The sequence below is a fragment of the Condylostylus longicornis genome, unplaced genomic scaffold, assembly GCF_029603195.1.
Source record: "Condylostylus longicornis isolate FDR11 unplaced genomic scaffold, ASM2960319v2 ptg000018l, whole genome shotgun sequence".
NCBI classification, from domain to species: domain Eukaryota; kingdom Metazoa; phylum Arthropoda; class Insecta; order Diptera; family Dolichopodidae; genus Condylostylus; species Condylostylus longicornis.
The window spans coordinates 8,653,344-8,725,432 of NW_026577987.1; the positions used below are offsets into that span (position 1 = coordinate 8,653,344).

Here is a 72,089-nt window from a genome sequence, read left to right on the forward strand (position 1 = left end):
CTCTTGGGTATTAGAATCTCTGAAAAAATTAAGAAAGTTTTACTGTCCATTGAGAGCTTGTGTTTTGAAAGTTATAATATCAAACAGCATTAGTTACTTCCAGTTTAATATAATTATTTTGTATACATTTAGGTATTAATGACAAAATCTATTTTACAAGAGAACATACTCATTTATTTATATATATACATATGTATGTGTATGTTGGTATGTATAATGGAAATTGTAAAAGCGAAAGAAAAGAAATTCTCTATGTTATGCTAATAAATTTAAATTTCCCTATCCCTTAATAAAAAGAATCAAACGGAAAAGAAAATTATTATTATATTTTATAATAATAGAATATTATAGCTACCAAGAGGAAATAGGAAGGTCTGAAATAAAATAATAATAAAATTAAAAAACAAAGAGGGAAAAAGGTTTTCTTATTTAACTTGCGGCAAAATAATTGAAAAAGTGAAGGAAACAACACACAAATGAACGCCAAGCAGACAAATGAAGTGTTAATATTTAAAATGGGCCCATTAAAATTTAAATCCAACAGGTCACTGGAAATTTTTACTATTTAAAATTTACTGTAAAATTTGAATATCCATACACACAAATATACATACATATATTTGAAATAATTTAAATATAAAATCATTAGCCAACAATAAGAACAATTTTCACTTGATTTTATTATGATTGTTTTGTTAAAGAGAAGAAAAGCTTTTTCGCCCTTCTTATATTTTCCCTGAAAAAAAAAACTTTTTTAAAGGTTTTAAAGATTAAAGGTTAAAGTGAAAGAGAGTCATTAAATCTTCATTTATTCTCTTCTTTTATAACTTGAACAGCAGAATTACTTTTTGAATTCTTTTTGAATAAAAATTTTAGCAATAATTTAAAAAAAAACATAATTTTTAAATAAATAGTAATGTCGTAAGAAATAACCATTAGAAGTAATAGGAATTTTGACACTCCATGTATTATTTATTATATCTACATACATACATTCTTTGGGGGTATTATAAAATCAAATTAAATTATTTTTCGTAAAATGTCGAAATAAATCATGTCACTGATAATTAAAAATTAAACAAAGCTTAAAAACAAAGAATGGGCACAAATTTCCGTAATTGCCAATAAAAAATTGGTCACAAAAATTCAAAAGCGGGTTATATACATATATAAATACATTCTGAAGATAAAATTTAAGTTAAATTTCTTCGGAATCATACTTAAAAGCTGCACGACGATTTCGGAATCGCTAAAAAAAATGTCAATTTAATTTTTTGGCAGATTGAACCTTATTATCATTGCGAAAATGGAGGCTACATGGTGGCTCCAAATTTCATACTTATGTCGATTTATGATAATGCACTTTTTTGTGCTAGAAATATCCGTAATTAAATTATTTTTGAAGAGATGTCACTTTGCCGACTTATGGTTCTGCGTTTCGTGAATAGTGTATATGTACATCCGCATGTATATCTCAATTACGTCTGAACCGATTTCACGTAAAATTAACAAACCAAATTTCGGCTTCTTAGTCGGAATTATTTTGGAATAAATATTTTCAAAAAAAAAAAAAATCGTTTACCGCTTATAAATGTTCTTACAGTATTTGGCCTGTTTGTCAAAATATCAGCTTGTATTGTAAAGATTAATAAAAAAATTTTGGAAATTCCCACCGAATTGTGCTATTTATGTGCATAGAAAGTCAAAATAAATTATTAAAATCAAATTGAAACTTATATCAAAGGTCAAATGTCTTTATATATTTATGTACATTTTTGATCTGGGGGAGCTTCTCATATATTTTAAATTTTAAAAAATTAAATTAACCCTATAGGCTACAATGTTCGATTAATATCATTGCGTATACCATAGGAGCGCATATTTTTGTTAAAATTGCATAGTAAATATTTAAAAAAAAAATCTAAAGTTTTTATCTTACAGACGGCAAACAAAAAAATTTGTTATGATTTTCGCAGTTTATAATATTTCTTATAAATTTCCAATTAAAGGATGGCTTTATATATAAAAACTTTTTAGTATACTTTATATTTGAATCCTTAATATCACAATAACCGCAAACAACTCTCTGGAGACATTTATAAACCAAAAAAACTTCATCAAGAGTATAAATAAAGCGGAGAAAGACTTACTTAATTATTTTCTTCAAATATAAAAAGAAACTTATTCATCTTGATAATAGACACCTACCCCCTATTTTTTTTTACTTTCATACCAAAACTATATATTTATGTGAATATATAGTTCCACAAATGTACAGGGTGTGTATTATTAAAAAATTTTATTATAGGTTAATATTGCCGGAAAATATGCACCTTTAAAATTTTTTTCCTTTTATTGCATGATTATTTACTCACTAATTTCATATCATCTCATTCCGTATGGAAATCATGTTATTCATCGACTATAGAACAAATCAACACTCGATTTAAAATTTATGTATATGTACATAATAATTAAAGTAAATGTAGACGTACGTTTTTATTATTTCCTATCTTATGAAATTTTGGATTATGAAATTTTCATTATAGGTTTATTTAATTTAAGACCAATTGGAATCGAGTACTCGTAGTAGAGTTCCCTAATAGTAATATTTTAACAATAATCCATATTAAATAATAGCTGTAAGACTCCACAATTCAATTTTCTATAATTGTTTACAAATCTTTAGACGGTACACTCATTCATTCATATTATTTACATTCTTAAATACATTTATGTACTTTACTTACTATACCTATAATAAGAGAGAAAAAAAAAACTAAAATCTCTCAAAATACCACACCACCTTACGAAATCTTCAACACGGAATATTATTTAATAGCAAAAAGGGAAAAATATTCTTTTTGAATAATTCTCTTTCAATTTAAAATTTATTTTTGAAATAATATTTTACAAACTGATAAACATAAAGAAGAAAATTTTTACTCTATCAAACCTATGCGGTTTGTAAAATAGAACATTTCTCTTTAAGAAATGAAATGTACAATTTGTATTAATTTAGCTTTAAGTCTCTGTACTGAAATTACTCTATTCTTACTTAATAACTTCGCAGAAATTTTTGAGCTTTTAATTTTCAGAAATTTCCTAAAAACTGAATTGGGTTTAATTACCAATTAGTTAGGAAACAACAAAAAAAGGACTATTTTTGTCATATTAATACTTTTAGCTAGGTATGATGGAACTCATATTGCCGAAAAAATAGGAATCGAAAATGAATATTTATACATGTCTTAACTGTTAAAATTTACAAGGAAATAGAAATACGCGAGGCAAAAATTGCTCTCTGAATCAAGGGGAAATATCGTATAAATTTAAGGTTTACCGTCTAAATAAAATTTCTTCTTTTTGGACTAAGAGAGTTTTAAACAGAAATTTATATTTCAACCATAAAGAGCTATAATTTAAGAGGTAGGCAAATAAAAGCAGGAAACTGGTTTAAGAGAATTAACGTTTCCATTAAGATCTATTTGTGTACAAAATTTAATGTTTCTATTATGAAAGTTTTATAAACAGAATGACTGACATGGTTTTACTAGTAAGCAAAAAAAATTTTTGAGAATATGCTAAAAACTTACTTGTATTAAAAAAAAGCTATATTTCATAAGTAACAGTTTGAGGAAGAAAAAAACAATACAGTATTTTTCCAAAATGAAGAAGGCATACTGTCTGGAAATTAATATTGTAGTCATAGTTTTTCAAGACAAAAATTTGTTATGAGAAAATATTAGCATAATATTATATCACTCTTGAATTTATTTCTATCAACATTCTTAATAATATTTTGTACGCTCATTCAAAGAAAAATTTCAACATAAAGTATAAAAAATAACCTTATTACACTTACATACATTCAAACATTCATTTTTTTTCCTCCCCGCCATTATTGAAACATATATGAATGTATGTACACAAAATAAGACATTTACTCTCATTTTCCAGACAGCTAAAATAAAAAATCAAAAAAAAAAGTTTTTCCACAAAACTTTTAAATTACATTTATAACAAGAGATTGAAAATTTCCTCTTCTCTTCCTCATTTTTCACTACTTTTACATATAGTTTCTGATTCAATCCAAAATTTTCTTATTTCAAAAATTTCCATTGAAAATTCATGTTTCATGCTAACCTTCTCAAGACTCAAATTGAAATGTTCATGATACAATACTTGACTACTAAGTGATGGATGTTTGTACATATATATATGTAAAGTAAAATTCTCTTTAAGCATTTTTGATCAATCAACTCTTATAATAAAACACAAAGTAAAAACATTGAATTAAAAGAATATTTTTCAAAAACAATTAAAGCATTGATTTGATTACCCTGAAATATTATGGTGATCTTATTTTGGGTGTGACGAAGAAACTGATGCGGTTTATTTAAAGATATATAGGCTTGTGATAGCAATAACTGTCTGAGTGGGCTTAGTGTAAAATCGAGACTGTATTAAAATTTCTCAGTAATATTATTCAATTTTAATTCAATTCTGATAGTTGTAATGTCCTCCTTATGTGTTAGGAACCATTAAACCATATTTGAATTTGCGTGTCAGTTTTGAGGACCTTTCCGTGCTGTAAATACCTCTATATATAATCATTTAGAAGAGAATTCTCCGTTACATAAATTATTAATATGGTTTAAGTCGGTTTTGAACTGTTATATGGTTTTTGGTTATCATTTTATTCAACAAATATTGTATAGTCGTTCCCTTTTACAGAAAATTGCAATAATCATAAAAAGAATTATTTTAGAAATTAACCAATGACTATACGATATTTTGTGCTAATTTCAGTTCTGGTTGGAATTTGAGACATTCTTGCGGCTTATTCCTGCGTACAGATAGATTAATAATATCTTTTGAGTAAATTTTTTACTACAATAGGAGTCAGCTAGAGTTTTTACTATAGGAGTCAGCTAAATTCGTTTAAGAGGAACTATAATAAATGAACCTTAGTACAAATCTTAAACAACTTATGCAATTTTTCAACGACTTTTCTATTAAAGCAATCTGTGGTAAAAAAAAAAATAATGTATTTAAAGCATTTTCCCAGTACTGATTTGTTTAACTCACTTTTTTCGGAGAAAAGGTTTTAGTGAAGAAGAAAATTTTACTGTATTTTAATTTAACAATTCTTAATTTCCCACAAAAAAAAATAAAATAAGCTAACTGAATTAACTGTCGCGTCGTAAATTTAAAATTAATTGCTTGCTGCGACTAAATGTCATTTCTTTTTATCGATTTTTATAAAAGATTTCTCCCCAACTGCGAAATTTTCATTTTTATTAGCTTAAGGACATTACCTTTTATACATAAATTTACTTTAACACTTTTAATAGCTATTTTTGCTTCTCCAAAAAAAAAAAAAATCCTTTTCTTTTAAATTTAACTATTTTTTATCACGTAAAAAGTAGATACAAAATTAACTATGTTTCACCTGTAAATAAAAGCAATTGACACGATGTAATTAATGTATGACTTGAACTCCTTAAAAGAATTCCTACAGATGGTGCTTAAGTCTTTTGAAAAGTAATTACATGACGTATACCATGAAATTTATATGAAAAGAGCATTTAAAATAATTTTTTGTTATACTCGTAATACACTCAGAATATTTCATAGTGATTTTGTGCTATTAAAGAACTAATTTATAATTTACAAAAATAAATTTATTGATTTTTATTATTTTTATGGATTTCTCCTAATCCTAATTATGTATCTCTGAAAAATAATCGAGTTTGAAAGCATTTTGGTAAGACACTAACTGTTACAGTTACAGTGCTTTTTAGGAAAAACTTCAAGTTGCTAAATAACAGATTTTTGGCATTTAATATAATAAATCATTTGTGAAAATTTGGTTAACTTGAGTCAATTAGTTTTTGAGTTATCGTTGGGATGGACGGACGAATGGATGAACAGACTAAGCTACACCGTCGCAGAATTCGACATTGATCAAAAACATACACTTGAGTCTATATCTCAGGCCATTATTTCTTAGCGTTACAAACGGCAAATTTAGTATACCCTTCGAACATACCTTCGTACGGGTATAATGATAGCTCTATTGTCCCTAGTATTACTTGGTTTAAATTACAAAATTTTCTTTTGTTTGAACATTACTACTGGGTATGAATATATGAATACCACATAGCACTACATACTTAAATGTTATTTATTTTGAATATTGTTATAATTTTTTTATAGCGGATGGAGTGTGAAAAATGTAAGCAATTAAATCTATGGCTTTGACAACAGCACATATTACCAAAGAAATAGGTAATTCGATTACCAAAGAAATAGGTAATCGAAATATGAACATTTTGTGGGACAATAACTCAAAGAGGACGGGGGATATTTTAGGAACTTTAGGAGAGGACCACGGTATTTCGTTTTAGTAAAATATAACTCATTCGAGTTGCCGTATAGTTGAAAATTGGGGAATAATTTCAATGCAACTAAAAGTGTTTATAGTTTTGTATGATTTAGAAGGAATTAATCTTACTATTTCTGATTTTGCAGAATTGAGAAATAAATAGAATTTGTTTTATAAATACAGAACTGAAAAATGGCAAAACTTACCTTTTTTTTGAAATAGACGCGGGCAAAAAGGCGGACAGACAGAACGAAACAAAAAGTCATATTTTTTTCCAAAACTTTTTTAAAGAGATTTCATAGAGGAGAATTTTTACAAAAATAATAGTAAAGATGAGTTAGAAAAGCAGTTTTTGTTTTACTTTTTTGTATGAGGCGAATGTACTTACATACACAACATAATATTTATATTTACATTTATTTATGCATTATTTTTCCACTTATAAAGGTGTAAACATTTTTAAAGGGAAAGTTGTTGCAAAAAATTTTTTTACATTTTCCTCTTAAATATTTAGGAAACTAAAAGGGTCACTAACACTGATAACAAGAATTCCATGGGTCTTAAAATAAGTTCAGCATTTCTATGATTTTACACGTACCCTTATATGTATATGTATGTATGTATTCATTTAATCACTAATGCATATTAAACATTAAAAAACTACAATTTTCCAGATTTCATTACAAAAAGTTCGTTCCATATATTCCATGATGCTCCATACATCGTTCCATGTTGCATTTCACTGCAGTCCATTGTATTATTAAAAAAAAAAAAAGGCAGTAGGAAGGAGGCCACGAATCCATCTTATATCTTCCACTTCCCCTCAAATAATTTCAAACAGTATAAATGCATTAGTTGAGAAAATTAAGGGTAATAAGTTATAATTAAGTAACATAATACAATTAAGTTGAGTTGATTAAGGGAGATAATTTAAGCCTTAGCTTATCACAAAAATATAATCTTATAAAATATATAAATTCAATATGGAACATTTGAAGATTAATGTATCTGTTGCTATAAAGCCTTCAAATACTCTAAATACTGCAAATTAATTCGAATACACTTTTTCAAAAAAAATGTTTTTGAATTATTCAATATTTCAGTTCAGCTTTTCATTTAAATTAGAGTGAAAAATTATGATGAAATAATTTAATTATTTTTTTTAAATTAAATGTTATCAGTCTATATTAAATTTTATATAGAATATAAAAATTTTAAAGTATAATATTCAAATCTTCATCAAAACATTTAATAAAGTCCTTATAGAAAATCTTTTAAAAATTTTGCCTGAAAACTTGTTCCAAAGCATATTATTACTTCTATGTATATGTATATAGGAGTTTATATTGTAATTCGAATAAATTATCTTAAAATTTTCATCTTTATGAACTCAACTCATCTTCACTTAGTTTTAAATTTATTAAAAAAAAAAAACATATCTGATGCTTGCTCATAAAATACAACATAAAAAGGAATATGGTAGTCATAATCAGAACCAATTATTGCACAGATTTAAGAAATAAAATTTATGCATAAACTACCTACACATTATTTTATCATATCTATATATATATATAGATATGTATGCTAAATATATTTTACCTATGCACACAAGTATACTCAATATTATAGATACATGTATATTAAAGGGCACAGTTTGCCCAAAATGCATTAAATCTTAAAAAATTTCTTATATTTTTGTGGCATGCTAGTAATATCTAATAATAAATAATAAAAATATAGCATCATGTACACATGTATGTATATTTTGATAAACAATGACTTATCTTCATCCAGTTATTTCAAAATTAAAATAATTCAAATTTGGATATGTACTCGTAAAAAAGTTCATTTGGTACTTTTTCTACCAAAATTTTCTTTATACTCGTAACATCAACTACTGTAGTACATACATACATTCATTTTATATGCTATTATTATTCTAAAAACATTGAATCTGGATTACTTGTAGTTGTTTTACTTTATAACCCTTATTTCTGTTTTTTTTTTTTTTTGTAAATATAGTCATATTTCATATCCAACCTACATACTCTTGTTCCTGTAGTGCTATATAAATTTACATTGTTTATTATACCGAATCAGATATGAACTGTGCCTGTACTGATTTTTCAAATTGCAGGGTTTTTAAAATGTCAAATAATTTTTATATGCGCTACAGTTTCGATGGCAAAGTTTGATGTTGTGGTAACAATTTGAAAACATTTAAAACAAGCTTTAGTATAAATGTTATAATTAAAAATATTATTAGCCTGGCTTAAGAACCATAATCAATTCAAAATTATACCGTTAACAAAAAAAAAAGAATATTCGAAATTGAATTTTTGTAATAACTTTCTTCAAGTTAACTAGATACTAGGACTACTGCTAATAAAACTATCTTTTTTGAGCAGCGCTATTTTAAATTAAAAAACTTAATGCTCACTAGTGCCCCTCCAAAAAGTAGCTTATTCTTAATTCAATTAAGAAAATTGTATTCTGTGTAGCACTACAAAATAGACAATATAAACAATGCTATAGAATCAAATTTTTTTTTTATATCTTACTTTATCCTCCCTAGTTATCACCCTCCAAATTTTGTAATTTTCGATTATTATTTTCTCGACATTATACAAGCTTTATTGATTAATATTTTTTTTTGTAAAATTGCAAATATTGCAAGGTAATGATTCTTATTTACAAGCAATAAGGTTGATTGACTTCCTAAGGTTGATTGAGGATAGTTGAGAAATAAAATTTTACAATGTTCTATGTCGTATATGTGATAAAAATTTGAAAAGTGAACCAGTAAGAGTATATAGAGACATGTATGTAAATACCTGCTTTTATATTATTATAATAAAGAAAGGTTGTTGATGCAATAAAGTATAGAGAAAGGATATTATTATAATAAAAATTTTACAACAATTCGTAATAGCATTGATTGAAAGCAGTAGGAGTTCGTATTATTTCTTTTATATTTTATGCATATATTATGTTGTATTATTGTATATACATATACAGGGTGATTCTGATAGGTATACAACAACATATTCTTGGTTAGAGGATCGAAAATGGGTAAAACATTTATTCCGGACTGGGTGCCAAATCTCAAGAGTTCCCGAGTTCCAGGGATTTTAACGAATTTTCACGAAGTTTTTACTTATCCAAGTTTTTTTGATTATAACTTCGATGCTGAAAAAGTTAGGAATTTCAAACAAACAGTTTCTGAAAGGCCTAGTAAAGGTCTTAAAATAGATATGCTGCTTGATTCTGTATTTTATGTACCTTCGGAATACCAAGAATTCGAGCTTTAGGGAAAATCAAATTTTTCTTTGTTTTATTTTTTAAGAAATTTTTTTTATAGAATTTTGCCCAGCCGCTTAAGCTCTAATTTAAGTCGGCAAGCATTAAAAAAATTTTTATGGTACAGCAGATATAGCAAAAACCAGATGTTGATAAAACTAAATTCAATTTAATATTCCTTTATCCAAAAATTTTACAAATTTCTCAAAACAAACACCAGATTTTCCTATGAAATTCACCTAATTCGGCAAACATTTATGTTTTTCTTCTATCAAATCCATTTCTATTGGCATATTTGAAATTATTTGCCTACATGGAACAACTCTTTAGTTGCGTTTTGGTGAAAATTAATTACATGGAACACCTCTTTAATTTCGTGAAAATTCGTTAAAATCCCTGGAAATCTTGAATCCCTTGAGGTTTGGCACCCAGTCCAGAACAAGTGTTTTACCGATTTTCGATTCTCAAACCAATGGTATGCGTTGTTGTATAGCTTTCTGAATCACCCTTATAATATAAATTTATAAATATGTATTTCAAAAGTATTAAATGAACTTCCCTTTAAGTAGAAAAAATACTCTCGTACTCGTAGTTTTGTACTCGCATATATTTGCCTTATATTCTTGAGTAAAATGATTGTGATATTATCCATAATAAATTGTAAAATTATCAGTAGATTCTTTTATATACACGTATCTGTATACTATTTTAAAATAACATAATATGTGTGTACGCAGATTTATGCATTATTCAAAGAGTTTTAGTTTGTACAATATGCACTTATGTATACATCTTTCTTTAATCTTCTGCTATCTTAGAACAGTTGTAATCCTTTCTCTTTATGGTTTTCTCAACTTTTTTATGAAAACATTTTCATATTTTAAAACAATTTATATAATTATAACAAATACTCTCTATCTACTTAACAAATAAATGAATATTCAACATAAATTTTGCAGCGTCAATATTATATATTACTACAGGACATATACATACATATAAATAAATTATTTAATATATAATTGTATTTAATAAAGTACTGCTTTTAAAAAAAATTTATGTAACATAAACAATAAACATAATTAAAATAAAATAACTTTCATTCATATACGAATCTATTTTAAAAATTGCATACATTTTGGAAGAGCCATTAATGTAATGCTCGAATTTAATGGTTAATTGCGAAAGTTTAGAAAAAAAAAATATATTTTTTAGGGACATAACATTTACTATTAGCTTTCTGCGTTTATAGAAATTGGGAAAAGCCTACAGTTTCGGAAATATAAGGCGCTAAAAATTCGTATTTTACTAATTTTAAGAGGTGATAATTTGAGAGGAGGTAGCGGTGGAGTAAAAATTTTTTATAACGAAATTAACTTTTTATTAGTGTCTAAAAGCTGTAAAAATTGCAAGAAAAACGACATCCAAAATTTGAAAAAAAACGGACTTTAGATAACGGTCAATTTTGACGGCCATTTTGTTTTTTCAAAGTTCAAATATGGTATGCCGCAGTAGAAAAAGTTCGCCACTACTCTTCTGCATTTGCGAAAATTTATACAATTTTAATTCTTTGAAAAATGGGTTTCAGAGAGAAAAATTTATGTTTACTAATATGATGGGATTCTATCAGACTGTCAACACCATACACCGGTGTGCTGAAAAAAATATTAAATTATATTAGTAAGGCTTTAGTCACTATTCCCCAAAAGATGATTTGGCCCAAATTTCATTAGGATTCGAATTTGCTTTTCTCGGTATGCTTTATTTTTGTGTTTGGCTTTACTATCTTTCCGTTCATCGGTACCAAAATTTTTTACTTTTAATTTAATGAAGCGCAATTTTACATTCTTATATGATACACTGAAAGTGATGGAATTTTTGCAACAAAAAAAAATAAATAACCGAAATACCAAATAAATACCCACATTTGGTAAATCTTGTCGGAATTTGATTTCTTACTTTGAAAAAAATTTATTTAATGTACAAATATATCTATCTATTTATATTCAAAACGCAAGTAAATAGATTCTCGTTTGTATATACATAAATTTTAAAAAAGTAACAAGTGATGAGGTGAGGCCTTGCAATCTTTTTTATCTTTTTCAATTGATTTTAATACTTAATTCAATTTTTTGTATAAAATTAAAAAGATTTTAACTAAATTATCATAAATATGTAAGTGTGTACATAAATGTTAATAAATATATATACATATTATACTGTAATTATTAACTGAATGCATTATAAAATTGAATGTAGAAAAAAATGTATGTATTTTCTCTTTACTAATGATGGTAATCAATTAGGATTTGTTTTTGTAACTACAAAATAGGCAATATCCATTTACATGAAGATAAGTGATTGCTTTGCTATGCGCACATAATATTTATTTGGTCTTAAACCAGTATGTACGGTAGAAAATAAATGTTACATAATTTGAAATTGCTATATTGTACAATGGTTTTTATAATATTGAGTATTACATAATTATTAAATAAAATATAAAATTACACTATAAAAATGGCGCAATAAAATAATAACGTTAGTAATGTATTAAAAATATACCTATAAATTATAAAATGGTAACTTGATCCGAGTTAAGAAAAATACTTCAGACGAAAATTTTAGGAATACTTTGAAAATATTACGGGGAATCCGGCAAGACTCTCGGCTTGGATAACTTTTGTAAATAGATGTAATATTGAAAAACAAACAAAATTTTAAGGATGTTAATTCACAAAAATATTTTAACAATATTCTCAAAGGTTATTGTACAACGCAGTTCCATTTTGTTTTTTGAAAGCCTCTGTTAACTACACCCAAGACTTAAATTGCAAACCAAGTGGATTGCTAATTTCTTATTCGAAAAATTCAGGAAATTTCATAAATCAATTATGTCTTTTTCAAGTCTTTACTTTGATATTTTGTTAATTATCAGTTAAATTTATATTAGTTATTACCGACCGCATTACATGCAGTAAGGAAAGTTATTTGATAGTACGACATTTCAAATATCGAATCTCCGTGATATAAAAACGTAAACAAGACGATTATTTGTCTGTTTGTCTCTGCATTCGTTTACTTTGTCCATTTGGCCATATAATGAAATAATAAACAGATTTCCTTCAAATTTAATATCTCACTTTTGGTTTTTAAATAAAATGAGCCACGGAAATTTTACAGGAATATCAGTGGGCGGAAATTAAAATTTCACCGATTTTTGACTATGTCTATAAAGACATAACTAACAGAATTTGTCATTGAAACTAACTAAAAATTTTTCATAGAAAATGGAATACAGGAAGCAAAGTTCTGACAAAGGAAAGGAAGGAAGTTCTGACATATTAATAGAAACACATTTGAAATGATTGTTTAAAAGATATTTTTATAACCTTGAACAGCACCTTAAGACCTTAGGAAAACTAATAAAAATAGTTTTATTGAAATTTGTACTTATTATATTGAATAAATACCCAATATTATAGACACATCGCGTGCTCGAAGCTATTTTGTGCTTCTAATATAAAATTTTTTTTTTCCTGCTTACTCATTATAACAAATTCATATACTAATGATCTATTTTATTTCATACTTATTTCACAGGTTGATGGTTCACCATGTGTTTTAGAAATTTTAGACACAGCTGGTACAGAACAGTTTGCCTCAATGAGAGATTTGTATATAAAAAATGGTCATGGCTTTATAGTTATGTATTCTTTAACGAATCACCAAACATTTCAGGTAATTTTCTTTCTTTTTCTCTCTTTAAACTAGATTTATTTAAACGAATATCCAAATAACCGCAATATATTCATTAACATTATATATATATGTACAAATTCTATTAATTTTGCAGGATATATCAAATATGAAAAATGTGATTAGCCGTGTTAAAGGTAGTCAACCAGCTCCAATTTTACTAGTCGCCAATAAACTCGATTTAGAATGCCAAAGAGAAGTTTCAAAAATGGAAGGTAATTTCGCACTTTTATTAATGATTTTTTTTTTATTGTTTATCACTGAAATATTTGGTTAGAGAAAATTAATAATGAAATTTTTCCATATCAAATGTTTAATAAGATTTTTCTTTGTACTGTGAACGATATACATTTATTATATACGGATAATACATGTATAGGGCTTTTCTCAAACGTAATACATCGCAGTATAAAATGTAAAAAGTGCGCCATGCTCACATATAATAATGTTGCAAATCAAGTTTGTTCATAGACAACTACTAAATTATCAACAAATTAATGAAATTTCAATTAGTGCAGCGCACTTAAGTCATATGACCAATTTTACTATTTTTAAAAGTGTCAAAAATATATTGCATATCTACCGCAAGTCATATTTTTGCAGTAATGCTTTTATGAATTTAGAATATTAATAACTACAATTACTGTAGTGTCCTTTCTCTCTCAAATGACAATATAAAAATAAAATAAAATTATATTTAATCATGAAAATTGAAATTTATTTTAAAAATTACTTTGACTCTTTTTTTTTTTTAAGGAAACGCCCTAGCACAACTTTGGGAATGCCCATTCATAGAAGCATCCGCCAAAGATCGTATTAATGTTAATGAAGTTTTCGCAACAATCGTCCGTGAAATGAATATGTCATCAGAGAGACGACAGAAAAAAAGTTACTGCAATTGCTGTACACTGTTATAGAAAAAAATTAAAAAAAATTTAAAATTAAAAATAAAAATTGAACACAAAAAAAAAATTAAATTTATAATTTTTTTCTTATTTTTTTTTTTTTATTTTTTATTTTATAATTTTTATATTTTATATAAAATAATTATATGTAAAGAAAAAACAAAAAAAAATTAAAAATAAAGATTTAAAAATGAAACAAATTTTACTATTAATTAATAAAAATAATTAATAAATAAATACAATTGAAAATAATATATGTATATATATATAGAACATAAAAATAATTTAAAGAAATTAAAAAAAAAAAAAACAAAAATTTGATAAAGAAAAATAATAATAAAAATAAAAAAAAAAATTTATAAAAATTTAATGAAAATAAAATATTAATGTAGAAATAGAAATGTAAATTTAATATTTTATATTTAATATATAAATATTATAAAATATTATGGTGAAAGTAAAAATTGTAATACGTATAACAAATATTTAATAAAATCGCAAGTATGTATATATTGAACAATAAATAAATAATAATAGTAATTATTATAAATTTGGAAATAATTGATAATGAGCTCGAAAATTTTTACAATATTTAATTAATTAATTTTAATATATTTTCACAAAAAAAACAAACAAAACTGATTACCTAGTTCATAATACCATAGAGTAAATTTTTATAAAGAGAGCAATATTTTATTTTATATATATAAGAGCATGGTACTCGTATAATTTTTCACTCATTAAAATTGATTTTTTTTTGTAATACTTGCATTTGTTACTTAATTATTGTGTAAAAAAATGTTTTTTTTTTGTAAGAAAAATAAGAATTTGATTCACTTTTTAAATAAGAGTAATTCTCTTATAATGTCAATAATTGTTCTCTTAAAATGTTTTAAAAAAAAACCTGTTTCTCTTATTATGTCAATCACTGTTTATCTATATGATAATCCACATGTTTCTTGTTAATTACATTAAAATATCAGAAATGGCATTTTCATATAAATTTTTTGTATTAATGAAAGACCGTAAAAATTTTATAATGCATTTTAAATTGAGCGTATATAACACATAATTTTAAACAAAGAAAAATTCTTGTATGTATGTGTACATAAGGCAACTAAATTGAATTACAAGATGTGTTTTTTTTTGTAGCTTTTTGTGTATAATTTAAATTCGAAATCTATATATGTATCTGTAGCTCTACTATATAACATACATACGTATACATATCTTTTAGAATAAGATGAAAAAAATAAAAAAAAAATTTAAAGCAAATTCAATTAAACTTACCAAATATGAAATATCAAAATTATTATAAAAGTATATGATTAATATTTATAATAGAAAAAATATTTTATTTTACTTATATTAGAAAAATTTTAACATCGAATTTTTTCGAAAATTTTAACTTAAATTTGCTTGATAATTTTGTGAGTTCTTATTATTAATTAAATTTGAAAATAATATTATTTTAAATCAATTTTAACATTATAATTGTTGCATATTAACTACTAAATTATTTTAATTTTTTTTAATAATTTTTAACAATAACTCTTTAAAGTTATTCAATTTCTTGTCACATATTTATGAGCTTTCTTCAAATAAAACTTTTCAATTGCAAAAAATCTATGTTCACTCTCTTAAACACATCAGTTGTAATTTTAAAATCGATTTATTCAAAAATTTTAAAATCGATTTTATTACTACCCTCAGGACAAAATTTTGTTTAATAATACCCTCATTACACGAGTCTTTGAAGAGAACAATATATGGGTGAATGTTAATTTGCCGGTGCACATGCATACATATTAAATGACAGCAAATGTATTTCACAAATTCAAAAAAAAAAATTTCCATATAGATAATTTACATAATAATCTAATAAATATTTTGTAATATTTTTATATTGAATGAAAATAATTAAATTATATAAATTAAAATAAAAACCAAAAAAAAAAGTAAAAAAAACCGATTATAAGTGGAAAAAGCGTAAACTGAATAACAAAATCAATAATGAAAGTATGAGAATCGCCAAAATATAATTAATTAATTTAAATTTATAATTGTGTAGTATAAATAATTCAGAAAAAAATAAATAAATAAATAAATTAAAAGTATAAAAATAATGAGAAAAAAAGAACACCTTATACAAGAAAACAATATTGGAAAAAAAAAAAAAAATTAATTAATAAAATAAAAAAAAACATATATACATGCATACATATAATAATCATATATTTTGTAAAGAAATATACTAAATTAAATATTTTTTACCAAAAAGTATAAAATAAAAAAAAAATATTAACGAATTAAGTACATATGTGTATATATATGTAAACAATATAGATTTGAAAATAATTAGATTATAAAATTTAAATAAAACTTTACACAATTTAAATTAAAAAAAAAATTAATAAATAAATATTCAATTTGGATTTATAAAAAAAAAAAAACAAAATCAGCGAAAGTGCAGGAAAAAAAAATCTAGAATGTTAGGATTAAACGCCTAAAAATTAAATGAACATATTTTTCATTTTATTTTGTGTAATTAAATATACATAGAAGAAAAAAAATTAATAAAAGCAAAAATTTGAAAAAAAAACCAAAATTATCTGACGTCTATCAAAAAAACCAAAAACAAATTAAAATCTTTAATTAAAAAATTGATCCTGTTTACAAACGAATGAACTAAGCGAATTTACAGTTTTTGCTTCATGCTTATGACACCGGCTCTCCCGCAAAAATAAAATTTAATTACAGGAGACGGGGTGTCAGAAGCACGAAATAAGTACTGTACACCCACTCAACATATCGGCCTATTTACACGTGTAAATAGGCCGATTGTCATCAGTCAAATTGACATTTAAATGAAATTTATTTTTTTTATTCCACTTTCCTTTCTGTTTCGTTTTTCTTTCTGTTTTATTAATTCTTTTATAACATGTAATTATAAAAATATACAATTAAATAAATAAAACATAATAATTAAATATACAAATTCAATTTTAAATTAAATTTATAATATAAAAATATGCCTATATACATTATTGAATAAATTACAGAGAATATGTAAAATTCATAAATGTTTAAGAAAATCTAGAAAAAAAATTATTAACTTTTGGAATACAAGAACATTAAAAAAAAATAATTTAAATAAAATTGACTGAAATCTTAAAGAGAATAAAAAATAAAAAATAATATTTTGTATTTTCGCTATAATATATTTATACAAAAATTGAGTAGATAAAATATACTTCGGTTTTATCAAGATCAAAATAAAAATATTTTGAATTTTAATAAACTGGACATTCATTAAAAATTACATTCATATTAATAATTTAGCTAAAATTCATTCTGGTTTTTTTTTTTGTTAAATATTAAGATACAAAAAAGTTGGGTTCGTACTCATCTTCCAAAAAATTATCCAAGAATATTGAAAATTATTTATATTCAAGATTTATATGATTTAAATTTAAAATAAAAAATTTTTAATTCAAATCATATTAAGATTTCTGAAAATCTACTACAAAATATTATTAATTCCATAATTGGCTTAATTAATCTAGGGTTATAAGTTTGTAAAATTGCTCTATGCAACAAAATAATTAATTTTTTTTTTTAAATGCAATGACTGAATTTGTAATTAAAATAAAAAAATTATAATAAATATTTAATAATATTGAAAAAAAAAAGAAAAATAATTGGATTTTAGCTAAACAATTAATTAAAATATTTTGAAAATTATTAAAAAATAAATACGAAAATTATACAGTAAAATTTATAAAATAAAAATTTTGCCCAATTTAATGTTAAGATTCGGTGATCGTATCAGCAATTTTAATTGAAGCAAAAAAGAAAAAAACTAAGTACATATTTAATTAAATGGCTGAAAACGTAAAATTAATTTTATGTGTGAACACAATCCAAATGAAATAAAATTAAATTTTTTGCAGTTTACAATTTTGTCATTATTCCTAATTCAAATATATCATGACGTATAAGTGTCATAGCTCTCAAAATATGTTATCAACACAATTGATGGTAATTTTAAGTTCTTGCTCTTAATTTTTTTTTTAAAGTTAATAATTTCAAACAATCTAATGAATAATTGGTAAACAGTAAGATTTAAACAATCTAATGAATAAATTACTTGCACATACTCAACAAATCTCGAGAAATATCCTTGATTTTATTTCATTTAAATTATGTAATAAACCCACAAAAAAAACAAGTATTTGAATATTTCAGTCATTTAATTGAATATCTTTGTAATTTCCATTTTCCCTCAAATTAATTTTAATAATTTGCAATTTAGAAAAAAATTTTTTATGTGTTTATTTAAAAATTTTATAATTTTTTTGAATATAAAATAGTCAATTAATAAATTTAATTTTAATTTTATTATTTTTCGATTTCCATTGCGATTTTCAAGAAATTCAAATTAAATTTTAATATTTTTGCTTTTGCTAAGAGCATTTATTTTAAATAGAACAGATATTAAAAATAGAACAGAAAACTTAAAATGAAACTTAAATTAATAAGCCTGGTATATACACAAAATGCATTATTTAGAAAAAATGATATATAAGATCTGATTAAGACTGAATTTTTAGCTAAAAATTACGTGTTAATTGTAAAACATAAAAATTTAAATTTAATTTTTTTTTGATTTTTATTTTATACGATAACACAGGAATATTTTTAGCTAAACAAAAAACATAATTTAATTGAAAAAAAATAAAATTCTTTGAAAAATTATAAATGAAAATCCTCCTAATCTGATCTTTGTAAAACTTTTAATATCATTAAAAATAAAATTGTTTTCTTTTGTTCTAATATACAGGAATTGTAAATTATATATAAAGATTACATAAAAAAATAAACAAAAATTACGTGCTTAAGTATTTGTAATCTTCTAGTTTCAAAATATATAAATGTATCAAGTGTTTTACTATAGACTTTTCATAAAATTACATAATTGAATTATGGATAAAATTTATAATTGTGTATTTTTTTATACAGCATTTTTTTGGCATATTTTATAAATTTTTTTTTATATAAACACCCATATTGTGTTGTTAGTCGTATCACTTGATGTTTCCAGTATGATTATTGAGAAGTATTTTGGTTTCCAGTATAGAATTTCAAATTTTGAAATTATATACATAATTTTATCTAGATAATAATATTATACAAGATAATAATTACAAGATTTTTGAATGACAGCCTATTACGTCAAGTGGAACGACCAACTGAATAGAACAGAATAGAATGGGCTGACCATTAGTAAAAATTTAAACAAAAATTTTTTTTTTTTCATTAAATATTTACTACTTATTTATTTTTATTGTTATTTTTCTTTAACATATAATATTATTATTATATTATAAATGTATAGAAAAAAAAATTGGTAAAAAAAAATATTATATACTAAACTAAATTTTCGAAATCTTTATTTGTTAAAACCACACACACACACACATGTGATCAAAGGGAAAAATGACTGCACAATAATTTTTAAAGGCCTTTTTTTCCCAAAATGATCAATTAAAAACTTTATGTGTTTAAAATAATTTTACTTAATTAAAATTCAAAAAAAAAAAAATTTATATAAATAAATTATTATTGTTATTTTATTTGTAAAGATTTCGACCTTAATTTTTTTTTTTTCTAATTAAATTTCTGTAAAATATTCATGCATTTTCAAAAAACAAACACAAAATTTTTAAAATCAAAGAAATTAGGCAAAAGACCATATTTATATTAAAATTTTATATTTTAATTATAAATAATAAAGTGTTAGAAAACATAATAAATTTTTTGAAAAATTTTTTGAAATCAAACAAGAAACAATTAATTTATTTTTGTTATAGAGGTCGATTTTCATTTTCATTTAATTTTAATACGAATAAAATAATTTTTAGGGCTAATATTAATATTATAATATTAAATTAATTTTTATATTAATAAAATATTAATTATCAACATATTCTCCCTCTAAATACATATATTACTTACAATTTATGCTTGTCCTCGGTGAAAATTTTAATAATTTTAAAATTTTCATGTTTTTTTAACCAATATTTTATCATTTATTTCTATATTTATTTATAAATATAAAATATGAAATATAAAATAAAATTCTTTTACAGAATATTTTTTTCTAGTATACCATAAAATACTTTTACTTTTACCGAACACAAATACAATATTTTCCATAACTATGAAATTAGACCTTTTCATAAATGCAGTATATCGCAAAATATAGCGAGAACTGCGCTACACGTATATTTTATCTTCATAAACAAATGTTGCAAATCTAGTTTGTTCAACAAATATTTCTAAATTTACGTAATAATCATCAAATCACGTATTTTACGTAATTTACGTGATTTGATAGAATAGTTGTACAATATATGTTATACACGTTCTATTTTTACACTATTGTGTTTTGCAGTTATTACTCTACTACTGCGCTTTTATAAAAATCTCTAATATTAATTATTGTCAAAATATTGTTTTGACATATTCTTTTACTTATGTTTTCTGCAAAGAAGAGAAGTAAAAAATTAAAAACTATGTTTGTAATGGCTCTAAAATATTTTGTTCTAAGAAATGAATTTATTTTATAAATGAAAATCTGCCTTAACAAAAAAACAACAACTCTATAATGTGCAAGTATAAAAAAATAAATTTTAGTCAATTTTAATAAAAAATTTATCAAATAAAATTTTATATGTATTTTTAATACTTATTTAAAATATAAAATAATTTTTTTTTTAAATTAATTTCATTATTCCTTTTTGGTTGATTAATTTTTTTGGTGATTTTTTTGGTTTTTTAAATTTTAAAAATTAGCAAATTTCTTTGATTGCATTTATGAAAACAAGAAAAAAAAATTTATTAAACAAAATAAAAATTATAAAAAAATAATTTTTGAATTAATTATGATTAAATTAAATTTTAAAATAATTCAAAAAAAAAAACTTCACTTAAAATATCATTATAAATAAAAATTTTTATGTGTTATTAAATTAATTAAAAAGAAAACATTTATAATACCTAAATTAATTGTTTTAAATTGTATGTACGTTCTAAAAAAAAAAATTTAAAAATTTTTTTTTAAATGTTTTTTGTTCTTTTTTTTTTGTTTTATTAAATCTTACTTATATGAAACGACTTATTGACTAAATATTTCAATGTTTAACAAACAATTTTCTTTAATAGAGAAAATATTATTAAATAAATTAATCATTCGTGATCTTAATATAAATAAACTCGTCGTCACCATATTAGTTCGGGGAATCAAATTAATTGAGGTATCGAAAACAAAAAAAAAAATTTAATAAAGCGAAAGGTTATGTAAAAAATTGTTTTTTTTTATACAATTTTTGTATGTAGCGGACCAAAATTAACAAAAAAAAAAAACAATATATATGTTAAATATTACGAGATTAACGAGTTACTTACAAAAATAATTTATTATTTTTATAATATAAAATTAGAAAATATTATTAAAGGCTTCTGATCTGTATGATATTTCAAAATATGTAATAAAAATCATTATAAAATTGCTTTTTAGTTAATGAATTTGTCTCATATAATTAAGATTACACACAAATAAAATAAAAAAAAAACAAAATAAATAAATTTAGTGTAAAAAGTTTATTAATATTAAAATATATTATTAATTATTATAAATTGATTAAATGAATTTATTTTATAAAAATCATTTTATTAATGAAAAAAAGGCAAAAATTAAAAAAAAAAATAAAAAACAAATTAAAAACAGTCAAAATAAATAAACAAAAAAAAAAAATAATTATGAAGGGACAAATAAAAAAAAAAATAAAGTTTAAAAAAAAAAAACAAAATCAATTTCTAGTAGTTAAAAATAAATAAATAAATAAATAAAAACAAAAATAATAAATATGAATTAATTAATTAAATAAAATTTATAATTACAACAAAAGTTTAATTATTACAACTATATTATATATTTTTTTTTCTTTTTCTCTCTCTCTTTCACTCTTTCAATTTTTTAGCTACCATTTAAAAATATTATGTTTTAATTTAAAAGAAAAAAAAAATAAATAAAATAATTTTTTTTTTTTTTCATCTTTGTATATAAATATATATTTACTGAGAAATGAATGTAATACAATATTTTAGAATAAAAAACAAAAATTAAAAAAAAAAAAATAAAAAAAGTAAAATTACATAGATAAAAAAAAATATTTTGTGTTCTATTTTTTTTAATTCGAAAAATTTAAGTATTTTATAATTGCTTCATTGTTATTTTGGTGCAGACAATATTTTCTTATGACTTGGACTATATAGTTATGACTAGTACTTTTCATTGTGAAGCCCATCATTCTGGAAATAGTAAATAAAATCTGAATTACTTTACAATCTTTAATAAGTATATAATTCTTAATTGACACCCTTATTGTAAATCTCACTCGTAGTACTAAAATTTCGAGAAATTAAGAATTTCATATTTTGAAGTAATAAAAAATTGCATATTACGAAATTCGTAATAGAGTAATAATTATGAATCACATTCGTAATGAAAATAAACGTCAAAATTCTACTAATGAAAATTTTCAAATGCAGAAAGCCAGTATTCAAGAGTGATCGGTTGATTTTGGGAGTTTTAGTTTATGCAAGCTGCTCTGAAAATTCTACTTTAGAACTAAAATTTCTAAGTCGCAGCGTTAAACAGTATGCAAAAACTAACAGCTAAGTTGTTGTTGTTTACGCAATCTATAAATTCTGAAACTTCTAAATAATCAGTTGTTCGAAAATAACAGAAATGACATTGTTTATGAAATTGTATCACAATACTTTTCGCGCCATCCAATTCACTGCAAAATAAGGAAATTTCAACAAGATTTGAAAACGTAAAGAAAACTTACTTTAATAACCATGCAATATCTGAATTTGCCATTTTGAAATTTAAAAAAAAAAAAATTCATGAGGCAACAACAAAATTTATACTAGGGGTCAGCGCTACATTTCTAAAATTTCTTGTAGATTGAATTTACAAAAGTACTTTATTGCAGCGTGAACTTTCGAACGTACTACAAGCTAGAACAATTCTTGAACTGTATAAACGAAAGCCGCCTTTTTTGGGTTTCTTATTTATTTGTTGGGTTCTTATTTATAGAGGAAATTATTTTATTTATATTAAATTAAAATTTTCGTGAAGGAAAACGAATTCATTTTAATTCACCTCTTTTTTTTGATTGTCTATTGTTTTTTGAAATGTGAATTATTTTTTTATTTAAATGTTGTAATAAAATATCAATTTTGAAACTTCGAAAAATAATGTTGCCATTGCAGATTCATAATCTCTGCGAGTGGGATTTATAATTACTCAAAACTCAGTGTGCATAACTTTATATGAAATTTGTAGAATTCTACAAGTGAGATTAACAATAAGGGTGTAAATATCAATTTCAAAATTACCTTGTAAAAGAGCTTGTAAGAGATAAAATGTTATTAGAAAGACAAAAATTATAATAAATTTATGAAAAAAGGTTCTTAGTCTATGGAAATTTTGGCTACATGAAGTTTAGCACCAAGAATAAATACAAAGAACCTACTCGAACTTAAATAAACTCATAAGAATATTCCAAAAATTGTACGGAATAATAATAATAATAGTATTTTGCGTTAGAGAATGAGCAATTAAAATAAAACTAATGGTGATTTTTAAACTAATACTTTTAAATAAGCTTTTATTTTTTTCTGATTATTAAAAAGTGGTAAGTAAAGAAGGGGAAAAAATCTTTTCTATAGTGTTCCTTTATATCTTTTCTATAGTTTTTTTTATAATCTAATTTTAACTTAGTACTAAATGTATAGTATGTTTAGCAACAAAGTACTTGACCAGTTTTGATTTTACTGCTGCGGAAACTTTTCTGTACTTAAAAAAAAGTTTTATCGGATTTAGAGGATTTGTTATAGTAAGTTCTTTAAAAACTAATTCTGTTAAATTTTATTTATATTTTTTATAAATTTCCAAGTGAATTTATTTGATAAAAATTAATTATTTTTTAAACAAATAATAATGAAACAAAGATGACAATATTAGAACAAATAAAAAAAAGTTTTTTTTTTGCTAATGTCAAATTTGTAGTTTTTGCATGCCGCGTCTTTCTGTTGTCTAAGTTATTTAAGTTTAAAATTAGAAATGCGAACATATATATCGTATTATGAAAAACATCCTTCTTTTTGTAAATGTTCTTACAGCACAAATCAGAGCTAATTCTTACTATCAAATTCATAAAAATATTTTGGTTTCTTCGGCTTTTTTTCATTATTTTAAAGATTCTGATCACATGTTTATATCACATCACATTCTGTTGTTTGTACACAATTTTTGTTTTTCAAATAAAATAAATATTAAAAATACACTCAAAAACTCCTTTAAGAGTTTTATTCAAAATTTGATAAGTTTAAAAAGGCAGCAGCCATAATCCGAGAAATATCTATTTCTGCAACATGTTTAGAAAGTAAATAACTATTATATATTTGTATAATGTAATTTTCGAGTAAAAAGAATTATTTGGTATTGCGTATCTCATATTTTTTTAAAGTATATACAAAATTTATTCACTTTGTTTTTGAAAGTGTCGTTTTTGACGTTCAGTCAATAATTTGAGAAAAAAATATAAAAATCTAATTGAAAAATGAGTAATTTTATTGGAAAAATGAAATATCTGGAGCAAATTTTAAAAGTGAATAAAAAGTAAGCGAGATACACGATTAGGCTGTTAACGTTTTTCCATCTTCATCTCACTTTTTATTGACTTTCAAATCAGAATTCTCCTTCTTTCTAATGTATATTTGATTTTTCCAATTTCACATTTTATCAACTGGATTTTTAAATTTTTTCTCAAATTATCGACAGAACCTTCTACGTTAAAGTGAATAAATAATGATTAAATTTTGTATACGTTTTAGAAAAAACGAAATAAGCGATACGCAAAAATTCTTCTCACCCGAAAGACATGTATGATTCATCTTCTTCTAACTTGGTGAGTAAAATATACGGTCACATCCTTTGTGTCTTATTGACTTTCATTAGATTGAATTATGCAATAGAAAAGAAGTTTTTTGTTGTAATTTTTCAAAGATAATTTATTTATAAAATTTTTAATTGTTTTTTTTTTTATTTTGATTTAATTTCTCTACAAATGTTTGTATATATTTTCACTTCATTTTTTTTCCTCAGTATGTTTCTATATATCCTTAAATCCTCTTACAGTCATTCTTAGTTTAACATTTTTAAATATTTTATATATTCATTTCAATAATATTTTATATAAATATTTAATATAATATTTTATATAAATAATCATAAGCATTTTGGTAATTTTATTTTATTTTTCTTATTATTGTTGAAAAAAAAAATAGTTTTCTTTTTTCCATTTTACTTTTCGTATAGTTATTTTACATTAAATTTTATTTGCTTTTCAATTCTAAATTCTTAATTTCTAATATTTATAATAAATTTTTCTTTTTATTTGAAGCATTGTTTGTTTTTTTTTCTTTTTGATATTTTGTAAATATTTACATAATTATTATTATTTTTTTTCAAATTTTCCTATTTATTAACAAATTACTTTTTCTAATCGATTTTTAATTTTTCATGTTATTTTAAAAGAAATTTACACTTTTAGATTTTAAAAGAAATTAACCAAGGGGTTATTTAAGTTTTACTGTCATCATCGTTTTATTTATTTACGAAATATGCGTTTATATTTAATTAAAATAATTAAATGGTAACGTATGTTGATCTACTTCCAACAAATTTAATCTATTTTTTAAAGAACGTTTAAAAGCTGTTGTAGCAGACGTTAAAAGGCTAGTATAGGAGCACCAAAAATTGTCATTATGTTTAACTTTCTGATTTTAACCACACCGATCGGGTCAAAAGAAGCAAACGCAAGATAAGAAGACCAAATTTGATGTGATAAAATTGCAAATAATTAAATATTGATTTTTTTTTATTTTATATTAAATTTTGATAAAAAATTAATTGCAATAGTAAATAAGAACTTTTGGGCCATTAACTAAAACTTAATATGTACGAGTATACCATTTTCTAAACAATATTAATAAAAAAAAAATAATCTCAATATTAAATAAAAGCTTTTGGTGCATTAATATCGCGCTTATATTTCAAAATATAATTCCAATCTATTTTCAAATTTATGTAAAAAATAATTATTCCAGATCATATTTGTAGAGGCTTCCCTCTTTCGAAGGGAAAAATTTTTTTCAAAGTGTTTAGTGTTTTTAGCTAAACAATTTGTTTGTTGGTTTTATTCTCGTCACAAGATGAAAGATTAAAAACTAATATTTGTATTGAAATAATTTAAAATAGTTGCGAAATAATCATTGTTGAATAATAATTAAATGGATTTAAAAAAAAACAAATCACGTTAAAAAGAAAAATCAAACGACATCATAATTTTCTTATGTTACGAAAAATTATTATTTATTTTGAGAAACGAAAAACAAATTTTCTTTCATGGAATCGTTTACAAACCACTGATCATTCTAAATTTTTTTATGAATTTCCTTTTACATGTGGATCACTAAAAAATTTATTGTTTTATTAGAGTATTAGAGATGTAGACACTAAGTGTTCTTTTTTGTTTTGACGCATAGTCATTATATCGCCCTTAATTAATATGAATATAAAAATTTGGTGGAAAACATAGTTAACTGCTAATTTATTGTTAAACAAAAAATAATAAGACCTTCATAAATATATTATAATAAACACTGTTAACCTCATTATAAATTTAGCCCTATTTTTCATATAGTACCAGTAAACTCTAGTTGAATCAATGTACTTACTGAGAAATTGATTTCTAAAAAAGTTATTTGCAAAATATGATGAAAAGATACATATATATTTTTTTAAATCTAATTATTATATATGTACATAAATAAACCGAAATCGGTAAAGCAGGAAAATTCAAAGGTTTTATTATTAAAAATATATTTTTGTAGAAGAAGCATTCATGAATTGTAAAGGGATAATTTGATTTAAGTATGTTTAAGGCGAAACTTCGAATATAAAACAGAAAGCGAAATTTCTCTTTCAAATTATTGAAAAATTTTTATTTCCAAACGTTTCAAAAAAAAATTTTAATTTCATTCACCATTTTTTTTTTTGTCTTGTTCATTCATAATATAAATTTGGTTTTTGATATGTAATTTTGAAATATATTTCTAATATGCTTAATTTTCATTCTATAACACTGGAAATATATTGCACACTGAAAAATATTACATTACCGAATCTTTATCAGGTTTCATTGAATCTTTTTTTTTATATACCTATGCACACATATCGTCGGTTAAAAAGCAGAAAGCATTAAGTCAGGAAACTTAGTTTTGAGTAAAATTTGAAAAAATCGTAAAATTGTAAAACTAATCAATTAGTGCAATTCGATTGGTCTCTTTGATTTCTGGATTTATAAACTATATTCTGGATTTGCATGATTTTATTATTCTGATTTAATTCATCTATGAAATCCGAATTCTCAAAAAATGCACTTAGTGCTTTCTGCTTTTTAACCGACGATGTTATGTATACCCAAAAACTTTGCTTTGCATCCTTTCAAATTGCGTCTTTTTCGAGAAGTTGAAAAATTTATTTGCAAAATGCCTTAGGCAATTCAGTAAACTTTACACAATATTTTAATTAGTTTATTTTTAAATGAAATTCTTGTTAAAACACATTGTTTTATCCATTTTTTATTAAAAAAATTTTGATTTCTTCATGAAATATTTCTCATTCTAAAACCAATTAATAAAGGACTAGTACAGTTACCAACGAAAATCGAGGTTTTGGTTATTATATACGTGATAAATTCAGAGTAAATGTGTATGCTTAAAATGGAATGTTTTCAAAATTATTTGCGTGGTTTTCACAATTTTTCATTAAACTTTTTATGAAATTTTAAGACCTTTCAAAATATTTAATAATTTAATATTTAATTAAATAATAAATATTATTATTTAATAATAAATATTTAAATAATAAGTAATATTCAAACCGAAATATAAAATAATCTATCAAATTGTGCATATAAAGAATTTCATTAAAATTTAATAAATTTTAACAAAAATTAATAGAAAGAATTTTTTAAAATCATCGGAAAATCTGTTCGTAATGCGACTTCTGTTATAATATGTTATATAAAATTGCTATACAAATATTAACGCATCTTAGTTTTTAAACAAAAAAAGGTAATCTAAAATAAAATTGCGTACTTATTGATTGTATTTTGCGCAGTAAGTCTTAAAAAAAATTAATAAATGATTAATTTTATTTAAAAAAGAATAAGAAAGAATAACTAGCAAAATAAAAGAGTTGAGTATGCATATTTTTTTTATAACATTACCTTATACTTAGTGATTACAAATCATAATAACGTGTATTAAAATATACACAGAATAAATATTAGCTAACCATTAGCTTTAAGTTTAATACGCACGCAATAACTTTCCACATTTCAAATTGTAGAACAGAGATATTCATTTAATTCGACGATTTTAGTTTAGTTGTAATACATTGTTTTTTTTTTATTTTTTAATACAACAAAACTTGTGCGACATAATTAGTGATTTTTTTATTTATAACGAAAATTTGAAGCATTTTGGTTAAATATTTCATCATAATTTATAATAACGAGTTAAATCTTTTCAATGGTGCATTTATTTTAAAAAATATTTAATTAGTTTTTATTCTCTAATTATTTGCAGATTGAATATATCAAAATTTAAATATCATTTCTTATTAATCTAATACTAAAACTAAAACTAAAAAAGATATTTTAAAAGAAAGTTAACCGTTTTCAATAATATTATTTTAACGCTTAAAAATTATGTTAAAAATGTGGTTACTTCTATTTTTAACCTTTTTCATTATTTTTTTTTTCTTTTTGTTGTTGCTAGATTTAAAATTGCTTGTATTCCCTTACTGATAATTTACAATTATTAATTGATTATCCAATTGAAAAAATTGTTTTTTCTTTTTATTCAAATTATAAAAATGATTGTATTTAAGAGTATATTTGATTATTTCAAAATAACGAAAAATATAAATTCAATTTTTTTAAATCTCTGGGATAAATAGTATGACAATATATAAAAAAATATTATAATACAATTATTTTAATAGATGAAATTGATTTATACATTTAAAGAAACAAAAAGATTTATACATAGCAATATAGGGCGTAACCGACAATGTAAAATGCGCGTTCAATTCTTTTGCATCTTAATCGATTTTGCAGTTAAGCAGAAAGCATTGTAACTTGTAATGTTGTCAACAGGTTTGTGCATTTGTTGTGTAACCGACAAAGCAAAAAACAATTGTCAATGAAATTAATAATTTCGATTATCAGCCAGATTGTTTAAATGGTATTTGTGTAATATAAGAATTTCAACTGCTGACTTAATTGAAAATTTTGAAAAAGATAAGTTTTTTTTTTTAATTTTTGAAATATTCAATTCAAAAATAATTTGTTGCCAAAGCAGTTGTCTAACGATTGCATGCAAAAATTGCATCCGAGCATTGATATGTAAGTTACGAGCATTGAAATATAAATTGTTAATTGCCAAATGGTGACCGCCAGATGCGATTTTTGTCGACCAACATTTGACATTATCGTTTACACCTATATTTAAATATACTATTATCAATGAAAACAATGAAAAATATTCAAGACGAATCTTTAGTTTCAAAATAAATTAGGTTAGAGTTAATAGAATATTAATATTTCTGTAATTTACTTTTAATAACGCAAAAATTTAAACATGTTTGTATTACAAATGACACGATTTATTTCTTTCTTAAATAATTTAATCTTATTTTTTTTTAAAGTATTTTTTAAAAGTTATATGCTATTCTCTAATTTGAGCTACTAATTATTTACCTGAGTAAAAATAAGCTAGATTTTGCATTTGTACAAAACAAAAATGTATTAAATAAAAAAGGAAAAAATATATAAACTTCAAAACAAGAAATTATTATAAGTGTGGGCAAAAGGAATTAACACTATTGTTTGTATAAAAGTTATCGTGCGTTTTGTCCTTTAATATTTTATAATACAAAGTCTTTAAATTTTAATAATAATCAGCAATAATTTTAATTTTTTCTTAAATAATTTAAATATACATATGTATGTATTTGCACATATTACCAATGAATGAAAAAAGTATTTTTTGAAAAGTAAGTCATTTGATAAATTTTCAGGAATTTAAAACTTTAGTGTAATAATCTAATTAGATTATTAAATGAAAATGTTAAATTCTATCAGAAATTGGAAATTTTCTATTCAATTTTGTAATAGTTTTTTAAAATCATATTCTCAATTGAAATTTTGATAATTTATTAAAAATTTAATCCTGACACAAAAAAGTAAATATATGTATAAAAAGATATTTTTAAGACGTACTAAATAGTTTACCAAACTGATTAGAATAGCATGAATTTTTTAAGGAATGTCTTCTTTCATTCAAAAAATTATCATATAATATAAAAGTTAAATTTTACAATTTTTGTTTTAACAAGGCCCTTTAAACAAATTTTTTTCTATTTAGTAATAATTTAATTAACATATTTTCGTAATTACCCTCGTTTTTGTTTTTCAACTTATCTTTTTTAATTCTTTTGTAACTCCAAACAAAATTTAAAATATGTTTATATTTTTCTCTGTTTTAATTACATTTTATTTATATATATATGTACATAATAATCCTAACCCTGTGTTATTTGATTTTCAACCTTACGAATTTGTTCCTGTAAATCTTTACTATACTTCTCCATCTGTTTAATATCATACGTTATTTTTTCTAAATTGTTTGATACATTACGTGATTTCTCATTTTCAATTTGGTCTTCTAAATCACGTACTTCGCGCATTACAGAACCAGTTTCCTGTACTAAGCGAACTAATTCACTACAATCCGAATGTAATGTTGCTAATAGTTTATACGCTTTTTTTGAATATTCATCACGTTTGGCAGTCTAAAACATAACAATTTTTCTTTAACTTCACGTTCTTTAACTTCAGTATATAAAAATCTTAAAATAATACTTACTTTAAAAAGTAAATCATCAGTAACAGTAAATTGACGATCCAATTGACCACTTATATTATTTATTTGTTTTTGTAATTCTCTTGTATCACGAAGAACTTTATCAATGTCATTTTTTTGCTTCCTAATATTACCAACAATTTCTAATATTCGAGTTGTATAAGCGTTTCTTAAATTTATAGTTAACTAAATTAAGCACAAAATGTAAAATTAAAAAAATAAACTTACCGACTAACAGTTTTATCTATATTTGCTAATTGGACAACTAATTGCGAATGAAGTGTTGATTTCAGTTTCAAGTCTTCAGCTAATTCTGATTGTTTATCTCTAATATTTCTAATTTGGTCCATTACTTGCGACTAAAAAAAATATGAAAAATTTTAAATATAGAAAAATTTTTTTATTGTCTCTGTATTCAAAATAAAAAAAATAAAATTACATTCACGTTTGCATTTTTTGCTCTAGATTTTTCCAATGCAGCTACTAACGGTTTACGATGTTCTTCCCATTGCAATTGTAATTTTTTCAATCTTTCGTTTGTTGCAGCAATAATACTTTCCATTTTGGCAATATTAACATCGGGATTTTCCAATAATATGTTGGAGCGTTCTTTTATCTTCCTTTCGCTTTGAATTTCAGATAATTGTGCCTCATGTTCAACACGAACTTGTTTCATTTGTGTTAATTCTTGTTGAATTTCCTTCCGTTTCGCTAACAAATCGTCAATTGATTTTTTTAATTTTTCTACATCTAAATTTAAACTTTCTAATGGACTATATGGCTTAATTAAATTGACATTTTCTTTTTGATTGTTGTTTAATACTTTATGGGTCGATGATGGTGATGATGATGATGATTGCACCATTTTAGATGTTGATGCTTGTTGTTTTAGTAATTTACTATCACTTTGAGTTTTATGTATTGTTAACTTATTATCAATCAAATTCTCGGATGTGGTATTAATCTTTTGTGGTATAACGTAATTTTTACGTTTCGAAATAATTTTTTGCAACAATTCCTCAGTACGATCATAAACATTAACACTATTTTCATTTTTATCATAATAACAATCGAGATCATTTTTGTGTATGACTGTTGGACATATATTTAAAATATTTGTTTGTTGAAATATATTAGGCGAACGTTTCAACCAATAATTACTTAGTTCGGGTGGAATAACTTCTTTAGTTTTATCTAATTGATTCGGAATATTTATATTTAATTGAGGCTTAAATTTTGCTCCACTTGAGTTGAGAGAATAAATTTTTGTATTAAAATGTCGAATACCATATTTATTGCAATAAGAAGGTACCCATGGACTGTTCAGTTGAATACGCATATTATAATAAATTTCGTGCTCTATTTGGGTTAGCTTATCTAAAAATTTGAAATAAAAATTTAAACATAATTTTGCTGTATTCTGGAATGCCGTTATATTTGATAGAGCTTACCAAGTGGTTGTGTACTTATAGGCATTTTTTCCGTTTCTTTTGGCAAACGTTCAATAAGGAACATAAAAACTCGCCTAACCTCTGTAACATTTGAGTAAAGAAATGTTTGGTAGCCTATATCACCACGAAAACCAACACTCTAAAATAAAATAGTAAAATTTTGCTATAATTAAACATTAAATTTCTCCCAAAATATTATAAAATATAAAAATAAAATATCAAAATAAAAAGAAATACATTCTGAATTATTGAAAAATTAAGAATATATACATGTATTGTTTTTAAACAGTGTTAAGAAAAAAATCAATACATAAAGTGTCTTTAGCTATTTCTTTTATGTAGGTAGGTACTATAATCATGGATAGACATACCTGAACTGCTTCTGCAAGTGTTGATGACACACTATAATATAAAACCAAAATTAAATTATTTCAAAAATGATGTTACAAAAAAACTTTTAATTGGGTAAATAATTTTAAAATTTCTCACCTAAATCTCTGTGCCATATTTGATGGTAAATTTTTTGGCAAATTGGAACTAGGCTTTATCAATTGTAAGCATTTTGATACGGTCTCTACAAGAAGTTCGGGCGAAAAACTTGATAAACTTATCACATCATCATCTATATTACTATAATAAAAAATTATTTTTTTTTGGTATTGAAAGGGGTGTCAACTTGATTATTATCAACTAAATTTAAAGTACTTTACGAAAATCTTACCATCCTATTTGTTTTAGGGAATGAATTATTATGTTATCTACTTCATCCATTGTTTAATAAATAAAAATCTAAAAATATTACTCTAATTTAAATAATAATAAAAAAAAATATTTTAAAATTGAACATTTATTTGCACAAAATTATAATACACTTTTTTTATTTATTTTTCTTAGGTCGATTTAAATGTCAAATTGACATTTTATTGATGATTAGAACCTTATTGCCAAAAATTTTGACATGAGTCAACCGCATCAAACAAAATTAGCGTTCATTAGCGACATCTTGTACATTTTTTTTTAAGTTGCAATACAATATTCTTTTTGCCATTAGCCCTTATTATGAAAAAAATACATTGTACAATATACGATAATTCTAATAGCAACTCTGTCAGAAATATCGTGTATCGTATGATATATTATGTTTTTCATAATAAGGGCCATTATTTTTTATAATTTTATTTACTAAATATCGAATAAATCATGTACTTTTAGTAAAGCATAATATTCGTGAAATATATTTTTTACTGAGAATAGGCATCAGAATAGGCATTACTAAGAATAAGCATAGAGAATATAGGCATTGTAATTTCAAATGAAAAGAAACGGTACGGTGTCGCCATTGAAAATAAAAAATTAATGATACAAATTTTTATCATTCACTTATTTTTTCTTTGGCGAAAAGTAGTTTTTGGCTTCCCCTCATTTTTTCTCATATTAATTTTTTTGTGACAAAGAACCTATTATGTAAAAATATTTCCCCGTTTTTTAAATTTGTAGGTTCTATGTTAAAATTAAACTTTAAATAAACGAAAAATAGGAAATTCCCAGAGTATACAAGATATTTATTTATGTTTAAATTGCCAATAAGATTTAATTGACAAAATACTTTTTTTATAATTTTAAGACACTAAAAAATATTTCGGAGTAGAATTTTGGTAAATCGAAATTTCAGGGCTACGAACGGAATTCATGAGGGTTGTCTTGCTTAACTTGTAACTGGAATGATGTCGTTTCATTCACTGGTTGATTCAAAAATTTCATTAACTTATTTAAAAATTTTTTAAGAATTTGTATTCTTGCTTAAGCGTAAGCATCCTTAATTTTGATGAAAAAAAAAATTTTACACTGCCTGCACTCTAACAACTGAAAATTCAGTTCTTAGACTTACAACCTTGAAGCTTTAAAACTCCAATGTACATTTTAAATTATCAGTTGTAATTTTAACAACTTAATGTTCATAAATACAGATTTCCCCCTTCTTTGAAATATACATACCATATATTTCCTAGTCCCCTGGTACCTATTAAATTATTGAGTTTTAAACTTTATTGAAAAGATGTGAAAACAAATTTTAATTAATCTTTTATAATCCGTCACCAAAGCACCGTTTTTTTTTTATTTTTATGTTAAACAAAAATTTAATTTTTTTTTACATATTTGCTAAGCATCGATAACTATTTTATATTACATTTTAAACATACATACATATATACACAAATGTAACGTTTCCAAAATGAAAGAATCGAAAATTTTCACGTTCATTTATTAATTATATATCATAAAACTGAAATTAATTAATCTGTTTTGAAAAGTGACTAAATGACAATATAACTACAAAAACTCGTTAATAAAAAAATACGAAAAAACATACATAAGTTACTAAATTTAACAGATAATATATTTTAATAAGCGTGATAACTGAATTTTAAATTATAATTGGTAAATTTTTTGTTGTCAACTTTTTGCTACTGCTTGTACTGACTGGCGATAAAGCTCGATTTCTCCGTATTTCCTTTTTGTTAATAAGAGAAATTTGCCCAGTAACATTTGATTTTGATGGTGTTGCTACTAATTTTAAAATTGCGGATGCATTCTTTCGATTTATAGTTGTGTTCTCAATATTTCCTCTTTTCCGACGCATCGATATTGTACTCTCGTTGCTGTGCATTATCGATGATCTACTTGTTGGTAAAATATATTCCTAAGTAATTTCAAATAATTTATATTTAATAAAAATAGTCTTGAATAGGTCTATAATCTTTATAAGAACTAAATTTTCAGCTGTTGGTATAAAAAAACTATGCATTACTAAACTTTGTTTGAAAAATAAATTCAAAATATTGAAATGAAAGAAAAAAAATATTCTTAGAGATAATAGTTTACAGAAGGAAAGTCAAAATCTGATCAAAAAAATTAATTGATCAAATCAGTTGAGTATTTAATACCTCAAAACAATCATAACTTGTAGCTTCGGATGAAGAGTAGGTAGTTACATCATTTACTTTTATTTTAGGCGGCAAATCCTCCTTCATTAATTTATTCTTGGAACGACGCTTTTTATTATTACTTAAACGAGCCGACTAGTTGTTGCAAAAGGTAAAAATTAAGTAAATTTTAATCGTTATGTAAAAAATGAAATATTCCATATACACATTAATTTGATATATACCTTTCTTCTAATAGTTGTTCCAATTACAGGCTTTAATCTTTTTAAGGGGGCTTTAAATGGAGTTTTCGAAGCCTCCAGTTCTGAAACCAAATTGCGCTTAGATGAAGGTAACAACTTTTCGTTAAACGGTAATTTTCTTTTGCTAGAACTTAAAATATAAAAAGCAATGGATCAATAATTTATATCAGCTTTCGAAAACACAAGTAGTATCTAAACATTTTCCAAAAGATACCTGTTAAAAGTGCCTACTGCCAATTTTGCTGCAGATAATGTTCTAGTCATTCCACTCGGAACAGATAAAGCAGTACGAACAGACATATTTCTGCTTTGTGTTGGCGTGGCTGCATTTTTACGAGCGCTCATTTGTTTTTCCTTTTTTGTTTTTTTCTCCTCCCATTTCAACCTGATTATTTCTAAAATATCATCCCCAAAAACTGTAAATTTGCGACCATTTTTCATCTCATACTGCACTACTAGTTCTTTTAATTGTTCTTCAATTTTCGGAAGTTTGTTTGATATGGTTTTCCGTTCTTTTTCTTCTTTTAGGAGCTGACCACCACGATTATTATAACGACCTGGCTCAAGAGCTTTATCCTCTAAAGCTTCCATGCGATTCCACAATATACTTCTCTCTCTAATTAAGTTAAATATTTGCCTATCAAAAAAAAAGAAAAACATTCAAGCTTTGCTTCAAAAATATTATTTTTACGTACTCATTATCTTCATAAAATCGTTTTAATTCTTCTAGTTCAATTTCGTGCAGAGCCAATAAATCTTCGGTATACCAATCGTTTGTAAAATGTGTAAATCTAGAGCGTTCTGCATCTGATTTCATAGTTTTTTCCCACCACTCAACTATTTCTTGGCGACATTTATCAACAAAAAATTTAATGTTTTGCCTTTTAATAGCCTCGCAGCGATTTAATTCTTTGTATAGAAAGTCATAAGTGGTTTGTGAATAACCAGTATATTTAGAAAATTTGGCCCGTCTTTTAGGGCTTGCATTAATGCAATCCCAAATTTTTTCCAGCTTTTTTTTAATACTATCAATCGACTCTCGTGTTTCCTCCATTTGATTTATATATTGTTCACGTAAGTCCTTTAAACGGTTTATATTATACTGTGACAGTGCAAGTGATCTGTCATTTATCAAGCTACATTTATGATTTATATAAAATAGAATTATAGTTAGAACAATTACTAAATAAAAAAGTAAATCATATAGCTAAAAAAAAACTCACTATTCTTCTTCATCTGTTCTAATTGGCATTTCAAGTTCCTCCATAAATGATTTAATATCCTTACGATAACTTGCCATTAGGTATATTCGATTATTTTTTTCTCCTTTTAATGTATCAAGATGCAATCGGAAATCAGCCAGTTCATCTTCTGTTGGTAGAGGATCATCAAGTAATGGCCGAGGATTTTCACATAATTCTTCACACAGAATTTCTTGTTCAAGAAGAAGCTCGACAATTTGATCTTTACGTTTTTTCAATTGATTTCGAAGCTCTTGTAATCTCTCATCTAAACGTATTTGCACGATATAAAGCGGAACATTTTTTTGAGGACTTAACGTCACATCAACCTTTAGCAATCTCCGAAGATTTGAAGCTTCATCATGTAAATCTACAACACAATAAAACAGTACTTTTTCATTGTTTTTTCAAAACCCAGTTCAGTACACATTGTAGCCGCTACATATTATACCAACCTTGATATTTATTTTAATTACAGTTAAACGCTTACCTTTTATAGAATTACGAATAATTTCTTGTCTATCTTTTGTTTCTTGAATTATTTCATCATAAAATAGTTTAACATGCTCAGGTAGTTTTTTTATATTCATCTCACATGTAGTCAAATCAAAAGTCTCCATCCATAGCCGTCTCAGAGTCGCAGTAGTATCTAGAGATAATTGTTGTACTTCTTCAATTACGCGGGCCCTACAAAAAAGAAAAGTAATTCTTTATACTTTTCTTATTTTGAGTAAAACTTTTATTTTTTTTTCTTACTCAGCTTCATTGAAAGATTCCATTTCAATTTAATATATATATATTATTATAGAATTTAACAGTATGTAAATTAAAAATTAAATTATGTTCTAATATTTTGATTTTTTTTTTGTTTTAAGATTCAAGATCACATTCCCACAACCCAACTACTTAAACCAAGTAAATGACGTGAATGTCCGTTGATCTATATTTTGAAAATTGAAATACAAACTAAAAATTATTGTATATGGTTACTGGGCAACATTTTATTTGTTTGTAATATTTATTGGGCTTTTTTACTTATTACTTGCAGGCTCCACTAGTCACGAACTATGACACGTCAAAATTTCAACTTAGGAAAATCAGAAGCAATTTAAAATAAATAATGTCATAATAGAAATCAATAAAAATAATATAAATTATTATAATTTTATTACGTTTTTAGCTAAATGATATAAAATTTAATAGAATTCAGAAATGTAAATATACATTCAGTGCAAACTAATTTTTCCGAAATGGATTCTTTGTTGCCGAGGTTAGAGTTTTTATAAGCAGAATTTTGGAAAATTTGATATTTTTAAGCCTTAAAAAATTTAATGTATTTTATGTATATAAATGTACTGTCGCGTTAAAAGAATGATCTTCCAGGGGTACCAAATGCTTTTGCAAATTATGATAAGAACAAAAATTTTTTTATCCGTTAGAGAAATTTCAACTTTAAATTTCAAAAGCAAATTAACTTAAAAGAACAATTATTTTCTTCAATATCATATTTATTGAGAAATTTCATACAAAAAAAATTACAACAAAGCGCTCTGATAAATTGGTTCGCTCATTTGACAATCACGGCGGAGCCAAAGATGTCAATCTTTTGTGTAAAAATTTATTTCAATGTAGAATCATTTTGAATGTAGCTTACAAAAAATAGTTAATTTGTAAAGTACTACTTACTTTTTATATAAATTATAATTAAAGTGTAAAACTGTACCTATTTTAATTTGCAAAATATTATAGAAACTCGCACATAATTGATCAAGGACTCGAAATTTTGTTTTTGATCATTTAAGGGCAAATTTTAAATAAATTGAAAACATATAAAATTTACCAAAAACATAAGTAAAATACTGAACAGCTAATTTTGCCGTTACGCTGATGTTTGGTTTTAATAGCGCAATTGTTCTGTTTTTAAACTTATGCAGCGCATTCTTTTTGCTTCGAAATTTTAACATCAAAATAAGCGCCCAGCAGAAAGTTACTTGAACATATAAATTTTTGTAACAATCAGGGCTTGGAAACCGAACTAAGGGCCGAATTTACATTTTTTATCTTATCTATGGAATTAATTGAAGGAATTTCTTGAAATTTGAGTTCTGATTTTTACCAAAATTAACTCGAGAATTACCAAATTTACAATTTCCTAGGTATGTTAATCAAAAGCTTACTAACGCCCTAAAAATTGGAAAGAAGTATTTAAAAGGCATTTTTTTAATAATCTGTAACACTTTCACTTAATTAGACAATATATGTATGTACATTGCGTTCGGTTATGTGCTGATCACAATAGATTTTTTTAATTAAAACAAGCATTTTTGCAAATCAATATTTCCAATTTATTAATTTCTTTCATATTCAATATTTTATTGTTTATCTAAATTAAAATTATAAGATAGTAATTCTAACACTATATAAAATAAAATAATTAAAAAATTAATATTTAACAAATTCTATTTTAGGTAGGTAGTAATTCAAGAAACATAAAAAAATAACAAGTATTTAATTATTTTATAAATAAATAAAAGTGTAGAACACAAGATTATATATGGAATTTTTGAAAAATATATAACAAATCATTTAAAATATGTATAAATTTGATTAAAACAAATTATATTATTTTAGGGATTCGCTATCTATATATCGGTTTTTAAAATTTAAATACATATATATGTATATATCTATGTATGGATATGTTACGAATTTTCGTAATGTTAATTACATACTTCAACATGCTACAGGCTTATTAAATTTCTTGAAAAAAACTTTTGCCAGAAAGGTTAAATTTTTGTAAAATCATGCAGTATTGTGATTAATTACCACTTTCGAAGACCTCTAATGCTTTAGTATGTATTATTTAAAATTTCAAAGAATTAACAAAATTTATCCACAAATATAATAATAATATGTATATGTAAAAAAATAACTATGTATAGAAACATAATGTAAATACATACATTTGTATAATATGCAGATTGAAAAAAAAAACTAAAAACAAATTTGAATAAAATAGCATACACAAAATTAATCCAAAAAAAATCAAATTGTAAAATGTTGTGCAGTTAAAAATAAATTGTTTACAAATCGTATTTTAATTTGAAAAATTCTATTTTTATAAAACTAAAACTTAAGCTCATAATTTTAATTTACAAAGAATTTATCCATTAAATCGGTAATATTTTCGGTTACAAACAAATTTTTTAAGATATTAATTTTTCTTAATATGTTGATATATACAATTTTCATTTATATATATATATACATATATATAATTCATTACATAATATATTGTCACTAATTTTTTTTTTAATAAAAAAAATTTATCTTATAAAATAAAAAGGTTAACTGATTAATTTTTAATGCCTAATTATTATAATAAATTAATTTTTTAAAAGTTTTCTTTTGTTTTAAAATATCTCAACTAAGTATTTAAAAATTTTAAAAATTACACACAATTTGATAAAAAAATTGTAATATTAATAATAGTAAAATAAAAAATTTCTAAATTAAATTCCTCGCCGGACTAAATAATTTTGTTAAACCAGCATCTTCTGCAGCTGATGCAGCTAAAATATCACGATTTTGATCTAATGTTCTGTTTCTACCAGACAAATTCATTGGTGGCAAATTGGCAATTTGAATTTCATGACGGAATAATTGATTTATACTTCGATTAATAAGCTTGAAATGGAAATAACGTTATCAAATGTGTGTAAAAATTGAACAAAAAGAAATTACCTGCGATGTAATTTTTTTGAAAAGATCTTTCTTCGATTTATCAATTTTGTTTCCCTTTGTTTGGCTTGTCGCAATTTTTTCATCTAATTTTTGTAGATCAGCTGAATTTATATTTGGGATACGTTGCATTATTTCAAAAACATTTGGAAATTTTGGTCTTAATATTTCATAGACTTGGACACCTAATGTAATAAGAGGAGACTAAACAAAAAAGCATTAACCTTGTTATTAAAAATTAATATATTTGAAAATTTGTTTTTATTTACTTGGATCGTTTCATGTTGTCCATGAACCTGTAATCCTCTAAGAACCGCTATTAGAGCATTAGTAGCAATTGATGGAGTTAATAATTGCTCTGCAGCTAAATAACGCATTACAGGTGCAGTTAGTTGAACACTTTTAACGCTACAATTACTATCGTTCCAGGAAATAGCACTGAAATTTTAGTATATTTTTATACGGCTATACACGTAAAGTAAAATAATCTCTTTTTGAAAAGAATTGGTATTACCTTAAAATAGTCATAACTAATGAATTACAAATTAGTGGATTTTTTAACAATTTTCCACCTAAATCACTTATAACTTCAGAAGTTAAAGCCGACTGGGTTGCTCTTGTTGTGTTATGCGTAGCGCCATCCATCGACAATTCATCTTGATCCATTGTAACATCGTTTATAATATTAACTTGATCATTTCGATCGATTGATGGGTTAATTGTACCACCAACTAAGGCCACTCTCAATACATCCAAATATTCCCTAGTTAAACTACGATTAAGCATATCTTCAAAAACTTCCTGAGTATCACTAATTTCTTCTGACAGCTCCCCAGATTCATATAGAGCCGTAATATATTGCCATCGATGAGTCAAACGATTTAGCACTGAAATAATTAAATTTTTCTACTTAAGATTCTTAAAATATTTTAAATTACAAATTTACTGAATGGTGACAGATGCGTAAAAATTGGTATTAGAACTGGTTCATGAAATGCTACGGCACAAGAATACACGAATGGTTTAAAAAACACTCTAATAATAGGTCTTAAACGATAGTCAGGTATCAATTCCATACTTGTGAATACACTATTAATCAAAGCATCAGCAATCCCAGGTAATTGATATAAATCGCGTCCTAATGAAGGTCCGGATTGGCCCATTAAATGGTAGCAATTATCAAATAGTTGTGCCATAAAATTTTGCATTTTTTCAAGCATTGTCGGTGGTTTCCTCAAAACTGGATCCATTGGGTCAGACATTATTGGAGGAATCCCCATTAATGACCGTTTTTCATGCTCTAATAAAGAGTGAACATTTTTGTATCCTTCTGACAAACTATTCAGTGCTTCTGGTTTAAAAAGCTCATTTAAAACTCTTAATAAAGATAAAATATTCGGTAGTAACGGTATAATATGCGATGCAGCAGGATTTCGACAAATTGGGTTTCCAGACTCTGTTAAGCCGACAACAAAACCACCACGTGATGCTCTATCTGGATCATCAGGCCAAGTACATCTTTTAAGAACACCAACAACAATGTTGAGGGCATCTAAAATTTTCCCACGATTTTGTGCTGTTGGATCGGTATCCATATCTTTTGCAGGTGGCTTATTTAAACCAACAAAGCTCATAAAATCTAAGGGGGATTTGAAAAATGTTGTTAGTTGAACCCACTGCAGTTGGGCTTCCGCTAAAACTTCTGCGACAAAAGCTGTTTGCCTTTCATAATCGCAAAAGTGATTTGAAATTATCAGAAGAGCTTCATTCAAAGTGGTTTGAGTATTTTTGGTGATTTGATTGCTAGAATTTCTTGCTGCTGCAGCTTGCCTTGCAAAGTTTTTTACAGTGGAATTTATTTGTTCAAAAACTGGTAATAACAGTAAAGGAAATTTTATTGCTAATTTCACCATTAAGGATGCTGAATGACGTCTTAAATTTTTCACAGCTTCACGTTTCGTTATTTTTTTTAGTTCTTTTTGCAAATTAGATGAAGATGACATTTGAATAGGATCGTCATCATCAAACGGATATACTAAAGCAGAAAATATTTTATCCAAAACACGTGGTAATAAACTGACTCCACTCATTGCAACACAGTTTGCTGATGTTAATTGACAACTTGACATACTCAAAAATACAAACAAAGCTGATATACAAGAAAGAACTATTGAAATAATAACTGGATCGTTTGTATTAACTTTTAAGCAGTCCTCTAATAAATTCAAACCCGTGGTCACTGCAGGTCGCTCTGTTACCATTAGTATTCGACTGAGCACACCATCTAAAACCGTTACAAGAGCTTCCCATTCTAAATAAACCGGATCAAATACGCTACAACTACAAAATAAATACTTAAATAATAATATAAATACTTAAATAATATAACGTGACAGATTATACTATACACTTACTTAGTGTTTATTTCGGAATGTGATTTAGCAAGTCTCATTTTTAACCACTGTTCGCAATACCCGAACGTTATGATTGGTGCTATTAAAGTAGTTTGACGAAATATTTCCATAAAATCAGTTCTGGCGCGATGGAAAAATAGAAAGTATTCTTCTTCGCTGTCGTATTCTAAACTAATAAATGATTCAGTAGTCATTGTTATACTTATGGACCTTGAATTCGGATACCCTATTTTAACAATTCTTGGGCCCACAACTTGAATTAATTTTGGAATATAATTTGCCGTATAAGGATCTTTTGAAATTTGGTCGTGTTTTAATAAAATTGTCCAAACTTGAGCTGCTCCATGGGCTACCGTTAAACTAGGGTGTCTGGTAATAATATATAAAGCTTCTAAATATGCAGAAAAATGTTGTGGACGTTGTATAGCACCATCATCTTTGCCCCAAAGAGCGGTTATTAACTGTGCCAAGCCATTAAATACTTGTGTCAATTTTTTTAAAAATGCATGGTTTTGTTCAATTGTAGCACCAAGTGGTGGAGTTTGAGCTGAAGTGTAAATGTAATTCATAGGACTTTCGCTAAACAGAGTCAGTAAAGGTTTCCGGTCTTTGACTTGCCCTTTTCTATTTACAATCTGTGCTAAACACTCCGCGGCGTCAATTTGAAAAGCAGAATCATTTAACAAAATGCATAAAATGTGCAAAATCTTTCCATCACCACACATGATATGATTAATTGACACCCATTCAACAAAACCAGTTAAAGTAAGTAATACAACTTGTACGACCCGACTATGTGCACTGGCCTTTTGAATATTACCCAGTGAGGTTGATTCTCTAAACGCAGTCACATGTAGTTCTATTAATCGCAAAAAAAATTCAAAAATTTCACTCATGTTGCTAGTTAAAGCGGCATAGATATCCTTACGGCGTTGGTTTGATTCAATAGTCTGTAAAATATATGCATTTTATATTTTGATATTTCAAGCATTCTTTCTTAAAATGTATTAATTTTACTAACTTGAAGTAATGCAACATCTTCAACCAATCGCAGAAATATCAATAAAACAAGTTCAGTTTGAGCTTCTCCCTTTGTGCATGCATCCGAGAGTTCTGAAAGTAAAGTTGTCCATTGCTGTGGCCATTCTCGCTTTATCATTTCTACTATAATACGCGAAAGTGCATCTTTCAAATGTGATAAAGAGGTATCTTCAGCTGGACCAACACCGGTTAATAAAAGTTTCATAGCATTTTCCTACGTAAAATATATAACCAAATATTAACATAAATTTTCATTTCGGAATTACTTCTGCGAATTCACCTTTATGAAAATTTTTTCTTCTTGTGATATAGTATTCCATTTCAACCTTATAGTATGCTCCATTAATTGTAAACCAAAGTGTTTTACGTTACTGTTATATTGTTGTCCGCCCGCTAAATACAACCCAGCTTGAGCGCATAACGGTGAAGCTTCTTTAAACTGTTCACAAGCTATATAGGCTTCCATGCGATTTGTTTGGGGTGTTACAGGATTCATAATTACTTCAATGGCTTGAGCTAATTCATTTGCTAAAGCTGGAATGTTCGGATTTTGCTCCATTTGTAGTAATTAATATTCAATCAACTGTTCACAAAATACTGAGCCAGACTTTTTCTGCAAAAACAATAATAAATCGTATGACACTTATTTCAAAACGATTTTGCTATATTTCGTAAGGTTAAATTTTTAAGGAACGACGTTAAAAATTATGATAGAGCAATTATTAAAATTTTAAAACAAAATTTGTTCTTTAGTATAAATAAAAATATGTTTTCAAATCATATTGATAAATTATTAAAGAAAACCGTATAAGTCCGCCAACATTACAAATTTTTTTAAAAACGTTTTCACCATGCGTTTTTTTATAAATACAATTTACCTTTTAAATTATTTTTTTTTTTTTTTGAAAAATGCATATATGCTCCAACATCAAAATGTTAGTAACATTGATTTTTTTCTTATTTATTTTTAATTAATATGTATAAAAAACTTAATAATAATGTAACTTTATCGAAAATTTAAGTAACTTCAGCACTTTAATGTAACAAAAACTGACCGGAGCGTCTTCTGCCTTTCTACCCTTAATTTAACTACATAGTATGTATATAATTTAATTTGACACTCCGACATGACAAGTTTATAAAGTAAATTTGACATTACATTGTAATGTAGAGAAGGGTTGAGTTGAATTAAATTCAAATCAAACCAACATACCAATTTGAAGCTCTAATTTTTGGAAGGGATGAGGCACTATACCTTTCACTACACTGTACCTTAAACTATTTTCGTTACAAATATGAGTTCTTTGGCTAAACCGAAGTATATCTTTTTTGAATATGAAAACAGATTAACGTGAAGAGTGACACGCGTAATAATTAACACACCTGCTTAGTCGAAGGTGTGTCATGTTTTTAATAGTGATCTTAACAATCTAAAAAAGTTCATTCTAAGTTTGCTATTCTTAAAAAGAAATTAAAGTTGTTTGCTTTGAATGCGATATTGTGTACTTGATATTATGTACATGACTTTAAAAAAGATCGAAAAATATTTTAGAACTTTGGATGGAATATCAAAAACAATGTTTTAATCGTAATTGAGTCCTGCAAGAAAAATAATTCTTCGTATTATTTGCCGTTTGCAGGACTTCTGATATACTGCCGTTTCGTCATACAAAATTATGTTTTGACATAACTTTTTCACGTTTGGAAATAACTCAGTTTTTAAAATATCATTCTGTATATTCCAGTAGATAAGATAAAATCAGTCTAAAGAAACTATTTTACACAAACGTTCAGTTTTTACACATACTGTTCCTTTTGTGAATTGGTGCTTAACTAAGAGTTCTTTCAATAAATCAGTATAAACCTTGGAATAACAAAAATATCAAGGATAAAAATAAAACGTTCTGTTATTGCGAATATTTGATAGTATTTTAAATTTTAAATATAGTGTTTATAAAATTTTAAATGTTGCAGCTCTACATATTTTTGTATGTATACTCTTAGAACGTAACGTAAATAATGACGTACGACGTACTAGTCTTATACTTCAGTACGGTCAATCATTAACAAAAATACAAAAAAATGGTAAAAAAATTTTGTGTACGCTAAAAGTTTGTTCCAGTTTTAAAATTTTAAAAGTTGAACATGCAATACGTTGCGTATTTAAATATATAGATTTTAAAATTTTTGACAGAAAATTTAGGTCTTACGTCGTAATTGAGTTTGGGTACTTAATAATAAAGTTTAAAATTCTTTTAACCTAATTGATAACATTATTAACATTATATAATTTAAATCATAATCATGTTTAAGTTTACAATCCTTATATTTTTAGCAATTATGTAGCTGTAAGCATGACATAATAATTTTATTTATTTACGTATTTGTTTTCAAATATTTGAAAATTAACGAATATATAATTTTAAAGTTGACTATTTCGAAGCTACTGGAATGCAACAAAATCTATTTATTACATTATATTAGCTTCGAGGTTTATTTTTTTTCTAATTGATTGAAGTATTTTTTAACTTTCTTTTCTTTGTGGTTTATAATACTACGCAGCTAAATAAGCGAACGAATGATATGCAGCTAAATAAGCGAAAATTTAGCTGATATGAATTTAAGTTTAAGTATGAATTATTATACTACGTGCAAGTATTGATTTTCCAATGTCCTACTAAAATTAAGTAAAGAAGGTATCACTTAAGAAACATCAAAATGTCAAAATTGACAATCACAAATTAGAATCCACATTGTTTTTTGACATTCGACTTTCAATTAGCTTCAGCTTTTGTATATAGTCAGAATTTCATATTGAAATTGGAAACAATCCAAATTTACTTCATCTTGTTTTAAGATTTTCAGTTTTTCGTGGATTTGCCGTGCGTTTGCATCGCCCTAAAATACATTTTTAGTAGAGATATTTTAAAGTTGACATTTTCAAAAATAAATAAAAAAATTTTAATATCTCTAAATAAAAATAAATCTGTGGAATAAAATTAATATTTAATTTAAAAAATGCTTTGATTTATTAAAAATAATTTTAGTGTAATTTAATTTTTAAAAATTTTTGCAACAGCAAAAAAATATAAAAAAAAAGAATAGTGATTTTTCAAAGAATAAAATTTTTTTGGTTTTGATTCCGAAATTTTTTTAGAAAAATCATTTCCTTATAAAAAAAGGTATTAGAACCAATAGCTTTTATTAAAAATTTGGAAAATTAGAGAAAAATCAAATTTTCAATTAAAAATTTGTTTATTCGAAAATTGCAAAATGAAATTTATAGGAATTTTATAATAGGAATGAATCTTCAATATCTTAATAGACATTTGGAGTCGATGTCAATTTATTGATTTTCATACCTACTACTTTTGGATTAAACATAAAATAAAAATTATTTTAATTTCAAATAATATTTGCATTTGAAACTTAACCAGTTTCAAAAAGACGGAAAATATTTTAAAAAGGTAAATTTATTGAAAAAAAATAATATAAAATTTATACGCCCTAACACAAAATTAAAAAAAAAACCATATTAAATGAAAACCTAATATCTAAGAAGTTTGAGTGTGTGTATGTTTGAATGTATTCGTTTTTGCATGTGGGTGCATTTTATTCAAACACTACAGAGAAAAAATGTAGAGTTGGGATGTGATAAATAGCAATTAAATTTATATTTGCCAACAAAACTGGGTTTTTATAGTTACTTTTATTTAGTAAAGTTTAAAAATATTTTTTTCTTATTTCGCTCATACTCTTGTGGCTATAGGAAAAAAGCTTGAGAATAATAAAAATCACAAAGATTTATTAAACTTAAAATTTCATACTTATTATCCATAGATGAGTACATGTAGATAGTGCTATAGAAATTTTATATGTATGTAAGAATAGTATAGTAAGAAATAGGTGAGAAACAAAAACAAAATAATATAAAGCAAAGTAGTAGTACCACTATGTTTTACGTTGTACAAAAATGTCAAACTACGTTTTGAATTGACGTCAACTTATTGTTTTTTGCAATGGTAACTCCTGTCGTTCACTAGTAAAAAAAATAGATAACACTTTTAATTTCCTCTGCATGAATGGAGTTTTACAAATAGAATAACTAACCATCTCGTCTTTTAAGCGTGTAAGTTTGATTATATAAAATATGTATGTACTTAGTACATTCATTTAAAAAATGCTTCTGAATAATATACATATGTAGGTACAAATGTGCATAAAATTTTTAGACAATATTTTTTATTGCTAAGAAAAATGTAGTTAATCAGGAAGCTATCTGCACTTAAATCTTTTACGGTGTCTTTTCTGTTAAGTTAATTGAGTTCTGAGGCTGCATATATTATATCAACAAATATTAAAACGAAGTTTTAGTTTGTATTTCCTAAAATTTTGAATTAGATTTGTTAATCTTAGCCACTTTATTGCAAACTTTAATTATTTATGTATGCTTTAAAATTTTTTAATTTAATGTTATTATAATACTTCCCTCACAATTTGGTGGGTAGCATACCTACAAAAGCAACGAAATTATTTAAAATTATGTAAAAAATTTATGAACACAGTCGAAACCGAAAATTACAAAAAAAAAAGAATTTTTATTATTTTCTTCAGCAACAAGAACATCATAAACCGTGAGTTGGAAACTGTATAAGAAAATCGATTAGTGTTTATAATAATTGACAAAAAGAAATATTCAGGCCTTTCAAAGGGCGACCAACGAGACTATATCAAAAAAAAATTATGTATTAGCATTGTGCAAAGCCTGAAGTTCAGGAGGCTTGTTTTAAATGAAAATCTTTAATTTAAAAGTAAAATATTTATAAGTTTTATAAATTTATAATTTATTTCTAATTTTATTCTAATAGCGTAATGAGCAAAAAATAAACATTTACAATTGTTTCCTTATTCACTTGAAAAATTGTCAATTACGTGATAATGTTAATCTCAGATACAAGAACCTGCCTACCTATCTACTGATTTATATTTAGAATCATTTCTGCATTTTTACCTATTTATCTACATATATTCAATATTAAATATTATGTAGGTTTTCGTCGATTTTCATTCAAATTTTTTTTTGTTTTCATTTTTCGTTTCACTACAAATTTTACTCCCAAAGTAAAATTTTTTTAGGTTTACCAAATACTTAAACAAAAATGAATATTTTACATCATAAAAGCTGGCACGTGCGAAATAAAGATAACATAGCACGCGTGAGGCGCGATGAAGCAAAAGCTGCAGAGGAAACAAAAAAGAAGGAAGATCAAATTTTAAGAGCAGAACGTGAAGCTAGAATTTCTTTTTTAAGAAATCAGCATTCTCAAAACAAAAGTAATGAAATTGATAAAACATTTTTAAATCAACAGAAAAATAATCAAGAACAAGAACCAGGTACTAGCAGTAAACCTGAGGGTCATTTAAATCTTTTTACTTTAAATTATACGCAGTCGAAGGCGAATAAGGAACATGAAATTGAAAAAAAAGAAGAAAAAGAAAAATACGAGAAGCAAATTGGTTATCTTACGTATTTAGGTCAATATCAAAACGAAAATCCCCATCTTAAACGGTGGTATGATATAGCACCAAAACGTTTCAATCCCGATTCTGAGATGAATGATGATGATGTTAAAGATGCTGAAAAGAAAAAATACCATGATCCAATGAAAATTTTTGTAGGCACATCAAAAAATTATAAAACAGATGAAGAAGACGCTAAAGAAGAAAAATCCAAAAACGATAACATAAAGAAGTTGAAAAAAAAGAAAAAAGAAAAAAAAAGTAAAAAAGAGAAAAAAAAATCTAAGGATAAGAAAAAATCAAAGGATAAAGATAAAAATAAAAAAGAAAAGCTAAGATTAAAAGCAATTGATATCCAGAAGTTGAGAGAAGAAAGGTTAAGAAGAGAAGCAATTGAAAGAAAGAGGGCAGATGAATTATTGAAAAATTTTTATAAAACCTAAGAAATTACATGAAACTTTTATTTGGGCCTATGTTTTTGTAAAACATACTACCTATGTATTTATGTATAATATAAACTTAACTAACTGTATAATGAATTTATGAAGATCTAAAAATGATCTCAAGCTTGTATTAAATTTATTTTTAATAAAACTTACTTAAAGAAATTACGGATAGAGTTAATTATTGGTTAACTTTTGTTACTTTTTCATTAGAAATATTCGGATTTGTGGGCATGCTAAATAATGGGTATGCTAAGCTAAAATTTGGTTAACGCGTTAATATGATCATATGTGTACATAGTATATGTTTATACATGACAATAAAAACTTGAATGAACCTTCATGTATGACTTGGAGTTTAAGAAAAAGAAATGTTCGTATCGGTGCCAAAACAAAAAAAAATTGATTACAATATTATAAAAAAAAAAGATCGATATCCATCCAATTCTGAATCTTGAAATTTATTTTTTTATTTAAATTTGTGCAAATTGAAATTTTTCTTCATAAAAACTTTTTTAATATTTTTTTCTTAATAATAAAAACAACTGAAAATAACATTTTCGAAATGGAAGGAATGGTGGGAGGAAAGGAAATAAAATATTTTTTCGCAAAAAGTCAATACATAAATATTATTAAAATTAAGTCGCAGTTATTCATATACCGAGAGAAATAAGTCGGCTTATAAAAATGTAAAAAGTAAAATATTTTTTTCATATACATACATACACATATAAAAAATTGAAATGTCAAAATAAGAATGAATGAATGAATGAAAATAGAAAATAGGAAATTTGAGTTGGTATGGTAGATTTTCGTGATTGTGTAAGTTTGAATCGAAACCGTAATATTGTGTGTGTAGATAATAAAATTTTGTCAATATATATTTATATAAGAATGTTATATAAATATATACACAAAAGTGAGGCAATTGCCATTACACAAACCAATGTGTGTAGTGCTATTACGTTATGTTATGCGCTAGCTATACATAATTATATATTATATTAACATTACCTTTTTAGAGCAAATATGACAGTATGTATAACATATGTAGGTATGTAGTTACATATGTACATTGTTTATGGCAAAAAAAAGTTTTTGTTTTGACTTGGTAACGTTGTTGTTATAAGGTGTTGGGAATTTTTTCCTGGCTAGACCCTTTGTACCGTTGTGGTTGTTCTTTAAACTAAAACTTAATCCTGAACATGAAAAAAATTCGGGATCGGAATTTTTTTTCTGTTTATTTATGTAATTTATAATTATTTATTTACTTAAACACTACTATTTAATTGTTAAATTTATTTACAAATGCAATGTAATTAAAAATAAAAAATAAAAAGTGTGCACATACATACATATTTAACGAAAGTTCTTTCTTGTTTACTACTCATACGTAACGTTCCTTAACGGAGGATATACATACATACATTGTTTGTATATACTTACATATATCAAAGTTTGCCGTATAATAATATATTAATTTTCATTTAGTTTAGTTGATGTAAAATAAATTTTTATTTTGAAATTACAATGACTCAATTAAAAATATTAGGAAAAACAGGGCGTGGGATTGTTGATCCTGCTAATATCAAAATTTCTTTGTGACATCCCTTCACGTATAAAATTTATGCAATCACAATAAAATAAATTATAAAATACTTATTAACTGTAATGTGTATCAACTCATTAACAAGTTTTCATTAGCATCTTAAAGTTAATGTAATAAATTATTAAAAAAAAAAAAAAATCGGGATCATAAAAAAATAAGTGGAATTAAAAGCATAATACTTAACAAATTTATTTTCAAATGGAGAAAACAAAAATATTTGATTTTTGGTATTTGACGTTTCTCTGTTTATAATACTGTTAGTGTTGCTGTTGTTTTTAAGAAGCTTGCCAAAAATTATACAAGTTTTCATTTAAATTTACCAGTCAAAAATAAATTATGTATTTTGCTTATACATACGTATACATACATATGTACATATTTATTGAGAATAAAAGTTTTCAACATAAAAATTCTTACTCTTTTCCTTCAAAAAATTGTTTTTTGTTTCAGATATTTTGTTTTAGATTTTAGGGCTATCCTCTACAAATTTCATAGTTTAAATTTATTATTCTACAGTTTACATTTCGATTCTGATAATTTAAAAGTATAGGTTACCCTTCTAAACAAAAAGTCGAATTTTTATTGGACAATTGTGTTACAAGGAACCGAAGGCGCAGTGCGTAGGGTACCTCCTTTTCATTTAAAAAATTTTAAGTTCAACATTAGATTTTGATTAAAATCTAAAAAAAATAATTTATAATATTATAAATCACAAATTTTTTTAATTGTGAAAATCGTTGTGAAAATAACATTGTTCCATTTATTTTCTGTCACCTATATAAATTATTTGCATTAATTTCTTAATTATACGTAAATATTTTAAATAAGATGTATTACTTTTTAATATTTTAGTGCAAGTGTGTTTCCTTTATACGCCTAGTATATGTATTCAAATGGTGTGTGTGCATGAACGTATAGTTTACAAAAAGTTTATATTTGCATTTCTCTTTTTTGTACAAATGTCATTATTACCGTTATTTTCTGCTTTGTGTTGATGCGCAGATTCATAGTTCATTTGTTTGTCATTTTATCGTTTCTGTAATTTCTAATATGGGCTACGGTATTATTGTTTTTATAACACTTACCTAATCAAGACACTTTTCTAACTACGTTATGTATACTTAAAATCAGTAGCTTAACTCTTTAACCATTAAGAGGAAGACATAGCTTAGCTTCAAAACTTGTGTTAAGGTAAAAGTTAAAAAGTTTAAGCAAACAAGCAAATTTATATGTATGTATATTTTTTTAAGTTTTAAACGAAAGTCTTTTCTTAGATAAATATTTATCTATATATTTATCTATATTTCTTCGAGCATTGGTTTTATCTATATGTTTATAATACTAATTTTTACGAAAATTTGCAAAGAATTGCAATTAGTCTTACCTTGGTCGAAAACTTAATTTGTTGTTTTATACTGTAAGGAAGTTTTTTAAAAGTAATAAAAGTTTCTAACGTTTCTAACGCTATTTTTCTAGGAGGAATTTTCCTCATTCCGTAACTTTTTCAACATCCGTAACTTTTTGCAACCTAGCATGAAAGAAAAATTACTTGTACTTGTTACATGAGGTTCCAATGTATTCATTTATGATTTGTGCTTTTAGTAATTTTCTTTATTTTTCATAGGAAAAATTTAATATATAAATTTTTTTATATACTATTAAAGTTTATAACAAAGCTGTATTTCTGTCAGTTTACAAATTTTTAAAGTTACGATTCATACGACTATGAACATACTTTTATACCATTTTTTGTAATATTTTTTATCAATGTGAATCTTTAGATTTTCATTTCAACTCATAAAATACGGCTAACAGATTGCCTATAAAAATCGTCATCATTTGATAAGAAAGGTAAAGGAAATGATGCAGATTTAGTAAGGGTCAGAGTTTATTAGCAAGAGGCAAAATTAACTTTACGGAAAAATTTGTTATAAACATAGTAATTCCCTAAAAAACGTCACTTCGATATAGAAAAATTCGACTTGTTAAAAAATTACCATTTCTTCATTTTAAGTATTTTTTTATTACTTAAAATGAATTTATTTTACTCAAAATTGAAGATTAATTTTTTTACTTTAAGTACAAAAGTTAGATATGAACATCGCTTTTTGTCATTTCGCTTAAAGTTGTAAATGTTCGATTCCAAAAACCACTCTCAGCGAGAGATTGTTCCATAGATACTTATTGTGTTCCTAAATGATTTGAAATAAACATGATTTTTACGTACATTGGCTACATCTTGTGATTTTTTAAAGTCATTAATTTTCGGAAATACATTTTCATATTTGTTGTTTTTTTCTATTTTTCATATCCGGAGTAAAGCTTCTACATATATACATATCCATATGTACAATTTATGTATACTTCTATTTGCACATATAAGTATGTGTAAAATACATATATGTATGTATATTAAATGTATAATCCACGTAAATGCTGCAATACTTTTTATAAAATGCATTCATTTTTGGAGACGAATTCGCTAATTCTAATAAATAGTTGCAGTTCTTTTATATTTTGCATTTCTAGGTTTTAAACTATTTTTAGATAAGTAAATATGTCAATTTTCCAGCACAAAGATCACTCTACTTCGGAAATAACCACAACATTAACATTTTCTCTCTTCATTTCTAATTTTAATAATGCATACATTCTAACATTACATATTTGAAACAAAAAAATCATTATTGGGATTAGGAAAAATCGATTTATTTATAATTATATTAATTTTTAATACAGGAAAGAAATTGATTTTCAAGGGTTAGCATAATAAATTATAATATTGTTCATTGATTTATTTCAATGAGTATTAGTAAGGTTCTGTGAATAACTAAAAAAGTACATATATGTATGTATAAAATTTTGAACTAATATGTTTCCATATTGAAGAGAAACTTGAATTTCATTTAGCATTATTTTTTGCACTATTGTCTATCGAATTCTACTAAATCACAAAATAACTAAAATTTTTATTCGATAATTTAAGCATTTGGCGATGGAATTTTAGCATGAATCACTTGGTCAAGAGTCGAGTCAATTGGACTAAGATAGTTGCATAGTAGTCATCTTATTCTATTAGTCTAAAATGCTGTCACTGCTTTTTTACATTGCGTCGAAAAATGTCATATTTTTCGATTTAAACTCTTTCAGCAATAGCACAATTTTTATTATATGAATTTTTTTTGTATAAATATCAAAACATGACACTCAAATTATTTGACTGGGAGTTAGGTGACAGAACTTACATATATGACAATTAAGTAAATATTTTAAGTGACTGTCAGAATAAACAAAAAATTTTTAAATAAAAAAAAAACGTAAATTATGGGATAAAAAAAGCCATTACACGAGTAATAAATACAATTTTTAGTTTTAAAACAGAAAATTGTACTAAAAACTTGTTTATGTTGTCAAGTTTAATGGCAACAACAATCGAATTATGAACAAACAATTACAAATATTTTAATTATCAATTGATTTTTTGAACTCGCAAAAAAAAATACATAAATAAATGTCAAATTCTGAAATGTAATTAACCAAATTTGATATGCCTACGAGTTTTGGCTTTTCCCAAAATTTATAATAAGTATCATTAATTCATTCATTTACATAAGTATATATATGAAATATACGAATATTTGTTAGTGATTAGTTTTAATTAAATATGTTCAGAAATCTAAAAAATACGTGCATATTCGTGAATTTCTTAATAGACTCATAATTTTTTTTTAATATTCATAATAACTTTTAGAACCAGGAATAATTTTCATACTTATAACGTCACAAAAAGTAGCCGCATTGTAGCAGCTTTGCATCTGATTTATTTGAAATGCTTTCAGATAAAATTTGAATCAATTGAAATTTTGGTCTTAAATCTTCTTTGCACTTCTATTGCACTTTAAGGTAGCGTAAAAATTTTTAATTTTGCAAATTTTACTTTGAAATGAAGCTAATTTATAAAAAGTAATACACAATTGAAAAACAAGTTGTTATAGAGATGAATTTTTTTTGTTCCCGTTTTACAATAGAAAATATTAAATAATTTTTTTGTAATTAGCATGTAGTTTTAGAATGTATGTTCCTAATATAGTCCGAATTTTTATACCTGCTTGAATGAAATCGTTTAAATTTCTTTAATAACTTAAGTGCTTAACTTTATATGTTTATTATTCAAAATTTTGAAAGTTTTTTTTAACATTCTAAGGAAATTATTAAAATAATTGACGAATCGAATGGAAAATTTGACTACGTTATGTGTTCATGAAAAAAACGTAGAATCGAAAAATAACTATGCAAATTATAAAAAAATATGCTTGAAAAAATATTTTATTATGATTTATAACTTTATTTGAATTTTTGAAGAAGTTAATCTTGAAGTAAGTATAAAAACTGCATTAGCAGTTTTACCTATTTATAAAGATTTTTCATTATAAATGAAGGAACGTTTCGTTCTGTTTTCGTTTTCCTATATAAAAAAAAAAGCATCACTAAATATTTAAACAAAAGTTAAGTACTAACCGCATTAAAAAATCAAAAGTGATTCTTAAAACTTTAAACACTTAACCCATTTCACTTACTTACTTAATGAAATTTTATTTTGAATTAACTTTCAAAAGTTTATGTTTCTAACTTTGTTTGTTGCTACATTTTTTCCTTTTTTTTTTCAAAAAACTTTTCAATTTTATTATTTAAGTTTTATTTTCTCAGGAAGCAACCATTAAAAAAAAATCTTAAATAAAAATGGAAAATTCGTCACTTTTTCAAAAAAAATTTTCTTAAGTGATTTTTTTTATTCGATTTCAAATTTTCTATGTGAAATTCATGCTTAATAAATATTTGAAAAAAGTTGCTCTGACATTCTCTTTGAAATCCCAAGTATTTAAGAAAAAATAAAGTACATAATTTAGTAAAATAAATAAAATGTTGCTACTTATATTTGGATAAAATAAATATGTTAGAGAAATAAAACAGATCCACAAGAATTTTGCGGAGGCATTTTTAAAATATATTGTGTTATTTTAATTACGCATTCATGCATACTAAAAAATTTACTTTAAGAAACTAAATTATAAATATTTAAATTAAAAAATTTTTTTTTCATTAGGAAAAACTTTCAAATTTATGTACATTCATACATGCGGATCATTGAAAATTAAGTAATGTAAAATCACCGTAATTACCGTTAACAAAATTGTTAATGTTAAAATGTTAATTTGCATTTTTAGATATCTATCCATATTCTTAACGTATTTCCTAATTAGTACACAATGTAGGTTTATTCCATCATTTATAAAAATTTTTTTTTAATGAAATTCTTACAATACCCAGAAACATCATGACCACCACTGAGCTGTACAGTAAAGATGTCAATAAAATTATATTAAGAGTCGAAAATGAGGTTCAACTAACTGGACTTTTCGTCCAAATTTATATTTTAATCTATATCTAAAAACTGATTGACGAATTTTTTATTTTTGAGACTTAAATGACAAAGAACAGTAAGTTCAAGACCAAAGGACTTAAAAATGTGAAGTGTTGCATAAAAGCGTTTTATAGGTTCGAACTTTGATACTTTTTGTTTTTTGTTATACTTATTAAATTTTTGTAATTTATAATTATTCGATATCATAAATATGATAATAATTTATATTAATGTATAAGTTTACGTAAATTTCTCTAGAAAAAATTCTTTTGCAAAAGAAAATAATTTAAAAACAAATTATAACCTTAAAATAAATTTCCCTTTTGAAACTACAAAACCAAAAAAAAATAAAGTTGGATCAAACCAATAGTTTGTAGAGCAGCACTTTTCCCTTGAACAAACAAAATACATACTGCTTTTAGTGGCAGTCTTAATTACATACTTTTATTCACTCACAGTAAGTGAGTTAATATATTAGGTATTTATTTTGTAATTAGCATGAAATTTAAGAAATATAAGACTCCGAACTTCGAGAGACTTACGAACTTCGAGAGACGGTATAACTTTGGACAGCGTAGGGATGGAAAAAATTTTTTTTCTAACAAAATAAATTATTTATTAGTGTATAAAACTGCTATAATTTAAGACTTCTACAAGCTTTCGTCTAGAAGAAAAGCGATATTAAAAATTAAAAAAAGAAAACGTGTTTTAGGTAATATGTAGTTAATTTTAAAAGCGGTTTTGCCTTTTAATAATTAATTGTGCGGTGCCAGGGGAATAGAAGAATGTCGATATCTTTCGGTATTTGTGGAATATAAAAAATGATTTTGCTTTCATTACAATAAATACTCAAAAATTTTTTTTGGATTTTGAGGGAGTACAACTTTTAGAGGGATGTAAAAAAGTAAAATTTTCTTCTACAAAAATAAGTTTTACTAAAGATTGTGTATTTTTTGAAAGCTTTTTATTTCAAAGGGTGCAGATGTTTTGTACACTGACACACGAATGGACTGGCGGACAACACTTTTTTTTTAATTTTTTTGTTGGAAAAATGCTAAATGAGAAAAATAAAGCAAAATTATTTCAAATCTTACTGGCGGGCATTCGAGCTTGAAATTCAAAAAACAATATTTATTACCTGTGAATTAAGCATATTACAAAATGTTATTTTAAGCATTATTAAGCGTATTTCTTAGCTTTTTTGTGATATTTTTCATATAATTTACCTATTTATATAATTACTATATCAGTTTGTTTATGGAAATAAGTTATTTTAGTTGAATTGAATTACGCCTAATAGTTGATGTAAAAACTACGGTCAATGATTTTACACATTACTTTCATTTACATATAAATATTTTTATATGTATATGTACATGTATAATTTGTTAATTTTTAATTTAAAAATTACAAAATATTAAAGTGGATATTTCAGATTATTTTACTCAAATCTATATTTAATCTATTCCAATTGTGTAAAAATTTGAAATATTTTGGATCTTCAAGTCACCAATGTGTGTATTGAAGTGATATAATATACATACATTTTTTTATATTATGCTTTTTTATTTAAAACTCTGGCTTGCATTTTCTTATAATGGTCACTGAAAAAGCCTAAAATGAAAACTGTAATAAGTGAAAATCGATTTTAAAAAAAAATTTCCATATATATTTTTATATTAATTTAGAGAGCAAGAATAAAATATAATAATTTTTAGTTTTCTAACCTCACTGTAATTTGTTTTTCTCTTACCCAAATGCAGCATAACAGCAATATAGATTTTGACCAAGAAATTTTGTTTACCAAAATGCTTATTAAATAGAAGAATGTAAACTAGACAACAAAGACTATGCTATTTGGTGGAGATGCAATCTTTGTCATTATTATTACAATTCCAAATGATTTATTGAATTTATGTTTATTTTATAAAGGTGCCCATTTCTATTGTAGTCGAATTGTTATATTTCTCTTTCGGCAGTGGTTTTGTATTAAAAAGTGATTGCTTTAAAAATTTTATTTAAGTTTCAGTTTCACCAACCCATATTATTTCCGGTTTAAAATGGTTATTAACTTAAGCTTTGATTTCGTGTTGGCAAGTAATTTTCCTTTGGCGGATGCAGTTTTCAGTACACTTATTTTATTTAATATTGCTTTTTTTTTAGTTATGAAGTGTAATTTTTGTAAATAAATTTTAAGTTGCAAAAAAACAGAGCACGTCATCTTATAAAATTGTATCAACTCATTTGTATGACGAACAATTTTGTTTAAAATTTTAATATTAACATTATGGGCAACAACACTTAAACATCCATCGCTTAACTTTCTGTTTTCTCAATGTAGAATGTACAGTGTATAAAAGTTTATAATAAAAATTGGATTTAATGGCATTACCCTGGAAATACTTTCTTTAATTTTATTAAATTAAAATTAATTTATTAATGGTACAAAACTTCAATGTGAAAATTCTAATAAAAATTTTTTGTTACAAAATCTATTTTAAAACTTCCTACATATATATGTATGTACAATAAGTTTATATTTGGATTAGTTCATTGAATTCTAGTATTTCGACGATTTTTGTTCGCATGTTTGTATGTGTGTATATAATAAGCATGTACAAAATTATTTTAGCAAGTTATTAATCAATTTCATTCACATACTGATAATTTTTTGTTTTCGGTTTTTTTTTTTTCGTAATAAAGTGAAAAGTTATTTTTGATTCAAATTCGTCGTATTTATTAAAGCATTTAGCAGAATTAAATAAAAATGATTTACAAATTTTTTTTACATATTATGTACATATGTATCTACATATAAGTATACACACATAATAAGTGAAAATAGTATCGTTGCCAAATTTACGAAACAATAAAGTTTAAAAATCTATTTTTATAAAAGCAAGAACATTATTAAGAAATCTTTTTACGATCTAAGATCAAAATTGAAGATTTATGAAAAGATGGAGGAAAACAAATTAGAAGTCAGGAGCGCATTTATAACACAAAATTCGACGACTTTTATTATTTTTTTTTTATATTTCGTTCTAAAATAAACATACAATATGTATATTATGTATATACATACACACGTGATGCTTTGAAAAAAATCTAAAAATAAAAACTATTTTTTAATTTTTAGTTTAAGAAGGAAAAAAATTTTTCTATCTTTTAAGAAAAAGAAAATATAAATGCGCATATACTTACAAACATGCTTTCTTATTTTATTTAAGTTATTCATACATATGTATGTAGATACGTAAGTTAATAACATTAAATAAGTAATTTTCTGAAAGAATTTCCAAAAATATTAACTACTGATTAAGTATTTACGATATTATTAACGAAATTCATGTAATTCGGGATTCCTTGAAGTTTGAATATTTTGTGAAAGTTTTTTATTTTCTAGTTGGCCATAATTCGTCGATTGTAGTAATGAACCTGAAGTTTTGTTTGAAATTTTAAACAAAAGCTTCTTCGACTTAAACAAATTATATTGAAATTTGAAACAGAAGATTCGGAAGTCATGTAGCTTATAGAAATACGAAAAATTTATACAAATACTTCTGTTTTTTAGTTTTAAATGTATTCGTAAATAGCGTTTTGCAAATCGTAACTAGTGGTTTGAAGAATTTAGAAGCGGAAAAATTAGAAGTAAATCAACTAAGATTTGTGAAATATGACAATACAACAAGAGTTTTTAGATTTATCGTACACTTTAATGACTCTTACCAAAGTAATAAGGATTTTATAATATGATTTTTTTTATTTTTCAATTTTTATTTAATTTTATATTAATTTAAACAAAAAAGGTTTGATTAATATGGAAATTGAATTAAAATATTGCAATATATAGTGGACACAAAGAGGAGGTGAATAAATTTTTCTATGATTTTTTGCATTATACATAAATATATTATGTAATTTTTGACCTTACTAAAAACTACATAATATCATAAGTAGGTAACTGTAACAAATTTTGCTACACTTAGTAAATATTTTTATTAGCAATATTTTAAAACTTGCGTACAAAAATTCAGATTAATTAAATAATTTTTACCAAATAAATCAAACTTATTTTTTTTATTTTCAAATAAAGGAAGGAAAGCTTTTTTCTCTTGACGCCAGATGGAATGTTTTTAGTTGTGTTATAAAATGCACACATTAAACTTTTGGCGGTCGTTTTAGTTCTTTAAATTTTTAAAAGTGTATAAGCGTACAAAGTCATAGTAAATTAATTGTTTTTATTATACAAAACAAAAAGAAATATATTAGATAGGTTATTTGATTTCTTTTCTACTAGAACTAGAAGAGCTAACATTTTTGTGACATTAAAATTATTTAATTTTTTTATATTCGTATAAAAAATGTTGTGCTTTTGTTTATGTGTAGGCGAAATTCTTACACAGTATGTATGTGCATATGTATATGTATTGTGAATTTTAAAAATTTTATGGTTGACATTAGATTTCAAAAACAAAATTTAAAAATTTATTTTAATAAAATATGCATGTAAATTTGACATTTTATTTGTAAAAAAAAAAAACTAATTCTTCACATTTTTCTGTTATAATGAGTGTTGTTTTGCTATTATAAGCTATGTAGCTATAAATACAAATACAAACATATGACATATGTCATATATAACGAATTTTTTGTTGACAGTGTTTGTGAATATTGTCAGTATTTCTTGATATTTTTTATTTTTAGCAATTTACATAAATTACAAAATTCCAAAAGTATTTATTTATAAATTTTAATATTATTCATAAGATTTTCATATTAAGTTTAATAAGCATTAATTTTGTATTAAAATAATTTTGTATTTTTCTAATCAAAATGTAAATTTTATTTTATAAATAAAATAATTTTGATTAATAATATGATATTAGTTAATATCTTCTACAATAATTCCCTCATATACATACATATGTACATGCGCATACATATACGTGCGTACTTTACTTTGATATTTGAATTTTTTTAAACAGAACGGGGATAATTTGATTAACCGCAATCGATTACAAACAAATCTCTTCTTGTTTTTGCTTTTGTGATTAAAAAATTCGTATGCAAAGAACTTTAGTTGTCTTATGTAGTTAAAGAAATTTTAACAGCTTCGAGAAATTAATAAATAATTTATTTCATTAAAAAAAATATCTTTAATTTCGCTCACCCCAAAACTATAGTCTCTTAAATTAGCAAAATTTCAATTTCCAGTAATTTACATCTATTAAATTTCTATAAAAAGTCTGTTTTATTTAATTTTATTTTCTGATAAGAAATTATTTACCTGTAAGTACGGCACATATTTTCTTATCAAAAAATACAATTTATTAAATGACCATAACAATTAGCTTAAATGTATGCAATAGTTATTTATGATATCACATATGCATAAATATGAATAAGTGAACAATTTATGTTATATAGCTCGTTTGCTGCGATATTGGTCATTAAAAGCGATCACTTATTTAATGACATTGCTCAAAAAAGCAATTTCTGAATTATTTATACAGAAATAAGCATTTAAAATATTCTTTTTTGTGCAAAAACGCAATGACATGAAAATTGTCACTTACATTACGTTATAAAATAATACTATATAACAACAAAAATATATTAATCCCAAAGTTTTAAAATGCGCTTTTTTCAAATTTACAAGTTTTAAGTTATGTCGATGTTGCAGCAAACAAGCGATATGTAATTATAAGTGTCAAATTTAAGTTTTTATTTGTGTGAAATGTGAACTTTTTAAAAATTCTTCTAGTAACTTTCAATTGACATTTGAAACAAATAGAAATTCATAATTAGTTTCATAGTTTTAAAAACAAAAACGGTACCTTTAGTTTGAAAATTTGCTATTTTTACAAACAAGTGCAATGACAAACTTATAGATGCGAAAAAACTATGTTGTACATACTTACATGCAATAATTACGTATTTAAATCACTCTACTCGCTCACTCCATTCTTCTGCCTTTTCTATTTCAGCGGTACAATGCAGTTAGTTACGTAATTAAAAAAAACAAACAAAAACTGAATTTATATTTCTCTTGTCACCTCTTTGTTTATAAATTTGTATTTAAGACTATGAAGTGTGGATTTTATTTCTTTTCAGATTTCTTTTAGCAAAAATTTTAATGCAAAAAAATAAAGTTAGAGAAAAAATATTTTAGAATATTAAATATTTATTTTGAATAAGAGAATTCTTTGTTTATGCGATGCTAATTCTTATATTGTTATCTACTCTATAATGTTGTGTACTAAAATAGGTATAAATAAATTATATTTAAAATATTCAATATACATTGTATGTATATATCGCGTATGATAATAAAATATTTAAGAAAAATCTTATTAACAAATTTGCTTTTGTTTAGAAATGCTGTTGAAACTTAATTAAATAAATAAAATTTTTGATTCCTCATAAGTGTATTTTTTAAAACAATGTTCATAATACTGTTTGACGTCGTGAAGCCTATGATAGAATAAGGAAAAACTTTGTTAGGGTATTTTTGAAGATGAGTACCAGTACACTAAGTGCCTGCCGGTAGGTTTTATTTAATTTATGTTTAAACATTAAAGAGACTCAAATAAAAAATTTATGTTATATGAGCGATTTGCAGCAAAAATAGTTAGATTAAAATGATTTTCTTTTCTTTAAAAATTGTGAAATTTGATTGGCGTGTAATATGGTTTTTTTATGTGAGAAAAGTAGCGCCAATTTTTTACTTTCAATCTGTCATTGTTTCATACTTATCTGTCATGATTCGAATAATATGAATAATTTTCTTCGTTGACTCAAAACTCCTTTTTTACGGATTTCTTCGATAGTTCTAAATAGGCACCTAAACTTGTTAAAATAAATGAAATAATGTAAGGTGGCAAGTGAAAAAAATAGCGTGAATTGAAAGTTGTCACTTTTGGAATTAATTTAGATTTTGATATCTGAAGAATCTCAGATCTTTTTTTCTTTAAGGAAATCAAATTTAGTTCAAATGGCTTATTTCCAATTAATAGCAGTTATAAAAAGTAGTTCCGTATCAAAACTTGACAGATGTTTTTTAATTATGTAATGAAAGAAACTGTCAAATTGGTTATGAGCTTTGGTTTCACTCTAATTAGTTTACGTAATTATGAACTTTTATACTATTTAAATAGAAAGAGTAAACGGAATCTAAAATTTTTTATATAATTACAAAGAATATGTAATTATAAAATATTATTTTTATAATAGAATTTAAGAAAAAAAATAACAAAAAATTAAAACTATAACAAATCCCATAAATTTTTCACTTCTGCTTCAGTTTCATTTCATTTTTCAAAATAGAAAAGAAAAAAAACTAAAAATTAAGTATTTTCCGTCTGTTTTAGTAATATTTGGCTAAAATCCAAAATCTCAGCTATTTTTGAAATCAAAAATAATTATTAAAATGTATAAAAGGGGCATGATCCAAAAACAACAATAAAGTCAAAGAAATTAAGAATTTTAGTATATCTCTTTAAGAATACCAAACTCTCTTTTTAAATGCTTTAAGTGTTTTATTAATTTCCTTGCTTATTATTCAATTTTTTATAACAATTTCTAAAATTATAAATGCTAAATACAATAAAACTCTGTTAAAACAGCAGCTCAAAACTAATTTCTTGATAAATTTTGTATTGTGTTACAATATTAAACCCATCAGTTAAAAATAAGTACTAGATATTATTCTTTTATATATGTTATACACCCATAATTTGTTGGTCGCATCACTTGAGATGATGGAATATTATTGAAAAATGTTCTAGTTTTCAAGATAGAATTTTAAATTTAATTTTCCGAAAAATTCAAGATTTTTGAATAACAACCGACCACGTCATGTAATGCGACTAACAGAATGGATGAAAATACTCGTATGTATAAAAAGGTATGTTTTTTCACCGTTGAACTAATGTTGGTAAAACTGCATTTAGGCTGCATTTAAAACCTTTCTAGAAGGCTGGATATTTTAAGCAACATAATTAGGTCATTATAATTGAGTAATACTGTAAAACGCCATAGTTTTGTTGTTTTCAATTATCTTGTTCCATTTTTGCTTTTGTGCAAAAAAAAATTAAATTTTGAATGTAATGCAAATTTTGGCGGTCATTTTTAAAATAAATTCTTTACCGAAGCCATCACTTAAAAATTTACCCTAAAAAAAGTTCATTCATTTCATTTATTTTAATTCCCAAAATATAAAAAAAAAACTTAATTTCAATTTGAAATTCCATAAAAAAACAAAGAATTTTTTTTTCAATTTTAACAATTAACTAGCGCCATTTTACAATGCATTCAACATTTTTATTAACAATTTGTTTTTAATGAATATTTGAAAACTTTTTATATGTACTTGAACTCGATAAAATTTGAATTTTTATACTTAACTATTGTGTTTATTTAACTAAAATATTAGGTAAAGAAATCTACATTAGTTTATGAAAATTTTGAATTCTGTAGAAAATTTAAATAAATTAAAAGCTTCGAAAAGTGTTGACATTCATACAAAAATGTTTTAAATTCAAAAAATAATTACTTAGTCTAATAATACAATAGTTTTTATTAAAAGGAAAATATAATTTTCGGAGGTTTTGAAATGGCCTTACTGAGATTTAACTATTCATACAGATCTCGTTTGAAATAACGTCGAAGCCTGCAGTGCAATTCGTAAAAATGTTCTTAAAGAGACAGAAAAACAATTAATTTTTGTAAATGGAGCTAGTCTTAACATATGCAAGGTGATACTGTAAATAGTGCAATGTGCATACTACTGTTTAAATAATTAAAAATAGGTAATCGAGAACTTTTGCTTAGAAATAAGTGTGAATGTTCAACGTAGTAGAAGGATTTAAAGTACATATAAGTACATATAATATTTAGAACTGCCTAAGCTTTAACCTCTGCAGTTTCGTTTTGTATTTATGTGTATATGTATATATATGTATGTAACGTATATGAACAAGTTACATTATTTTTTACATAATTATTATAAATCTTATTTCAATTGTAATAGTGTGTGAATATATATACATATGTACGTAAGCAATCAGCATTTATTTGAATTAAATATTTCATGTAAGTTACTTTACTTCGAGAAAAAACAGAAAATGGTATAATTTTTCATTAACTTTACAGCCATTGTTCTAATTTTATTTATTTTTTGTATTTAAATAGTACGAATGTTAATCATGTACCGTAAATTTACAGTCTTGGCATGATTTAATTTACAATCGTATAAGTACCAATATTGCCGTGTGTTTCTTATTTTTATTTTTCGCTTACATTTTTCAAGGTGTAACACTTTAGTTGCAAATATTATGTTATAACAACTGATTGAATTTGTTAACAGAAGTTACTAGTAAATTTATATATACTGAAACACAGGTACGTACATATAGGCAATGTTAATTATGAAAATACAGTCCAACGTCAATAAATATACTTTTAAATATTTAAGCAATTATTAACTATCATAATTTTTTACAACAATCCTTATTAAATTTCTTGAAATAAAATTTTCCTCAAAATTGAAATTTTCTTTCACTTTACTTTAGTCAAATGTCGAGCTTTGTGCATTTAAATTTTTAATTCAACGCTGTTTTGTATAGCAATCTTTTTATAGAATTATGGAAATTTCTGGCATTTATTTTGCATACAAAATTGTGAAACCATCGGAATAAATTTCCTTCCCACCACTTCTTTGTATTTTAAAAGCAGTATTTTTTATGTAGTTTATGAAGTTTAATTGAAAAAAAATTGTAATTTTGTTAACTTTTTGTATTCTATTAAAATTAATAATTTTGTATTTATAAAATTTAAAATTGAACAATAAAAATCTGAATTTGAAAAATCTGTAACTTACCTCTAACTGTTAGAAAAATTTTAACGGGAAAAATATTTTTTACGTTTAAATTTCATTTTTTTTCTTAATTTTTGAAAATTTCTTGTCTTATTTCTTTTTTTTTTGTTACGGAATAATTATCGAAAAATAATACATTTCATTTTTAAATTTTTTTCTTATTTTTGAGATTTGGAAAAAAAATTACCAGATTTGTTGGTAAATAAGTACGATTGCCTGCCTACAAAATATAATAAAAGAAAAAGAACTTAAAAGTGTGTACGATTAAAAATGAGGTCAATGTCAAATAATTGTGTTTGGCAATTATAGTGTGTGAACAAATGTGAAATTTTTTGTTTCGTAAATTTTAGTAGGTTATTATTAAGATATTTATTGTATTTGACTTGTTTCTATTTCTCTTTTCAAGTTATTTAAAAGTTACATATGTATTTACTTATATACAACATACATATGCATGTATGTATATGTATATACATTTTATGTTACGTAACTGTTAATGCTGTTAAATGGTATAACAATAATACATATATACATACATACGTATATGTAATTTATTTTCGTTGGAATTCATTCACATTATGTAATGTTAACAAGGCTGCATATTTTACTAATGGCGGAATAAACATCTAGCAATGTAAGAAAGATTAAAATTTTGAGATGGAAAAATAACTTCAGGATAATTTGTGCCATTAAACTACTTTTTTACCGACCGTATTGTGTAAACAATAGGTAGGTTATGTGATGGCAACAAATTTTGCATATCGAGTTTTCGGTGGGAACGTACTTCTCCATAGTAGGGAAGTGTAAATAAACTATTTTTAGCAACCTGTCGGTCAGTCGGTCTGTCGGTCTGTCGGTCTGTGTGTGCACGCGTGTATCTCAAGTTCGGCTGAACCGATTTTGATGAAATTTTATATGTAAGTTTGTTTCCACCATGGCACGGATCGATCAACTTTTGGTATATATCAGGCCTCGGGAACTGCACTTTTTAGCGGACCTATTTTACATTTTTGAACATTTTGAAGAAAATATTCAACCGATTTACTTGAAATTTTAAATATAAGCTCAGCTCGACCGTCCGCAAAAATTCGTATGTTTTGGAAGAAATCAGGCATCGGCAACTAGACGTTTACTACGGGCCAAATATACATTTTTGTGTATATAAAGAGAAATAATCAACCGATTTCATTGAAATTTAATATATGAACTCCTCGTATTAAAACAATGAACATATAAATTTTTTGGAAAGATCAGGGCTCGAAAACGGATTTGCGGGCCAATTTTACATGTTTCACCATTTTGAAGAAAGTATTCAACCGATTTACTTGAAATTTCATATATAAGCTTTGCTCGATCATACGCAAAAATTCCTAACTTTTGGAAGAAATCAGGCATCAGCAACTGGGCGTTTACTACGGGCCAAATATACATTTTTGTGTATATAAAGAGAAATAATCAACCGATTTCATTGAAATTTAATATATGAATTCCTCATATTAAAGCAATGAACATATAACTTTTTTGGAAAGATCAGGGCTCGAGAACTGATTTGCGAGCCGATTTTACATTTTTCACCATATCCACAGAACAAATTAATGGAATTTCTTGAAATTTGATATTTGAGTTCTGGTTGTTACCCAAACTAACTGGCGAGCATTTCAGGGAATTCGGGTAGCACAAAGCGAAACTCTACTAAGAGCCAAATTTACATTTTTCTAAGTATGTTAACTATAAGCTTACTAATGTCCAAAAAATTGGAAAGAAGTATTTAACAGACATTTTTATAATATTCTGTAACACTTTCATTTAACTAGACAATACACAATGCGGTCGGTTATGTGCTGACCACATCAGATTTTTTTTGGAAGTATTTTAATTAATCTCCTATAGTTTATTTGAGAGCAGAGCCACTAATTACTTGAATTTTGTCATTTTAAGTGGATTTTGAATTTGTAGTAACAACTATTAAATTTATTTATACTTAAGTGTGCAATTCTAATTACAATTTGAAAAGATGTTAAAATTGCAAATATTTCATGATAGAAAAGCATTGGATCAATATTTTATTGACTCAAATTTATGAGCACTGTGTACTTGTGTTTAGTAGATTCATTATTGAAAGATCCAATTACAATTAACACACTTTGGTTTGTTGTTATTTAATTATAGCTAATTGTTATTTATTTTGGTTCTTTGATTAAAAAAAATGAAAATTCGGATGAATCAATAATTTAAAAATAAATAGCATATTTTTCATCAACAAGTCAATAAATTTTTTTCAAAAAAACAAAATCATTTAAGTTCTCCAACCAAATGGATCATCTGTCAATTTCTAAAAAAAATTTTAATTTTCTTTTTTAATTTTCTTACAAAGTTTAAGCTTTCTATTTTGAAAAGATATACAAATTTTATAAAAAGACGCACGTGCGGATAAACGGATAGACAAATTAAAGAATACAATGAAATTAGAACATTTTTTTCTAATTTTGTTTTAAAATATGCAAAAAATGTACGTATGTTGTTTTCATGAAGGATGTGATGTGTTGTTTGATTGTCTTCGAGACAACATTATTGAGTCAAATTTACACACAAGTAGTTCATTAAATCTTCCTTTTGTTTGTGTATTTAATTGATCTAGTATACTTGATCCTGCCAAAAGTTTTGAAAATTTGTGTTTTATTGCAATATTTCAAAATGAATAATAGATTTTTCCATTTCAATAAAAATTAGCTGAATTATAGAAACTAATTAACTGAATGCTTTTCTTTTTTTAATGAAAAAATAAATCAAATATATAAACTCATTTAATTATTAAAAAAATATTATAAATAATTTTTTTTTTGATATTTAGCTAAATTTAATTCACTTTCATTTAAAAAAAAAATAGAAAATACTCGTATTAGATCGAATCAATAATACAAAAAAATAGATAGAATGAGTGAGTCGTTTTTTTACTTCAATATTCTTTGTAGCCATAATTATGAGTTTTGCAATATTTCATTTATATTATTGAAAATAATGGCAAATATTTATTTAGTTGCCTTCATACTTAATATGATGAAAACTATTATACATTATTTAAAAATTAGGCTATTGAAATCGTATTGAAATTATTTAGAACATGATTCAACTACATATATGTGTATTTAAAATTTTCAAACTTTTTTCAAAAAAAAAAAAGTTGACAATAATTAGGTTAGTAAAAAATTTATAGCATTTATTATAAACTTAGTTTCACATTTAATTAATGATTGTCGTCAGTAAAATTTGGCCACTGAAATTTCATTGATATTTTGTTAATTGCGCATTGCTTTTCTTGACCATTTGTATTGTATAAGAACATGTATGAAATAGGCGTTTTTTGTCTTTGACTAAGTTTTTCTTAGTGTCCAGGCCTACATTTTTGCCATAGCGAAGTTGTCCGTATTTCCTCAAACTATATAATATCGCCTTAATCTAATAATAGGTAATATTGCTTACGGATTTTGTTTGTTCGCGGATTCAGTTTAATGGACGTTTGGACGCTAATTATAATGCTATTTATAAGGGTTTTTGCCGAAAAATAGATATACAATCAATTTGAACATACTGTATGTACTGTATAGTGTTAAATTTTTGCTATTATACGAAGAAAACTAAAAAAAGAAATTCAATCTAATAAATAAATGAATAAAATATTTTTCTTTAAAATGAAAGCATTTTTTGCCATTTATATTTCTAAAAAAATAAATTAATTTGTACACTTTTGGTCAAAATAATTGATTATATGCAAATGCAATATTTAAAAAAATAAAGTTGGGTGAAGCCAATGGTTTGCAATGTAGCACTTTTCCCTTCAACAAGTGAAAATACTGCTTTTAAAACAAATCTATGTAGCTACTACATTATTAAAATTACTTACATTCATATATATATTTATATTTCAAATATTGTACACATTTAGGATGAGCATTGTGTTAAAAAGGCGCATAACTTTCAGACGGGGGAGATAAGTAAAAATTGTCTAGTAAAGATCTATGTATATATCAGTTTTCTATTTTTAAGTGTGTAAAAGTTTTGTAACCATGTAGACGAATGGCGTAAACCTACAGCACTTTTTTTTCAACAATTTTTTGGAAAAATACTAAAAGCTATATTTAGATGTGTATATACGTATACGTACGTAATTACTGTATATTATATACACATATACGAATATAACTTTTGTAGGTTAGATTTTATTGATCGCTCCTTGCTCTATATCAGATGCTTTATTTGCGAAAATTGAGGAATAATTGAAATATATCAGTTTTTTGCTAAAACTAATTGTCCATGGCAATCATAATAGCTCTATCAGAATTGCTACCAATTTTTCTGATCAAATCTTATTAGAATTTTTTAGTTCTTTTGATAGATTCGTCAGATAAAATTTAAGTTAGTACGTGTACGCACATAACTACGTATGAAAACTTACGGATGTATTTTAAATCAGAAAAAAAATTTGTGCACAAAAAAAAAATAATTATTGTCAAACGTTAAATCGAAAAACAAAATTATTAATTTGAAATTTTTTGTATATTCTAGTCAAAATTTTTAAGGTTAATTAATGTATTAAAATTATAAATTGTATTTTAATACATAATAATTATTATAAATTAAAATTAAGGTAT

At 24.5% G+C, this 72,089-nt stretch overlaps 5 protein-coding genes across 7 annotated transcripts; 2 read left to right on the top strand and 3 right to left on the bottom strand.

The window, feature by feature from the left end:
- The first annotated feature begins 13,300 nt into the window (after window positions 1-13,300).
- Window positions 13,301-14,637, top strand: LOC129606412 (ras-related protein Rap-2b). The gene is made up of 3 exons (XM_055516736.1): window positions 13,301-13,435; window positions 13,551-13,668; window positions 14,210-14,637. The coding sequence occupies exons 1-3, from the start codon at window positions 13,361-13,363 to the stop codon at window positions 14,368-14,370; spliced, it is 354 nt and encodes a 117-aa protein (XP_055372711.1). The 5' UTR covers window positions 13,301-13,360; the 3' UTR covers window positions 14,371-14,637.
- Window positions 14,638-30,804: 16,167 nt separating this feature from the next.
- Window positions 30,805-33,826, bottom strand: LOC129606379 (coiled-coil domain-containing protein 22 homolog). The gene is made up of 8 exons (XM_055516683.1): window positions 33,664-33,826; window positions 33,432-33,572; window positions 33,314-33,344; window positions 32,943-33,081; window positions 31,931-32,868; window positions 31,720-31,850; window positions 31,495-31,660; window positions 30,805-31,420 (listed from the first exon to the last, which is right to left on the bottom strand). The coding sequence occupies exons 1-8, from the start codon at window positions 33,711-33,713 to the stop codon at window positions 31,151-31,153; spliced, it is 1,866 nt and encodes a 621-aa protein (XP_055372658.1). The 5' UTR covers window positions 33,714-33,826; the 3' UTR covers window positions 30,805-31,150.
- Window positions 33,827-35,230: 1,404 nt separating this feature from the next.
- LOC129606378 (protein regulator of cytokinesis 1-like) lies at window positions 35,231-38,280 on the bottom strand. Its single transcript, XM_055516682.1, has 8 exons — window positions 38,127-38,280; window positions 37,861-38,057; window positions 37,353-37,740; window positions 36,825-37,265; window positions 36,344-36,766; window positions 36,112-36,259; window positions 35,888-36,022; window positions 35,231-35,643 (listed from the first exon to the last, which is right to left on the bottom strand). The coding sequence occupies exons 1-8, from the start codon at window positions 38,147-38,149 to the stop codon at window positions 35,368-35,370; spliced, it is 2,031 nt and encodes a 676-aa protein (XP_055372657.1). The 5' UTR covers window positions 38,150-38,280; the 3' UTR covers window positions 35,231-35,367.
- A 2,292-nt stretch (window positions 38,281-40,572) lies between these two features.
- Window positions 40,573-45,632, bottom strand: LOC129606199 (exportin-5). The gene is made up of 9 exons (XM_055516358.1): window positions 45,445-45,632; window positions 44,847-45,179; window positions 44,547-44,780; window positions 43,526-44,475; window positions 42,058-43,451; window positions 41,626-41,998; window positions 41,381-41,549; window positions 41,115-41,315; window positions 40,573-41,057 (listed from the first exon to the last, which is right to left on the bottom strand). The coding sequence occupies exons 2-9, from the start codon at window positions 45,123-45,125 to the stop codon at window positions 40,878-40,880; spliced, it is 3,780 nt and encodes a 1,259-aa protein (XP_055372333.1). The 5' UTR covers window positions 45,126-45,179; window positions 45,445-45,632; the 3' UTR covers window positions 40,573-40,877.
- Window positions 45,633-47,407: 1,775 nt separating this feature from the next.
- LOC129606342 (leukocyte receptor cluster member 1 homolog) lies at window positions 47,408-50,889 on the top strand. 3 transcript variants are annotated; one of them, XM_055516618.1, is made up of 2 exons: window positions 47,408-47,748; window positions 49,703-50,889. In XM_055516618.1, exon 2 carries the CDS (start codon window positions 49,726-49,728, stop codon window positions 50,527-50,529), a length of 804 nt encoding a protein of 267 aa, XP_055372593.1. In that variant the 5' UTR covers window positions 47,408-47,748; window positions 49,703-49,725; the 3' UTR covers window positions 50,530-50,889. The 3 variants fall into 3 exon arrangements, with proteins under 3 accessions (XP_055372593.1, XP_055372594.1, XP_055372592.1); XM_055516619.1 differs by lacking the exon at window positions 47,408-47,748 and adding an exon at window positions 47,817-48,033; XM_055516617.1 differs by lacking the exon at window positions 47,408-47,748 and adding an exon at window positions 47,817-48,033 and having other exon boundaries at window positions 49,689-50,888.
- Window positions 50,890-72,089: the final 21,200 nt, after the last annotated feature.

Bases quoted from the DNA above. Each gene is read 5' to 3' on its own strand.
- LOC129606378 (XM_055516682.1), bottom strand. From the start codon at position 38,149: ATGGAATCTTTCAATGAAGCTGA. The intron at 38,058-38,126 runs GTAAGAAAAAAA...TCTTTTTTGTAG, and splicing joins GAATCTTTCAATGAAGCTGA to GGCCCGCGTAATTGAAGAAG. The intron at 37,741-37,860 runs GTAAGCGTTTAA...ATTGTGTTGTAG, and splicing joins TATTCGTAATTCTATAAAAG to ATTTACATGATGAAGCTTCA.
- LOC129606379 (XM_055516683.1), bottom strand. From the start codon at position 33,713: ATGGATGAAGTAGATAACATAATAATTCATTCCCTAAAACAAATAGGA. The intron at 33,082-33,313 runs GTATGTCTATCC...ATTTTATTTTAG, and splicing joins CACTTGCAGAAGCAGTTCAG to AGTGTTGGTTTTCGTGGTGA. The intron at 31,421-31,494 runs GTAAGTATTATT...GTTATGTTTTAG, and splicing joins CTGATGATTTACTTTTTAAA to ACTGCCAAACGTGATGAATA.
- LOC129606412 (XM_055516736.1), top strand. From the start codon at position 13,361: ATGAGAGATTTGTATATAAAAAATGGTCATGGCTTTATAGTTATGTAT. The intron at 13,436-13,550 runs GTAATTTTCTTT...TTAATTTTGCAG, and splicing joins CGAATCACCAAACATTTCAG to GATATATCAAATATGAAAAA. The intron at 13,669-14,209 runs GTAATTTCGCAC...TTTTTTTTTAAG, and splicing joins AGAAGTTTCAAAAATGGAAG to GAAACGCCCTAGCACAACTT.
- LOC129606199 (XM_055516358.1), bottom strand. From the start codon at position 45,125: ATGGAGCAAAATCCGAACATTCCAGCTTTAGCAAATGAATTAGCTCAA. The intron at 41,999-42,057 runs GTAAATTTGTAA...TAATTATTTCAG, and splicing joins TACGCATCTGTCACCATTCA to TGCTAAATCGTTTGACTCAT. The intron at 41,316-41,380 runs GTAAATAAAAAC...TTTTTTGTTTAG, and splicing joins GACAACATGAAACGATCCAA to TCTCCTCTTATTACATTAGG.
- LOC129606342 (XM_055516618.1), top strand. From the start codon at position 49,726: ATGAATATTTTACATCATAAAAGCTGGCACGTGCGAAATAAAGATAAC.